The 72089-nt window shown below is 45.0% G+C and overlaps 2 protein-coding genes across 4 annotated transcripts; one reads left to right on the top strand and one right to left on the bottom strand.

The window, feature by feature from the left end:
* Positions 1–15726: 15726 nt before the first annotated feature.
* LOC129699362 (membrane progestin receptor beta-like) lies at positions 15727–32794 on the bottom strand. Of its 3 annotated transcripts, none has more exons than XM_055639069.1 (3): positions 32633–32793; positions 27235–27357; positions 15727–24252 (listed from the first exon to the last, which is right to left on the bottom strand). In XM_055639069.1, exon 3 carries the CDS (start codon positions 24242–24244, stop codon positions 23159–23161), a length of 1086 nt encoding a protein of 361 aa, XP_055495044.1. In that variant the 5' UTR covers positions 24245–24252; positions 27235–27357; positions 32633–32793; the 3' UTR covers positions 15727–23158. The 3 variants fall into 3 exon arrangements, with proteins under 3 accessions (XP_055495044.1, XP_055495043.1, XP_055495045.1); XM_055639068.1 differs by having other exon boundaries at positions 27235–27319; XM_055639070.1 differs by lacking the exon at positions 27235–27357 and having other exon boundaries at positions 32633–32794.
* A 9066-nt stretch (positions 32795–41860) lies between these two features.
* On the top strand, positions 41861–69148 carry mcm3 (minichromosome maintenance complex component 3). The gene is made up of 11 exons (XM_055639067.1): positions 41861–42016; positions 45038–45150; positions 46550–46758; positions 47767–47897; positions 53043–53281; positions 55323–55431; positions 57574–57727; positions 58520–58651; positions 64301–64509; positions 66433–66607; positions 69002–69148. The coding sequence occupies exons 1-11, from the start codon at positions 41954–41956 to the stop codon at positions 69130–69132; spliced, it is 1665 nt and encodes a 554-aa protein (XP_055495042.1). The 5' UTR covers positions 41861–41953; the 3' UTR covers positions 69133–69148.
* Positions 69149–72089: the final 2941 nt, after the last annotated feature.

Raw genomic sequence — 72089 nt, 5'->3', positions numbered from 1 at the left:
ACAACCGTATACTGAAAGGCATAGAGTGGATGTGGAAAGGATGTTTCTGCTGGTGGGAGACTCTAGGACCAGAGGTCAAAGCGTCAGAATTAAAGGGGGCGCTCTTTGACAAAGGAGGTGAGGAGGTGAGGAGGAACTTCGTTAGTCAGAGGGTAGTTAATCTGTGGGACTCGTTGCCACAGAGGGCTGTGGAGGCCTTCTACTTAGGAATCTTAGGCCTCCTTCCGTCATGGCTGACCATGGGTGCCTCCAGGGTGCCAGGTCAGTGGATATTTTTAAGGCAGAAATAGACAAATTCGTGATTAGAACGCGTGTCGAGGGTAATAGGGAGATTGCAGGAAAATGTGATTAGGAGGCAGAGATCAGCCGTGGTTGAACGGCGGAGTAGACTCGATGGGTCGAATGGCCTAATTCTCATTCTATAACTTGTGAACTGTCCACCTCCTGCTGGTGACTTGGTCACCTCCTGTGGGTTGTAGATCCTGTCCTACACACAGAAAATTCCCATTCATCCTGGCTAATAATCCATCTGAATTATCCTCGTGTATTTGGTGAATTCATGATGAATCACAGAATGGTTCTGACTCCGTCAACTATCCCCGTGACTGCGCGGGTTTTCTCTGGGTGCTCTGGTTTCCGCCCGCACTCCCAAAATTTACAGTTTGTAGGTTAATTGGGTTTGGTAAAACAGTAAATTTTGTGTGTGTAGGATAGTGTTAGTGTACGGGAATCGCTGGTCGGCGCAGACTCCAGGCTGTATCTCCAAACTAAAGTAAACAAACCTAATGGGAGATATGAAAGAACAAGCAGAATTGGAATTAAATGGAGGGGTTGGTTGAATACTGTGTGCGTGCGTGTGATGTGTGTGAGTGTGTGTGTATGTATATGCGTGTGTGTGCGTATGTGTTTGTGTCTGTGTGCGTATGTGTGTGTGTCTGTGTGTATCTGTGTGTGTGTGTGTGTGCGTGTGATGTGTGTGTGTGCACAGCTTCCGTGTGTGTGCGTATGTGTGTGTGTGTGTGTTTGTGTCTGTGTGTGTATGTGTGTGTGTGTGTGTGCAGCTTGTTTATAATGCAGGAGACCATATCATTTGTGAGGAGACTCAATGGCTACGGTGGACAACTGTAGCAATGTCAGTGAACAGGATTGTGTGGACTGTTCCCTGGAGTTAAGTAGATAGAACATAGGCAGTACAGCAAAGGAACAGGCCTTTCGCCCCACCTTGTCTGCATCAAACATGATGCCAAATTAAACTAATCTCCTCTGTCTGCACATGATTCATATCCCCTGCATATCAACATGCCATTCTAAAAGCCTCTTTAATACCAGTATAATATGTACTTGCACCATCACTACTGGAGAGCACATTCCAGGCCCCCGCCACTCTCTTGTCCAAAACGTCCCCGCACATCTCTTTTAAATGTTCCCTCTGTGACTTTAAATCTATGCCCATAGTCTTTGCCATTTTCACCCTGGGAAATGGTTCTGACTGTCCATCTCTCATAATCTTGTATACTTCTATCAGGTCTCCCCTCAACCTCTGATGTTCCAGAGAAACAATCCAAGTTTGTCCAAACTTTCCTGATAGTTAATACCCTCTAATCTATGTAGGCAGCATTTTGGTAAACCTCTTCTGCACCCTTTACAAAGCCTCCACAAACATCTCAGAAATGCTGCCTGACCTGCTGAGTAACTCCAGTACATAGTGTCCCTTTTTATTATAACCACCATCTGCAGTTACATAGAAACATAGAAAATATGTGCAGGAGGAAGCCATTCGGCCCTTCGAGCCAGCACCACCATTCATTGTGATCATGGCTGATCGTCCCCAATCAATAACCCGTGCCTGCCTTCTCCCCATATCCCTTGATTCCACTAGCCCCTAGAGCTCGATCTAACTTTTTCTTAAATCCATCCAGTGATTTGGCCACCACTGCCCTCTGTGGCAGGGAATTCCACAAATTCACAACTCTCTGGGTGAAAACATTTTTTCTTACCTCAGTCTTAAATGGCCTCCCCTTTATTCTAAGACTGTGGCTCCTGGTTCTGGACTCGCCCAACATTGAGAACATTCTTCCTGCATCTAGCTTGTCCAGTCCTTAGTTTCTAAACCCTACGCCTTCTTTAGCACTGCATCTACCACTATATCTATGTGTTGCCACTTTCAGGGACCAAGACCCCTCTGTGCATCAATGATATTGGGTTTCTTGGCATTAACTGTATATTTTCTCATTACATTTGTTCCCCCAAAGCGCAACACCTCAGACTTTAGAGATACAGCTCGGAATCAGGCCCTCTGGTCCACCAAGTCCGCGTTGACCAGCGATTCCCGTACACATGCACTATCCAGACAATATACAGTTGTTGTTTTACCAAAGCAAATTAACCTACAAATCTATACATCTTTGGAATGTGTGAGGAAACCAGAGCCCTTAGAGAAAACTCATGCTCACAGGGAGAACATACAAACTCCGTACAGACAGCACCTGTAGTCAGGATCGAACCCGGGTCTCCGGCGCTGTAAGGCAGCAACTCTACCGCTGTGCCACTGTGCCCGCCCCTTGCTCAGAATAAACACCATCTGCTATTCCTTTGCTCATCTCCATAACTGATCTATATCCTTTGACAGCCTTCCTCACTGTCCGGAACACAACAGATTTTGATATCAATTAGCAAATCTTGACGGATAGACCTGACAGTCTCATCCCCTCACCCTCCTCCTGCAGTGTTGGTTAGCTGGGTGAGAGAGGGCAATATTGATTATTTCCCGATGTTCCTTCCTCCCACCCTGACTACGGCCCCCTGCACCACTCACTGGATCTCCTGCATGTCAGTACCCAGTGACCGCATTGGGTAACAGCTGCGAAGGACGGCTGCAATGGGCTGCATTTGGGCGCAACCTGTAGTCCCCATTGCAAAATCATCAGGTCTCTTTGACAAAAGCCACAGAGCGGCGGAGTGAGGCTTGGTTTCTGTTCTCTGTTCTCACATATTACTGACCTTGACTCACAGCCTGCATGTGCTCGAATGTAACCAGTGCACTCACGATATGAGGGTGGCACAGACCGGATCTCCAGCAGTCCCGACCCACCGCTCTGCAAGATTCCAATATCAGGCTGCAAGACTCCAGCCCTACAGTCAACACAAGAGGGAGAGAGGAAAACAAGGGGTGAGAGGGTGAGGAGAGGGAGAGGGAGATGGTCAAAGAGACAGGGTGAACGAGAGGCTCCCAACATTCCTGGGGAAAAGCAGATCTGGAGTCTTGGCAGAATCATCGAATGGCAACTGTGCAGAAGGCCATTTGACCCATTGAATCTGTACTGGCTTTAATTAATAAAATGTAGTTAGTTTCCCTTCTCCACCCCCTGCCAATAGCATTGTAAATCTCTTCAGATACTTATCTTGCTCCCTTTGACGGCTACAACTGAACCCCCCACTGCTTTCTCCGTCTGTGCACTCCTGATCCGATAAATAATGTAGAAAATAAATCCTCGCATCCCTTTTGATTTTTGAGGCAATCATCTTCATTCTACATCCCTGGTTGCAGATCTTTCCACATTTGGAACAGTTTATTTTGCTTTCTCTCCTCTGTCTGTACTCTTCATGATTCAATCATGGCTGGTTCTATCTTTCCCTCACAGCCCCATTCCCCTGCCTTCTCCCCTGACGCCCTTACTCATCAGATCATCTGCTCCTGAACTCTGCGCCTCTATTTTTAAAACCCAGTTCACAGAACATAGAACAATGCACAGCACAGGAACAGGCCATTCGGCCCACAATGTCTGTGACCTTAATTTAAACTAAACCCTGCGTGCGATCTATTTTCCCTCCAACCCCTGCCTGTTCAGCTTTTGAATCCCTATCTCAACATGCTCCATCCCTCTCCACCAACAACACAGAGATACATCAAGACTCTCCATTCTTGTCACCCTTTTTAGAATTGAGCCCTCTGGTTTATCTTGCCTTCTCTCATTCTTACAACCAAAGTTACATTTCACAACAGTAGCTTTCACCTACGTCACTCTGTTCCTCCCACTAGCCTGCATATAATACCCTTTTACCAAGTCTTTTACTGTCCTCCTCACGGTTTATTGCAGCTCCAGGTTTTTTGTCACCTGTAAATTTGCAAACTGAGCCCTATTAAGTCCGTTGATCGTCACGTGTACCAAGGTACAGTGTAAAGCTTTTGTTGCATGCTCAGTATCGTGTATCAGTACATGTATACAGTGTACAGATACATGATAAAGGGAATAATGTTGAGTGCAAGGTAAAGTCCAGTAAAGTCCAATTAAAGATAGTTCGAGAGTCTCCAGATAATAGCTCATGAGTGCTCTCTAATTGTTTATAGGACTGTTCAGTTGCCTGATAACATCTAGGTAGAAACTCTCCCTGAATCTGAAGGTGTGCATTTTCACATTTCTGTGTCGCTTGCCTGATGTGTGAGGGGAAAAGATGGAGTGACAAGGGCAAGACTCAAGGTTAATTATGCTGGAGGCCTTGCTGATGCAGCATGACATGCTAATGGAGTCAATGGAAGGAAGGTTGGTTTGTGTAATGCTCTGGGCTGCGTCCACAATACTTTGCAATTTCTTGCTGTCTTGGATGGGGGTGTTTCCAAACCATGCTGTGATGCATCGTGAGAACATGCTTTCAATGGTGCATTTGTAGAAATTGGTGAAAGTTGTTAGGGGACATGCCAAATTTCCTTAGCCTTCTAAGGAAGTAGAGGTGTTGGTGTGCCTTCTTGGCCATTGCTTCGATATCGGTGGTACAGGACAAGTTGCTGGTGATATTAACTCCTAGAAACTTAGGAACCTAGGTTCCAGTCACCTGTGTCCAGATCACTATAAGACAGTGTCAATATACAGTGTCGATGGTGGTCAAGTCACTAGTCAATGCCTGGCCTGTCAATCTCAAGACTGGAGTTCAATCCTACCCTAACAGCTGTGGAATTTTATTTTGGTTAATAACCTGGTATTATTTTGGAAATTTGCTCTTAGCAATAGATTGTCATAAAATCCATATTTTCCAGTATTGTTGCAATGGGCTACAAAGCGAGTCAGACAGACTTGCTGACACTACTCTAGTGACACACAATGCATTAATGTTCACTTTGAATAGAATCCGAAACATCACCTATTCCTTTTCTCCAAAGACCTGACCCGCTGACCCGCTGAGTGACTCCAGCATTTTGTACATGAATTTAAAAAGGCTGGGGTTGATTAGGGATAGTCAACACAGTTTTCTGTATGGGAGATTGTGTCTTATGAATATGATTGAGTATTTGAAGAAGCAACCAAGATGTTGGTAGGGCAGTAGATGTACTTTATATGGACCAGCATTAGCAGGGCCTTCAATAAAGTTCCAAATGGTAGGCTGCTCTGGAAGGTTAGATTGCATGGCATGCAGGGAGAGTTAGATAATTAGATACATAATTGGCTTGACAATAGGAAGCGGAGGGTAATGGTGGAATAAACAATAGTTGCAGGAGTAAGCCATTCGGCCCTTTGAGCCGAAGATGTGACTAGGTGGGCCTCAGGGGTGAGTGCTAAGCTTATTGTTATTTTTCATCAATATTAATGTTTTGGATAAGAATGTATGATTAGCAAGTTTGTAGAAGGCACTAAAAATAGGTGTTATTGGAAACAGTGTCAAGTACAGAGGAATTTTGATCTGCTGGGTGAGGGCCCAAGGAATGGCATATGGAGTTTAATTCAGATGTGTGAGGTTTTACATTTGGGAAGTCAAACCAAGTTAGGACTTTCACAATGAATGAGAGAGCCTTGGAGAGTGTGGCAGAATACAGGAGTACAAGTACATAGTTTCCTCAAAGTGTTATCACAAATAGTCAGGGTGGAGAAGGCGGCTTTTGGAACGCTGGCCTTCATCAATCAGGACATTGAGTACAGAGGTTGGGATGCTATGTTACAATTGCACTCAATGTTGGAGTATTGTGTTCAGTTGTTGTCACTCTGCTGTAGAAAAAATGCCATTAGCTGGAAAGAGAACAGAAAACATTTACAAAGTTGTTGCCAGGACTTGAGGGACTGAGGTATATGGAGAGGTTGCATAGGCTAGGACTTTATTCATATGAGTGTACAAAACTGGGGGATGACCTTATAGAGATGTGTAAAATCCTGACAGGCAATACAGTATAGGGTAAATGCACACAATCTTTCTCCTAGCGTTGGGGAATCAAAAACTACAGGACAAAGGTTTAAAGTGAGAGGGGAACCCAAGGAGCCCCTTTTTCCACAGGAAGAGCAATTGTTATATGGAACGTGCTGTCAGAGAAAGTGGTTGAGATGTGTATAGTAACAATATTTAATAGACAGATGCATGGATCGGTAAAGTTTTGGGGGATGTTGGTCAAACAGAGCAGTAAGACTAGCATAGATGGTCAAAATGGAGGAGTTGGGCCGAAGGGCCTGTTTCCATATGTATGACTCTAGCTGTAAGCGGTTCCAGAAGAGAACCCAGTATTGCCCTCATTCGCTTTCACCCTGCCAGGGTGAATGCTGATGGGGGCTGCAACATTTTTGAATGAGCAGGAACAGGAAGTTTCATGAACTATCTATATGGATTCAGTGCGCAAGGGTTAATCCTGCATTACAAATGTGACAATTGATGGTTATCAAATTCTGTTAACACCCACGTCTCTCCGGAAAAGCAGTGCACCCTCCCTTAGCACTGCACTGTTTCAGCTCATGCTCGATCCACTGGAACAGTAGCCTGGTGTCGCCGCTGACTCAACACAGAGAAGGGAAGGAATGGTTAATGCGACAGGAAGGCAGGAGAGGAGCTGTGGCCGCACTGTCGGAGCGCTGCTCAGCAGGCGTTCAGATAGCACTGAGATCAGTGGTCAGAGATGCAGATTGAGATATGACTGGGGGAAGCTGGTTGGATCAAAATTTTATCTCACTGTCAAGAAAGGTGTGGCTGCAGTCTCAACCACAGCAGAGTGCACTGGTGTAACGCTGTGGAAATCAGCAGGTAGAGGCAGTCGCTGTGGAGGGGAGGGTTAAATCACAGATTGCTGCTGCTGCTAGTTAAAACTGCACTTGATCATGGAGCTATATTGTCAAACACCATGGAAACAGGCCCAATTTGCCCACGCCAACCAACATGTCCCATCTACACTATTCCTCCAAACCTATTCTATTCATATACCTGTCTAAATGTTTCTGAAACGTTGTGATAGTACCTGCCTCAACTACCTCCTCCGGCAGCTTGTTCCATATGCACACTACCCTTTGTGTAAAAAAAGTTACCCCTCAGGTTCCTAGTAAAGGGATTGTGCAATCGACAGAAGAATGTATGGTGGTGTGTTTATGCATGTTATTTATTTTAGTTGTTTATTTCAGATATTTCTCTTTTACGTATCGTTAGCTTTTAGAAAATGTGTGAATGGTGCACTGACTGGTTGGCATTTTTAATTTTGTTGTACATGTTTACATGTTATAATGACAATAAAGAACATATTATACTATTATTATTTGTCTATCTTCTAACAGCTCTATCCCTTTCAATGCAACACTAGTCCCTTCACCTCTTTTCTTCCCACCATCAAGGGTCCCTAGGTCCTTCTGTGTGTGGTGATGATTGACTTTCATTTCTTCCAGCCTAGTGTACTGCATTCAGTGTTCACAATGTGATCACCTGTACACTGGAAAAACCAAACGCTCAACACCTCCGCTCAGTCCACAAGGGTGACCCCGAGTATCCCACTCCCTCTCTGCCCCCTCAGTCCTGGACCTCCTGCACGGTCACAGTGAAGCCCAATGTATCGTTCCCCTCTGGGCACTTTGCAATCCACAGGACCTGACATTGAATTCTATAACCTCAGGCAATACGATTTATCTAGAAAGAAATAACTGGTGATGCTAGTTTATAAAAGAAGACACTGAGTGGTGGAGTAGCTGAACGGGTCAGGCAGCATCTCAGGATAGCATAGATAAGCAACATCTCGGATCGGGACCATTCTTCAGCCTAATTCAAATCTGAAGTCCTGGAACTTCGTATGAAGAAAGACTGGATAGACTCGGCTTGTACTCGCTAGAATTTAGAAGATTGAGGGGGGATCTTATAGAAACTTACAAAATTCTTAAGGGGTTGGACAGGCTAGATGCAGGAAGATTGTTCCCGATGTTGGGGAAGTCCAGGACTAGGGGTCACAGTTTAAGGATAAAGGGGAAATCCTGTAGGACCGAGATGAGAAAAACATTTTTCACACAGAGAGTGGTGAATCTCTGGAACTCACTGCCACAGAAGGTAGTTGAGGCCAGTTCATTGGCTATATTTAAGAGGGAGTTAGATGTGGCCCTTGTGGCTAAAGGGATCAGGGGGTATGGAGAGAAGGCAGGTACAGGATACTGAGTTGGATGATCAGCCATGATCATATTGAATGGCGGTGCAGGCTTGAAGGGCCGAATGGCCTACTCCTGCACCTATTTTCTATGTTTCTATGAAGAAGGGTCCTGACCCAAAACATTGCTTATCCATGTTATCCTGAAATGTTGCCTGACCTGCTGAGCTACTCCAACACCCTGTCTTCTTCAATATGATTTATCTGTCTGTATCTGTTGTCCATCTTGTGATTTTGTCTCAGTATTTGTGTAGTTTTATTTCCTCTGGGAGTGGAGTGCATGTCCAGCCTGACCTGCTAGACATACCTTCTCCTGCTCTGCATTTCACAGATCCTATATTCTTCTGTTCGTGTTCTCACCCTCTCTCTGCTGAGCGCCCCACCCTCCCTGAAGCTTAACGTATCACTTTCAGTTCTGACAAAGGATCTCCAACCTGAAACATTAACTCTGGTTTATTACATGAACTTTTCCAGCATTTTCTCCTTTCGTTTTAGATTTCCAGCATCAGCAGCTTTTTTTTATTTTTAGCTTCAGAGTCCCAGCTGGAGTTGAGACCAACAGGTCTTAGTATGCATAGGAAGGAACTGCAGATGCTGGTTTAAATCGAAACCCTAATGCATCTCTGGAGAGAAGGAATGGGTGACATTTCAGATCGAGACCATTCTTCAGACTGAAGAAGGGTCTCGACCCAAAGCGTCACCCATTCCTTCTCTCCAGAGATGCTGCCTATCCCACTGACTTACTCCAGCATTTTGTGTCTAGGTCCTAGTATGCGCTGGTGTCACTGGAGTAGTGACCAGTAGGTCCCAGTATACACGGGTGTGACTGGAATTGTGACAAGTAGGTCGCAGTGTGCACTGGTTTCACTGGAATTGGGACGGGTAGGTCGTCATGTGCACTGGAAGCCAATGAAGGACATCGTTACACCAGCGAAAGGGGAAAGTCATAAGCAAGAGGAGGTTGGAGAGAAACATTGCGACAGACCGTCAAATCTTCTAAAGGGATGTGATAATAAAGTAATTCACTCAAGTCTACCTGGGTTCCTAACAGATTAAGAGAGGAAAAATAAAATTGTGGAATAAGGAAGTGGCAGTGAAATACAACGCATACTTTACATTTGCATTAAAGACGACACAGGTAGTTGGAAGTTGTGATGATCTACTGGTCTGGAGTAACTGAGGGGAGAAATAAAGCATAGCTTAAAAAATATAGAATTAAATGTTATTCAACGTGGAGGAGTGCAATTGAGAGAGGACAGGGGGTGAGAATGTGGAGAAGGTTTTCTGACTTGTACTTGACCTGATCTATGGGGGGTTGGTCAATGTTGAGAACTCCCAGGGTTTCTCCCTTTTGCCAGTACAAAGCTGCACTGTCACCTTGGAGCCACTGGGGGGGGACAGAACATACGTAGAGATGTGTTTAAGAAGGAACTGCAGATGCTGGAGAATCGAAGGTACACAAAAAAGCTGGAGAAACTCAGCGGGTGCAGCAGCATCTATGGAGCGAAGGAAATAGGCAACGTTTCGGGCCGAAACCCTTCTTCAGACTGATCAGGGGCGGGGGTGGGCGGGGACAAGAAAGGAAAAAGGAGGAGGAGCCCGAAGGCTGGGGGATGGGAGGAGACAGCAGGGGGGCTGAGGAAGGGGAGGAGACAGCAAGGACTAACAAAATTGGGAGAATTTGATGTTCATGCCCCCAGGATGCAGACTCCCCAAACGGAATATGAGGTGCTGTTCCTCCAATTTCCGGTGCTGCTCGCTGTAGCCATGGAGGAGACCCAGGACAGAGAGGTCGGAGACGGAGTGGGAGTTTCGATGTTCATGCCCCCATACGTAGAGATGTGATGCAGGAGTCTGGCACGTTGCGATTACGATAATGTCAGAATCTTGATTGACCAGTGCAAAGAGAGAAATGCCAGAGGGTCGGTGTGATATACCTTGTTACAGCCCTTGCATTTAAAAAAAAAATCTGCTCTTTCTCTGAAACTATAACAATATATCCTGCATTTTATTTTCTCTTTTGTACTACCTGATATACCCATGTTTGGTATTTGCCTGGATAGCATGAAAACAAAATTTTTCCACTGTATATCGATGCACGTGTCAGTATTAAATTAATATGATGATTATGCCACAGACTTCCTAATAGCCATATATACAGGCAGATCATGGAAAGATAGAAAACAACAGGAGATGTCATATTGGGTGACTTTAATGTTTCCAATATTGACTGGGACTTCCATGGTGCCGTATCAAAGCAAGGCAAGTCAAGTATTGTAAAAAGCACAAGTACAGTGAGATCCAAGTACAATGAAAATCTTGCTTGCAGCAGCATCACAGGCATGTTGACGATGCACACAAACATAAATTATATATAAATTATACATATATTCTACAAGAGAGTGAAACGAGAATGACTGCAAAAAAAAGACATAATGCAAGATGAGTTGGTACATAGTGTTCTGTTAGTGAGGTAGGATTAAGGTTGCGCAGATCAGTTCACGAACCCAAGGGTGGAGGAAAGTAGCTGTTCCCAAACCTGGTGGTACATGACTTCAGAGTTGTGTACCTCCTGCCTTGTGGTAGCAGCAAGAAGAGGGCCTGTTCCAGGTGGTGGGGATCCTTGGTGACAGATACTGCATTCTTGAGGCAGTGCCTCACATAGATGGACCAGAACTTGTGGAGCCAACCGGGACGTCTTCTAGGGACAGCATGTTGATAGTCCATGTTGGAATGGGGCTTATTAGACCTGATATTAGGAAATGAGCCAGGCCAGGTGATTTGACTTCCAATGGGGAATCTTTTGGGAACAGCGATCATAAATACATAAAATGAAAACACAAGAGTGTTTTAGAATAAAGGGGAGGTCATTTAAGACTGAGGTGAGAAAACATTTTTTCACCCAGAGAATTGTGAATTTATGGAATTCCCTGTCACAGGGGGCAGTGGAGGCCAAGTCACTGGATGGATTTAAGAGAGAGTTAGATAGTGGAGTCAAGGGATATGGGGAGAAGGCAGGCATGGGTTATTGATTGGGGACGATCAGCCATGATCACAATGAATGGCGGTGCTGGCTCGAAGGGCCGAATGGCCTCCTCCTGCACCTATTTTCTATGTTTCTATGTAAGAGACCAGCAGTTAGCAGTCAAATCTAGCACTCTCCACCCCTTTCTGCTTTTTACAGGGACCATTCTCCCTGTTGATCCCTAGTTTTCTTATCTCTCCCCATCCATCCAACACCCTCCCCAGACAATGTCCCTTACAATTGCAGGCACGACACCTGTTCCTACACCTCTTCTATCAACATCAAACAGAGACCTAAACGGCCCTTCTAGATGCAGTAGAGATTCATCTACACAAGTTCCAACCTCATCTCTTGCATTCTGTGCTCTTGATGAGGCCTCTTCGACACGCTCTCATCGCCAGGGCCAGCTTAATCTCCTGGCTGCCAGCCATTTTAATTTGACTTCCCATTTTCACACCAACCTGTCTGTCCTTGGCCATCTTCCAGAGTGAGCTCAAATGCAGGCTGCAGGAACAGCACCACATATTCTGTGTGTGTAGTTTAGTTTAGAGATACAGCATGGAAACAGGCGCTTCGGCCCACCTAGTCCACATGGACCAGCAATCACCTATACACTAGCACCAAGGACAATTTACAATACCCAAGTAACCTGTATGTCTTTGGAGTGTGGGAGAAAACCAGAAAAAAAACCCACGCGGTTACACGGAGAACGTGCAAACTCCATACAGATAGCACCCGTAGGCCTATAGACCTCGAACCCTATAAGGCAGCAACTCTACCGCCGCACCACTGTGCCGTGCCAATAGTGGATAACCGAAAGGCATAATCGTTGAATTATCCATTTTGAGGTTAATCAGTAAGTCCCCTGTCCCTTTCTCCCTATCTGCTTGGGGTCCTCTCACACCCCACCTTTCTCCCACAAAACCCCAAGACCCCTATCACCATGTTTCTGTTCCCACCCTCCCACCCCTAAGTATGTGTCATTCATTCACTCCCCTCATTCAGTTGCACTCTTCACCTTCCTTTCCTTATCAGATTACAGAATCTGCAGAAACAAGGAAAGGCAGATGCTGGTTTACCAAGGACAGACACAAAATGCTGTCATATCTCAGATGGCGGGGCAGTATCCCTGGAAACTTGGAGAGATGACTTTTCCTATCTATGTTCTCCGGGGATGTTGTCTGACCATTCAATTACTCCAGCATTTTGCATCATTCCAGAATCAGCATTCTTTTGTCATCCACCTACCAGTCTTTGCCAACATTTCCAACCTCCTCTCCCCCCTTCCTGATACTGTCTACTTCCCCTCTGCTTATTTAATCTACATGAAGAATCTCAACCCAAAACATTGACAGTCCAGTTCCCTCCACATATGCTGCCTGACCTGTTGAGTTCCTCCAGTATCTCTCCTTTTTTGCTCATAATTCTGCAAGTGCTCAGAGACTTATGGACAAGAATAAGACTGATCATCAGATTAAAGTGTTAAATTGGAATAAGGTTACTTACAACAGTGTAAGAAGGACCTGCAGATGCTGGTTTACACCAAAGAGAGACACAAAATGTTGGAGTAACTCAGTGGGTCAGGCAGTACCTCTGGAGAAAAAGGAATAGGTGACTGATGAAGGGTCTCGATCTAAAACGTCACCTATTGCTTTTCTCCAAAGATGCTGCCTGGCCCGCTGAATTACTCCAGCCTATAGTGTTTAATTACAAGTGTTAGGCAGGAACATGAGAAAGTAGATTGAGAATGGCTGTTTGAGAGTGAATCCACGTCTGACATGTGGAAGTCTTTTAACGGCAGTTGATGAAAGTTCAGGACCAGCATGTTCCTGTGAGGATGAGAGATGAAGGATGGCAAGTTTCTAGAACTTTGGATGACAAGAGACATTGTAAGTTTAGTCAAAAACGAAAATAAAACATATGTTAGGTTTAGATTCAGATTCAGATTCAGATTCAATTTAATTGTCATTGTCAGTGTACAGTACAGAGACAACGAAATGCATTTAGCATCTCCCTTGAAGAGTGACATAGCAAACGATTTGAATAAAAAAAAAAATAATAATAAGTGTCCGGGGGGGGGGGGGGGTTGATTGGCAGTCACCGAGGTACGTTGTTGAGTAGAATGACAGCCGCCGGAAAGAAGCTGTTCCTCGACCTGCTGGTTCGGCAATGGAGAGACCTGTAGCGCCTCCCGGATGGTAGGAGGGTAAACAGTCCATGGTTGGGGTGAGAGCAGTCCTTGGCGATGCTGAGCGCCCTCCGCAGACAGCGCTTGCTTTGGACAGACTCAATGGAGGGGAGCGTGGAACCGGTGATGCGTTGGGCAATTTTCACCACCCTCTGCAATGCCTTCCGGTCGGAGACAGAGCAGTTGCCATACCATACTGTGATGCAGTTGGTAAGGATGCTCTCGATGGTGCAGTGGTAGAAGTTCACCAGGATCTGAGGAGACAGATGGACCTTCTTCAGTCTCCTCAGGAAGAAGAGACGCTGATGAGCCTTCTTGATCAGAGTAGAGGTATTGTGGGTCCAAGAGAGGTCATCGGAGATGTTGACTCCCAGGAACCTGAAGCTAGAAACACGTTCCACCTCCGTCCCGTCAATGTGGATGGGGGTATGCGTGCCGCCTCTGGACTTCCTGAAGTCTACAATGAGCTCCTTGGTCTTCTTGGAGTTAAGGGCCAGGTTGTTGTCAGCGCACCATGCTGCCAAGTGCTGGACCTCCTCCCTGTAGGCCAGCTCATCATTGTTGCTGATGAGGCCAATCACCGTTGTATCATCTGCATACTTGATGATGGTGTTAGTACCATGTACAGGTGTGCAGTCATAGGTGAAGAGGGAGTAGAGGAGGGGGCTCAGCACACAGCCCTGAGGAACGCCAGTGTTCAGGGTGAGGGTTGAACTGATTTCAGTTTAGGAAACTGAAATCAGACAATGTCTTTGAGGAATATAAAGGGCGCAGAAAAGAACATAAACATCAGACTAGCAGTGTAAAAGAGGCCATAAAATGTCCTTGGCAAATAGGATTAAGGAAAATCCATATAATTTTATATTTATACTCAGCGCCCAGATTGGACTCTATTAGCTGTAATTAGAGATTGGATAAACTTGGACTGTTTTCTCTGAAGTATCAGAGGCTGAGTGGAGACCTGATAGCAGTGTATAAAATTATGAGTGGCATAGACAGGGTAGAGAGAGTATTTTTCCTCGGCTGGAAACAGCAATTAGGAGTTTCAAAGTCAGAGGGGGAAATTTTAATTGGGAGGCTTTTAGATAGGCCCATGAATAAGCAGGGAATGGAGGGATATTGATCATGTACAGATAGAAGGGATTACTTTAATTTAACATCATAGGCGTAGTTCCTATGTTTACTATTCAATGTTTTATGACTTCCCCTGGCAACATATTCCAGACAAGACAAGCTGCAACAAAACTTGGTCTTACACACAATGCAGCAAAGACACAGGTGATGAGGACCCACTCCAAAACCTATCATGCACAGCACTGCTCTAGAGGAGGTGGAAACATTCACATACCAAGGCAGTGTTGTGGACATCCCCAGAGAGGCAGACATAAAAAGTAGAATCAATAAGGCTAGCGTGGTGTTTAACATGCTCAGGAAAACCTGGAGCTCAAAACACATCTCAATCAACACCAAAATACGCATCTTTAACTCAAATGTGAGACAGGTAATGCTGTATGGATCAGAGACATGGAAAACAAAACACACCACAGACTGCAAACATTCATTAACATCTGCCTTAGGAGAATACGTAACATCTGGTGGAGAGACAAAGTAAGCAATGTAGACCGGTGGAAAAGAACTAGCCAGGAGCCCATTGACTTACAAATTCAAAGGAGAAAATGGAGTTGGATGTGACACACCCTCAGGAAACCTGCCACAAACATCACCCGGCAAGCCCTGAAATGGAACCCCCAATGAAAAAGGAAAAAAGGTCGCCCCAGGAACAGCTGGAGAAGAGGTGTCCAGACTGAAATGTTTGAGAGTGGGCTCAACTGAGGAGATCTCGAAAGAACGGCCAATAACCGAGGTGGAGGACATTTGTCAATGGCCTATGCTCCCCTAGAGGAGCAAAGGACTTAAGAAGAAGACACTCTCTCTGTAACAAATCACCTCGTAAATCTCTTTTAAACCTTCTCCCTCTCACCACATCCCTTTAATATTGGATATTTCCACCCTGGAAAAAACATTTTTCTCTCATCCGCACCTCTTTTAATTATATGTACTTCCATGGCACTCCTCAGTCTCCAGTGCTCTGGCGAAAACAATCCCAGTTTGTCCAGCCTTTCCTCATAATAGTCTTCTAACCAGGCAACGAGAGACTGCAGATGCTGAATTTGCAGCAGACAAGGGGGAATGGATGGAGCAATTCAATGGGTCAGGCAGTATCTTTGGAGGGAAGTGGACAATCGAAGATCTGGTTCGATAGTCATCTAAACTTCTTGTGCTTTCTCTTTAAAGCCTCCAGATTCTTCCAGTAACATTGTTACCAGAACTGCACATAGTACTCCAGTAACCAAAATCGTATACAGCTGCAATATGTCTAGCCAAATTCTATACTCAATTTGTGACCAATGAAGGCAAGCATATCTTCTTTACCACCTTATCCACTTGCGGTGACACTTTCAGGAAAATACAATCTTAATATCCTGAGATCATTCTGCAGATCACAAAGTGCTGGAGTAACTCAACGGTCAGCCAGCATTACTGGAAGACATGGATACGGACATTTGGGGTCAAGATCCTTTCATCAGACCCGAAACGTCACCTCTCCATGTCCTCCAGAGATGCCACCTGGCCGGCTGTTACTCCAGTATTTTTACTCAAGATTCAGCAAGTGCAGTTGCTTCTGTCTTCACTCTGGAGATCAATGCTCCCAATTATCCTGCCAATTTACTAATACTTTCCTATTACATTTGTCCTCCCAAAAAGTAACATCTCAGACTTGTCCGGATTAAACACACCCGGCCATGTCTACACCAAAATTGACAAGAGGTCTATATCCTTCTGTATCATTTGACAACCTTCCCTATGATTCATCTTAAACCATAACCCCCTCTAATTTTTAATCCCCTATCCTTGGAAAAATTGTGGCTATTTACCTTATCTCTGCCTGTCATGATTTTATAAACCTCTCACAAAGTTACCCCTCAGCCTCTAACGCTACTAAGTAAATAAATACCTAGCTAACTATCTAGCCTCTCCTTATAGCGCAAACCATCCACACCCAGTAACAATCTCATAAATCTTAATACCCTGACCAATGAAGGTGAACTGTGCCAACCGCCTTCTTTACCTCCCTATCCACCTGTGTCGCCACTTTCATGGTACAATATACCTGAACCCCAGGTCTCCTTGTTTCAAAAACACTCCCGACAGCCCATATCATTTACGATGTAATTGCTGCCCTTGTTTTGCCTACCAAAATGCAACAGCTCGCAAGTCCTGGGTGTTATCTGCCTTAATGTTCTTTGAGAGTCCCAACACCTCATCATTCTTGATATCATCATGCCCAAGAATATTGGAACTGTTGGTATCGGTTTATTAATGACATGTAGACCAAGATACAGTAAAAAACATTGTTTGTGTGCTTCTAGGTAAATGATCCATTTCATGATTACAATCAAACCATACACAACTTAGAATAGAGATTTAAAAGAGGGGAGTGATTGGAATGGATGAGAGAAGAGCCTTTCCTTGGATCAGTATTGAAAGTGTCACCTCGCTTCTACTCTCCATGTCCTTCTCTTTGGCAAATACCATTCTATAGTGTTACTCGTCGCTCTGCGAGTCTGCCCTAGAGTTTGAATTTGACTGCTTTGTACAGTTCTACAAGATGGCGAGGCCGAGCATGGAGGTGCCGTGAATATGGCGTCTCTGACACCGCTCAGACACGCAGCCGTGGCTTTGAGCTGCTGGCCCCACTCAGGGGCAAGTAGACTCCAGATATCCAGCTTCACCAGTCTAATCAGTGCAGAGAACAAAGTGTGACTCAAGCATCCTGGGACTCGTTCTAGATAGGTTCTGCATTAGTGACTTAATAGAGTCTCCAAGCAAAACAAAAAAACGAAAAAACAAGGGATAGTCTTTGAATACTTCTCAGACATCAGCACCTTCTACTTCTGACGAACAGCATCTTGATCAATGATTGTAAGGAAGCACTTGTCACTCAGCCAGCCAGTGGGCCTTGATTGGTAGCTACTAGAAAGGTGAATCCTGTCATATCCAATCTGAAAATTCAAAATAAGTTGGACAATAGCCAAGTAAAAGAAAAGTCAGCAGCAGTGAGCACTTTCAAATGCTGGATTAAATTCACAGCTGCAAGAAAGAATGAAGCAATTGTGTCCCCACATGTGATAAACAAAACAAAGAAACCAGGAGAATCATTGAAACCTTCCAACTGTGAACCAACACCAGTGCCTTCCACTTCTGATTAAGAGCGTCTTGGTCAATTTCTACAAACAGGAGGTAAATGTGATGTGCAGTTAGGATCAATGAAGTTCCTTGGGGCTAGGGCACTTGAGATAAATAGGGACAAAAAGAGGACACGAGAACATTTTGGCAGATACGTTAGGAGAATCCTAGGAGGCGTTGTCTACAAGGACTTCAGTAAGGTCTTTGACAAGGACCCACAGTTTAGGCGTGTTCTGATGGTTAGATTATATTGGATGCTATCCAATTGGATACAAATTAGGCTGGCTGGTGGAATCAATTTCTTAGTTGTGGAAACAGGCCATTCAGCCCATGCTGATCAAGATGTCCATGTAAGTTACTCTCATTTGTTTGGGTTTGATCCATATCTAAATGTTTCATATCCATGTAACTGGTTAATTGTCTTTTAAAAGCCATTATACCTACCTCAAACACTTTCTCTGATGGCTTGTTCCATTTATGCATTGCCTCTGTGTGAAGTAGTTGCCCCTCAGGTCATTTTTAAACATTCCCCAGTCACCTTAAATCTGTGCCCTCTGGTCTTTATTCCATTCCTTAGGAAAAAAGGAGTGTGTATTCACCTGATCTATGTCCCTCATTATTTCAAACATCTCCATACAGTCACCCCTCAGTCTCCTATGCTTCAAGGAATAAAGTCCTAGCCTCGTCAAGCTCTCCCTGGAGCTGAGACCTCAGGTGCTGACAACATTCTTGTAAGTTCACTTGTCGCTCTTTCCAGCTTAATGATGCATTTCCTATAGCAAGGTAAACATAAATGTACATGATACTCCAGGTGCGGGCCTCACTAATGTCATGTACAACTGCAACATAATGTCCCAATACCTGTACTCAGTACTCTGACTTATGAGGGCCAGCATGCCAGATACTTTCTTCACCACCCTGTCTACTTGTGAGACCACTTTCAAGGACCTATATACTTGTAATTAGACTCTGTTCTACAATGCACTCCAGGGCTCCACCATTCACTACATGGGTTTGACTTGCAAAATACATGTCACATTTACCAGAATCAAATGCAATTGCCTCAGCCCACTTACTAAGCTGATCACGATCCCACTCTAAATTAGAATAACATTCTTCACTATCTATAATTTATTTTAGTGTATCATCTGTAAAGTTACTGCTTTGCTGCTGTAAAGAATGCTTTGTACATTCTTATGCAAATCGTTTGAATAAATGATGAACAATAATGAGCCCAGCACCAATCCCTACAGCACACCATTAATGCACCTCAGTCATAGTGTCATACAGCTCCTTCTGCCCAGCTCATTAATACTAAGATTCCCCATCCAAGCTGGTACCATTTGGTCCTAAACATTTCCTATCCAAGCATCTGTCCAAATGTCTTTTAAATATTGTTATTGTATCTGCCTCAACCACTTCATCTGGTCTACTTCCATATATCCACCACTCAGTGTGAAAAAGTTGTCTCTCAGAATCCTATTAAATCAATCTCCTCTCATCTTAAACCCATGCCCTCTACTTCTTGATTCCCCTACCCTGGGGGAAAGACTCTGTATATTACCCGATGTCTGAAGAAGGGTCTCGACCTGAAACATCACCCATTCCTTCTCTCCAGAGATGCTGCCTGTCCTGCTGAGTTACTCCAGCATTTTGTGTCTATCTTTGATTAAACCAGCAGTTCTTTCCTACACACTGTATATTACCCAACCTATTTACCTCATGAATTTTATACACATCTACAAGTTCATCCCTCAGCCTCCTCCGCTCCAAGGAATAAAGTCCTACCCTGCCCAACGTCGCTATATCAGGCCTTCTTGTCCTCACAACGTCCTTGTAAATCGTCTCTGAACTCTTTCTAGCTGAAAGGATGACCGAAACTGAACACAATACTCAGAAACATAGGAAAAAGGTGCAGGAGTAGGCCATTCCGCCCTTCGAGCCTGCACCACGATTCAATATTATCATGGCTGATCATCCAACTCAGTATCCTGTACCTGCCTTCTCTCCATACCCCCTGATCCCTTTAGTCTCAAGGGCCACATTTAACTCCCTCTTAAATATAATAGCCAATTAACTGGCCTCAACTACCTTCTGTGGCAGAGAGTTCCAGAGATTCACCTAAAGGATTTCCCCCTTATCCTTAAACTGTGACCCCTTGTCCTGGACTTCCCCAACATCGGGAACAATCTTCCTGCATCTAGCCTGTCCAACCCCTTAAGAATTTTGTAAGTTTCTATAAGATCCCCCGTCAATCTTCTAAATTCTAGCAAGTACAAGCCAATGGATAACCTGTAACTCTTCTTTACCTTGCCTGCCAGATCCATATCATGCTCTATTTTTGCCTTCCTAAAATTCCCCTTAATGTTCTCCTGTGCTTCTTATACTTCTTGAGGGATTAGCTCGAGAGATGCCTAAACCTGATATTTGCCTCAATTTTTTGGTGTTAACTAGCATTCCCAGAACATGCCAGCCTTACATTTCATTCCAACAGGAACATGCTGACCTTGAAAGCCTGACATCACACACAAGCCTCGTACTTACATGTCTTCTGATCGAAAACAGTCTCACCCAGTTGACCTCTGAAAGTTCCAGCCAAATACCTACAAAATCAGCTGTGTGCCCATTTAGGACGCTAAATTGTGGACTAGTTCTACCTTTCCCTGTAGAATTATGGTCACTGATCCTGTAGTGCTCTCCCAGCAACACTTCAGTCACTTGACCTACCATGTTCCGAAGAGGAGGACCAATGATACATCCTGTCTAGTAGGAGTCTCTCGATATTAAATAAGGAAGCCGTCTTGGACACATTTAATAAAGTTTATAATACAGTGCCATCAAACAAGGATCCCCTGTTCATTTCCAAGTTCTTCCCCTATAGCCTCACTGGACGATTACCCCAAAAATCCAAACTCTTCCTCCTCACGTAATTGTACCTCTATCACACTTGCACACTTACGTTAAAAAACATTTGGACGTTCATTTTGAGGAAAGGTTTGGAGGAATATGGGCCTAATCCAGTCACATGGGATGAATTCTGGAAGATATTTGGACAAATTGGGGCAAAGGACCAATTTTCTGCTCTCTAAATTCCGTTAGTGTTTAACTTCAACGACGCCTGTAAATTACCCTCGTGTGTGGCTGAGTGGTAAAATTTAGGGTTGAGGAGGTTGGTGTGACTTCTGGAAGACTAAAAGATAAGATTAACATAGGCTATGTGTAAAGGGATGGTCGATGGTCAGTAAAGTCAGCAGCAGAGAACACGCCAAGGGCTGCACCGAAGTGCCAGCTGTAAGTAAGAAAGGAGCTTCTGAATTTGTCCGATCACAACTTCTTGCTCTTCAACTCATGGCTGCGCTAGCGATGTGACCTACTTCAACGTTGCCACCACATCAGCACCCGGGAATTTGAGAAGTGTAATGAGTGGGCAAATTCTGTGGAGTCCCAAATGGTGCTGAGGACCCAAGATACACAAAATGCTGGAGTAACTCAGTGGGTCAGGGAGCACCTCTGGAGAAAATGAATACGTGATCTCCCTTACCTGTATCCTATTATCACATTCTAGGCTCTGTCCTACCCCCATCTCTCCTCTCACCCTTACTACAATGTCTAATGAAGAGTCCCCACCCACAACCTGTTCTCCAGAGATGTTGCCGGACCCGCTGAGTTAAACCAGCACTGTGTCTTGTTTTTTTGTTAGCCAGCATCTGCAGTCCCTCGAGTCTACAATATCTTGGTGAATCGTTTCTGCGTTCTCTTCTGTGCAGTCACATCCTTCCTAGTGTGGTGACCAAAACTGTATACAGTACTCCAAGTGTTGGCCAAGATGTTTCTTTTTAGAAATTTGCAACATAATAAATTCAACCAATCTTGTATTCTATGCCACTACGTATGTTGCCACTTGCAAGGAACAGGGGACTTGAACGCCAGAGTCTCATTGAAGACGGATACAAAATACTGAGTTATTCAGCAGGTCATGTAGCATCTCTGGAGAAAAGGAATAGGTGACGTTTCACGTCCAAGGCAACCACGTATTCCTTTTCTCCAGAGATGCTGCCAGACCTACTGAGTTACTCCAGCATTTTGTGCCTATCTTTGGTGTAAAGCAGCATCTGCAGTTCCTTCCTACCCAGGGTCTCATTGTTGATCAGCAATCCTTAGCACCCTACCATTTATTGGTCACATCCTACCTTTCCTTGACCTCTCAAAATGAATCACCTTGCACTGGTCAAGACTAAATTTCATCTGCCTAAACCCTACTCAACTTTCCATTTGATCTATATCCTAGTGTTGTCTTTGACAACCTTCTTCACACTATCCAAGCCACCACTAATTTTCATGTAATCTACAGATGATTCCTTTTACATTCACATTCAAGTCACTATATAACACAAACTGAGGGTTGATAAAGCCAGGGGATATGGATTAAAACATAATCGCTGGAAGGTTGAGAGGGGAGATGATGTAATATTTTTCATCCAGAGCTTGGTACGAGTCTAGAACTCACTGCTTTTTTGGAGCTTGGACGTGTAATCTGTAGAGATATGGACTGATAGATGCTAGATTAGGCCAGGGTGCTCTATTTCATCAGGACCAGGGTTTTTTTTAGTTGGAATTTTTCTATGATACAGCATGGATTAGGTACAGAGTATAGCTCCACTAACACCATCCCATCACACACTCAAAGGGCACATTAGATAGAGTGAAACTCCCTCTACACTATTTAATCAGACAGCCCCAGTGTTTGAAGCTCCCTCCACGCTCTCCCGACACACATTCCTAGGGTTAGATACGGAATGAAGCTCTCTTTACACTGTCTCATCATACACATCCAGGGTTACAAACAAAACGAAGTTTCCTCTAACATTATCCCTTCACATACTTCCAGGTTAGAAACAGAGTGGCTTCCTCACTGTCCCACACACATAACTGGGGCAAGGACAACCTAGCTTTCATGCTCCTTCTCCTGCAGGACCTGGAAGCCCCCAGCCTGAACCCTTTGCAGTACAGCTGTTCAGGCATCCCTCGGAGGAGACCACCGGCCTGAGTGCCCATGTACAGAGGAATAGCGGGTCGGCTCCAACAGCTCCTATATCAGCCACTCTATTAGAGCTGTGTGCTGCCATCACCGCAGGGTGATCTACCACAACCCCAGTCAATGGCAGATCCAGGCTTCCCCCAACCCCCTTTCCTCCCGGCAACCAATAAACCAAAGCCAGGAGTCGGCTGGACCCTTGGAGATCTGCATGTATTCACACACAACATTAATTTGTTAGAGCATAGACAGATCCTCAGATAAAGACGGGACTGCGCCAGGCACCCGGCCGGGCGTTCAGTCGCCTCTCTTCCGCAGCCGCCGCTTGATGACTCCACGCAGGTAGAGCGCCGAGAGGCCGCTGCAGAACAGCAGCAGCACGAAGAGACTGCAGGCGGTGTAGATGGTGTCCTGGTCACCCCGCGCCGCCAGCAGCTCACGCCGGCCCCGGTAGTCGAGCAGCACTGCCTCCAACTGGGCCAGCGTGCACAGGGCCAGGAAGACGTGGAAGATCTGGTGGGCTTGCCCCACGATGTCGCAGCTCCCCGGGAAGTACTTCTCCGGCACGGGGTAGGAGAAGAAGCAAGAGGCCACCACGAACATGATGATCTGCAGACTGTGGTACCAGATGGCTTCGTCGGCGCACCCGGCAGCCCAGCAGGTGCCGATTCGGTGCACGATGGGGCTAATGTCCAGGACGTAGGCCAGGAAGGCGGGCACCACCTGACATACCTTGCGGGTGATGGGGTACGGGCGCTGGAAGTGCATCTTGGAGAAACAGCAGCCGATGCAGGAGAGCCAGCCGAAGAGGGCAGACAGGGGTAGGAAGTAGGGGCGGATCATCTGGAACCACTCCGTCTCGGCGCAGTAGTAGTAGTGCGCCAGGGCGCTGCCATACTGGTAGGTGCCCACCCCCACGTAGTCCAAGAAGTAGAAAGAATAGTGAGCCAGTTCGGACTTGGACTGGAAGAGGTGGGCCAGCACGCTGCAGGACAAGTAAACGACACAGGCCACGATAAAGAAGCAGAGAGGCAGGCTGTAGACGGTGGGGAAAGGCGGCGCCGTCCCCAGGAAGACGAAGAAGCGGACAAGTATCACCAGGACCGCCAGCAGGTGGGTCCACACGTTGAGAGCCTCGTTGTGCCGCTGGAAGAGGCTGAACAGGTAGTACTTCCAGTCCTGCTCCACTGGACGGTAGCCACTGTGGATGTACGGCTCACGGAAGAGCTTGGGCACGTCGGACACCCTCACTGTTCTGGGCACTTTGGGCAGGACATCCTCCAGGACCTGCTGAGGGTTGATGGCGATGGCGCTGATTCTCTCCAAGATGCTGCCGTCCGTGTTGGCCCCAAGAGAGTTCTTCAGTTTCATTTCACAAACCATCTGTACACCTGTAGAGGGAGGAGTGGAGAGGAGCTGAGTTTATTGTCACGTGTACTGAGGTGCAGTGATTTTTTTTTGTTACGTGCTAACCAGTTAGCGGAAAGACAATACATGATTAGAATTGAGCCATCCACAGTATACCGTTACATGATAAAGGGGATAATGTGAATAACCGTTTAGTGCAAGAAAAAGTCCAGTAAAGTTTGATCAAAGATAGTCTGACGGTCTCCAATGAGGTAGGTAGTAGCTCTCTGGTTGTTGGTAGGATGGTTCAATTGCCTGAGGAGGAACAAAGGATTTAAATGGTGACAGGGATACAAGACCCAGCTCCACCACCCAATCCCTTGCAGAATCACGGGCCAAGACGCAGACTGAGGCCATTCAGGCCTTTCATTGCCTGCTTTCCATCCACGACTGTGTGCAGTTCCATCTATAGGATGGATGTCATTTAGAATGGACTAAGGCATAATCCACCAGAATGTTACAGCTCGAGGCTGGATAGGATGGACATTTTCCTTGGCTGAGGGGTGACTTTAATGATGTATACAAAATCACAAGGAGTATGGATAAAGTGAATACCACGGTCTTATTTCCAGGATAGGGGAGTGTGACTAGAAGGTGAGAGGGGAGAGATTTAAGAGGTTACTTTAGAGGCAACATTTTCACCTAGTCCGTATCTGGAATGAGCTGCCAGGGGAAGTTATCGAAATGCATATGGTTATGACTTTTATAAGACATTTGGACAGATGCATGGATAGGAAGGGTTTAGTCGATATGGGCCATATGCAGGGAAACAAGACTAGTCCAGAATGCTGACTTTGTGGTCATGGACAAGTTGGGCTGAATGGTCTGTTTAAGTGCTAAACAGCTCTATGACCATGATGATAAAACTATGATTTAACTCACTGTCCTTTAGCCTGTCCTCCCTGGGAGGCCACTGTTGCAGCAGATGCCGCTGAGCCTCACAGTTCCAGAGACCTGGGTTCAATCCCATCCGCTGGCAATGTCCATGTGGAGTTTTTACATTCTCCCTGTGACCTCCCCCTTGCCTGTCTGTGTAACTCCCTCCTCAAGTGCCATGCATAACATACCGTTTCCAGTTCCAGCTATTACTGGCACAGGAGTCACCGAGATATCAAACATGCAATTCAGAAGCAGTACACTGGTGACAACTTGGTCCATGGAAAACAGTATTAATGGCTCCGGGGAAAGTTGAAGACCCGTGGCGTGCCATGGGTTTCTTGGCCAAGGGATCTGTTAGTTTCTCCTTGTACACCAAGACGCCGCAAAACCAGATACCCCAGCAGTATTCACTTCCTTTCTTCTCCCCTCCTTACTCTGGTGGTCTCCCTTTCAACATCTTTCTCTCTCTCTCTCACACACAGTTATAGAATCATACAGCAGGAAAACAGGCCCTTTGGCCCAACTTGCCCACACTGACAAACATGTCCAATCTATACTAGTCCTATCTGCCTGCATTTGGCACATATCCCTCTAAACCTATCCTTTCCATGTTCCTGTTCAAATGTACTTTTCTCCCACTCTCTCCTTCCTCACCTCTACCTGCCCCATCCTCTGAATCCCAGCACACTCTGCCTCTGCAGAGCAATCCCATCAGATGGCAGTGGGAACACCAGGTTCCAGGGAAAATGCAGCCTACGGTAATAGGAACACTGGCTTTCGGATTAACGTCAGCAGATGCCGGTTCACAGAGTAACTCCAGTGCGTGGATATGAGAATTTCAATTCTCAGGGTGACTCAAGTAGATGCCAAAGGAAACACCAGTAAAAGACTAATGGACAAAGCTGTTTGGAAACACTCGCGTACAGGAATGGAAACATCTTCCTAATCTTCTTGCATCTTCTTCCGAGGGTGGGAAGAGGTTAATCTCACCTCCAGGAGCCTCTAACCCCGAGCCAAGCTGACAATGACATCAGGAAAAGAGTGCTCTGGGAATTTCCGTGGGAGAGGCAGTTGAGCTCTCCTGAACCGGACAGACCGGGGGAGGGAAAATGAGGGGAGTTGGGTTTCTGCTTGTGAGCAACATTACTAAAGGATTCTCCTTCCATGCACAGGGCGAGGTCAGGTACAGAGTGGCAACTAGTCCAGCCTCTTGCCTCCAGAACTCTGGAACAGTCCAGTAATTGAGCACCTCTTCGTGACCCCGACCCAGAGTTACCTTCCAGATCCTTCCATACTGAGGCTCTGACCCCACGCTAACCGTACACCTTATACTGTGACTCATCAGAAACTTCACTCCATGTGCACTGACCTCTGAGCCCTGTGATACTGTCCACACCAGACCTCCCTGATACTCTGAAGCCCGAAGTGGCCACACTGAACACCACCCAGTGAGCAACCAGGCTATCCGTCAGAGACCCTGGGACGTAGAACAAGGAAGCGCAGGAACAGGCTCTTCATCCAACATGATGCCAAATTAAACTAATCTCTGGCCCCCTCTCCCACATTGTCTCTGACCCCAACAATACTGACTACAGATTAATTCAAATTAAACGTATGACATCCCCCCCTCCCTATGTCATTCCGAGTCCTCTGCCATGATCCCTCTGCACTGATCCCCCCAGTTCCTCTCAGTCTGAATGAACCCAACCCTCAGACACTGAGCCCTCTCACCTCCCCCGGCGCTACTGTCAGGCACTCTGACACTACCCCCCCCCTCCTCTCATGTCCCTTTCAGGCACTCCGGGCCCCCATCTCTAGCCCCTCTCATGAACCCCCACTCCAGCCCCTCTCTGGCAGTCCAAACCCTCGCTCCAGCTCCATTCAGACAGTCCGAACCCCTCGGCCCCTCACAACCACTGAGCCCCCACTAGGGCCCCTTTCAGACACTGAGCCCTCACACCGGCCCCTCTCAAACACTGAGACCCCCCACCGGTCCCCCTCTCAGACATGCCGAGCCACTCACCCCCCCCCCCCTCCCCTCAGCTGCCCTCACTGCTCTCGAGGAGCTGCACCCCAGTATTACTGACCTGGTGGAGCGCCTTCCCTGCCGTCGAGTGCGGGCTGCACTCTGTTTCTTCAACCCGTACGTCTCTGCTTCCAACACCACCACGGCTAAAGGGGAGAGGGCATTCTCCAAATTCAGAGGTTGTCTGGGTGAGAATTAACAATGAAGCGAAAACTTTACAGAAACTCCCCAAGCCACAGCTTACTCACAGAGGCACTGAAATGAGTCAGGATATTGGCCAATATCCCAGTGACAAGAAGTCATGAGGAGTTTCTGAATCAAACTCCACACTACTAAACCCAAGTGAAGCTGGCAGATTATGGGGATGCTGGTGTTTTCTGGAACGAGAGGATTTCATTCTTGGGGAATGCGAGAAGTCTCCTAATCAGTAATCCGTGGTGTTGGCCTGGCAGACTGAGGCTGCGCAAATCCCAATTCTGATGTCTGACTGTTGCCATGGAAACCCATAGTGACAAAGCGGTTGCTGTGCGAGTGTGTTAGGGCCAGTGCCCATATAGACACAGCACTCCCCTCCCATTGCCTCTTAAAGCAACAGGCTCCCTGAATCTTTATTCCTTCCTCTCATCTCTTCCCTCTCTCTCCCTACTGCAGTTGTACAGGGCCCTGGTGAGACCGCACCCGGAGTATAGTGTGCAATTTTGGGAATTTTTCCTAATTTGAGGAAGGACATTATTGCTATTGGGGGAGTGCAGCATATGTTCACCAGGTTAAGTCCCGGGATGGCAGGACTGACATATGATGAAAGAACAAGTCGACTAGGCTTGTATTCGCTGGAATTTAGGATGAGAGCGGATCTTATAGAAACATATAAAATTCTTAGAGCTTTGGACAGGGTAGATGCATGATAAAATGTTCCTGATGTTGGGGGAGTCCAGAACCAGGGGATGGTTCCCCATCCTGCTCCTCTTTCCCCCTCCTTCCCCTCTCCCATCCTCAGATTCCCATTAAATCTTCCCCCTCACCTTGAGGCCTTCTAATTTTATATTTCACTTGCCCTGGAAAAAAGACTGTGACAGCTACGCTATCTATGTCCTTCATAATTTTATATGCCTCTATAAGGTTGCTCTTCAGCTTCCTTCCTTCTAAAGTAAACCGTCTCAGCTGATCCAGTCTCTCCTTACAACTCAACCCCACCAGTCTCAGTAACATGTTTAATGACATCCTTCCTATGGCATGGCAATTGGATCTGCACACAATATTCCAGGTGCGGTCTCACCAATGCCTTGAACAGCTGTAACATGATGTCCCAACTTTTGTACACAATTCCCCTTCTAATGCAGGTATGCATAACATATACCTTCTTCACCACTTTGTTTACCTGCATTGCCAGTATCAGAGAACTATATACTTGTACTCACAGATCCCTCTGTTCCACGTCACTCTCCAGGCTCCTACCATTCACTGTGCAAGTCCTGCCATGGTTTAACTTTCCAAAATCCATGTCTTTCAGTTAAATTCGATCTTCAACTCCTTGACCCACTTGCCCAGTTGAACTAGATAAACCAATCCTTCTTTTCCCTGATCAGAACTTTAATAGTCCTCACTAGCCAGTGTTCTTTAATCCTGCAAACCTTCCCCTTATTTACAGGAAGACGCTGGCTCTGAACTTACCCTTCTTCACCTGCTAATAACCCCATTGAATTTGCAAAATTCTGTATACCATCAAAATTACCCTCGGAGACAAAATAAACTGCAGATGCTGGAATCTTTGGTGAAATACAAAGTGATGGAGTAACTCAGAGGATCAGGCAGAATTTCTGGAGGAAATGGATAGGGGGCATATTGGGTCAGGCCTTTTCTTCAGCCATGCCCCAGTTTAGGACCTGTACATGTAGACCAGTCGTACTTTGTTACAAAACTTTTTTGAAACAAGTGAATGAAATCTGCTGACCCAGACGAGAGTGAACAGGTACTTTGGGCTTCACCAGGCGTGTGTGCTCCTGAGATATAGATCAAGGTTCTCAATGCCTTCCCAAATGCTCCTTTCCCACTTTGAACTCTCAGGAGCCAGGGACTTCTTGCAGTCAGTGGAATGTTGGTCATTTAAGGATTTGAGCACATTCATGAATCATTTTCGCTGTCCACCTGTTAATCTGTTCCTTTCTCATAACTTAAAATAGAGTGCTTCTGGAAGCTGATGTTGATCATGCGAATGATGTGCCCTGCCCTTTGAGGCTGATCTGGCTTCACACTGGGCATTTGTCTCAGAAATGCTGGTATTGGTGTTGGTATTGGCATTGTTTTATTATTGTCATATATATCAAGAAACAGTAAAAAAAATGTTTGCGTGATATCTAGGTCAATCATACCACAAGTACAATTAAATCATACACAAGAACAACAGCAGGTATCGCAAAGAGAAAGAAAACAGAGTGCAGAATATAGTGTTACAGAATAGAGAAAGTGCAGGTTAAAAAAAGTGCAAGGATGAGGTAGATTGGAAGATCGAGAATTCATCCCAAGCTTGTGAGAGGTCCATTCAACGATGGGAAAGCTGTCCCTGAATTCGGTGGTGTGTCCTTTTAAGCTTTTATATATTTTGCCTGATGGGCGAGGAGGAAAAAAGGGAATGACCAGGGTGTAAGTGGTTCTTGATTATGCTGACAGCCTTCCCGAGGCAGCATACTATGTAGATGGGGTGGGAGCTGGGGATAGGGGAGGCTGTTTACAAGACTGGCTGGGCTGTAATCTTAACTCTCTTCTGTCTTGGCCAGAGCAGTTGCCAAATCAAGCTGTGGCGCATTCAATAGGATACTTTCTGTGGTGCCATTAGAAAAATGTTAAATTTCCTGAGTGTTCAGAGAAAGTAGAAGTGTCCTTTTTTGGTTGCAGTGTCAATGCAGTTGTATCAGGACAAAATGTAGGTGATATTTACACCAAGGAATTTGAAGCTCTTGACCTTCGGGCACTTCAGCACCATTGATACTCCACCCTGCTAATAACTAGCTCCTTTGTTTTTGCTGGCATTGAGAAGTTGTTATTAAGACACACGCTATTAAGCTCTATACCTTTCCTGTAATCCATCTTGTCATTGTTCGAAATTCAGCCCTCTACAAACTTGTAAATGGATTTGGAGCGGGATTTGGCTGCACATTCATGAGTGTACAGGGAGTATAGAGAAAGATCAGTGTTGAGAGTTATCGTTATTCTTCTAGTGAATATGGATTCAGTGTTAGTGATATCGCTCCAGAACCAGGGGCCATAGTTTAAAAAAAAGGGGTAAGCCATTTAGAACGGAGACGAGGAAACACTTTTTCTCACAGTGAGTTGTGAGTCTGTGGAATTCTCTGCCTCAGAGGGCGGTGGAGGCTGGTTCTCTGGACACTTTCAAGAGAGAGCTAGATAGGGCTCTTAAAGATAGTGGAGTCAGGGGATATGGGGAGAAGGCAGGAACGGGGTACTGATTGGGGATGATCAGCCATGATCGCATTGATCGCTGGCTCAAAGGGCCGAATGGCCTACTCCTGCACCTATTGTCTATTGCCTAGGTGACTTCCAATAGTCCAAGTCTCCAAGGAATATAGGAGGGCAAGGATGCTACTTGTGAGTTGTGCCAAAGGGATGGTTTCCATGCTGTATCACTATGTGTTTTGTGCTGGGTTTGAGGTATTTATCTTCAAGCACTCATGGATGGCCACCTTCACAGAAATGTCTTCCAATACACATGAAGTGAACCATGTTTCCAAAGGTCTCGTAGAGAACTTTGCTGGGGGTGAGGGGCCTGCGTGCGGACAGATTGGAAGAGGATCTTTGATTCATGGATGTTGAGTGAAAGACCCATTTTCTCCCGTGTTTTAAGGAACAAAGTGAGGAAAGTGTGGAACTCATCCGCTGGACATGGACATGAATATGGACAAACAACATCTGCGCACTGCCGCTCAACCACTGAGGTTTGGTTTTGTAGTGTAGGTTCAGCAGCCACCCATTAGTCCTGATGATTAGCTCGGCTCCATTGGGGAATTCATTGGAGAGACGGACATTGTGAGGAAATGGCATCAGGGAAATGACAGCATTGTTTGTCACAGATCTTCAGAGACTTAGTCTGTTTTCCAATTGATTAGGGCTTGCCATCGTGAAATAAATGAAAGATGGAGCTATATATTTGCAGGACATTTCATGGTCCTCCTGATAGAGAGTTAAAGTGAGGCCAAAGAAAGCCATGGATAGTGTTGATTTTTCTCCTCGATTCATTAAGCCGTGAAGATTATGTCTACCATGCTACTGATGGACATATTCCAACTGTGATTGAAAGAGAAGCTTCTCAGTCACTGAAAGATGAACCCTGGTGATGACTTTCTCTGTGGCAATCAGTAGGGTGACTTTCCCATTGTTTCCATAATCAGACTTGTTTCCTTTCTTGAAGACTTCACTCCACAATCTGAGGTGGAAAGACGTATTCACCTGCAAATGTACACACCCACCCGCCAACACATAATCCTCACCACAAACAACACCCACCCACATAGATCCGTCCATCAACATACGCACACACACAATTACTGCATCAGCATACTGAAATCTATTCAAATAATAGATTGGAATTCAATGTGTGGGTCAGCAAGTGTCCATGACTCTTTCGGGGGGGGGGTGTGTGGATCTTACTGCCCTCGCCTGGCCTAAAATATATCTGACTCCAGATTCAACAATGAGGCTGACTCTTAAAACGTCAATGTTCCCTCACACAGAAACATTCCTGATCACAACCCCAATCCCATGTTTATGCCCATTATAAAGCTGAAGTCGTTAGAGAACATATAACACTGCCAACACACAGGACCTGGTCCTTCAACCCACAATGCTGAACACATTGCTAGGTTAAATTAATTTCCACAGCCTGCATTTTTCCCACTAATCCCTATCCCTCTATTTTGTGCTATTATGTTCTATCTAAAAGCCTCTAAATGTCACTATCAAAACTGCTTCTACAACCATTCCTTGCAGCGTGCTCCAGGCACCACCATTCTCTATGTAAAAACATTGCCCTGCACATCTCCTTTAAATTGACCATAAAGCTATGCCCTCTAAAAAGTTTCTAACTGTCTACTCAACCTGTGCCTCATAATTGAATAAGATTCTCAGGTTCCTCCTCAACCTGGATACTTTGTAACTTGTCAGCGCCATTTAAGTGGTGACTATTTTGCAAAGAATTTCACCGTGACCTGTCATTCATTCACCTCCAACATTCCAGTGAAATCAATCCAAGTTTGTCCAACCTCTCCTTGTAGCCAATACCCTCTAATCCAGGCAGCATCCTGGTAAACCTCTTCTGCACCTTCTCCAAAGCCACCATATCCTTGTGGTAATGGGGTGACCAGAACATCACACAGCCTAACCAGTTTTATAAAGCTGCAATGTGATTTCCCAACTCTTATCCAACACCGCATTTGCTGAGTACTGACCGGAGTGCCAGCACGAGGACAATTAAACTCGCTTGTTCAATGGGAGGGCCACGCTCCCACCACTGATAAACTGCGCCAATCCAGGTGGAGTTAAGCTGTGGCTTGCAGGAGCAAGTGGCCAGGTGCACATTGATAACAAGCTATCGTGGAAAAATAAAGGCCGTGCAAGGCACAGAGCAGCTTTAAAAGACACACTTTTCCAGATAACTGACATCACAGTCACAAGCTGACTTCACAAAGCTGCTACAACGGTTATCTCTGAGTATAAAAACTAACCTTATAAACTCTTTACACTGACATATTTTAAATGAAATCTATAGAGCATATCTGGGAGATTTCTCCCAACCTGCCCTGCAGTGAGGTGGGCCCCCAAACTCATTAGATCTCTTGTTCTGGAGCTTAGGTCACAATGGAGCCATGCACAAATTAGCAAGGCATCAGATCTAATCCACGGACATCACCTTTCAACCCGGAAGCAATTTTGGTCCTCGAACAGGTTGCAAACTCTTAAATTCATGTCGCTCTTTCCCGTGACTCCTGGTTCTTAAATTCCAATCCTTAGATTTCTACGCCACACACAATATCAAAATGACTGATTAAAGCCTGTAATGACATCCTGTGTGACAGTGGCGAGGATCAACCATCCTCTCACTCTTCCCAAACTTGCTGCGGATTACAAGGCTGCCCACATCCTGGTACAGCTGCTGCCTCAGAGCCAGTTTGTGTGGAGTTTGCACGTTCTCCCTGTGACCAGGTGGGTTTCCTCCCATATCCCAAAGACATGTGGGTTTGTAACCTCTGCAAACTGACCTCTGTTAAACGACTTTAGTGTGTAGGGGACAAATTGCAGAGTAAACTTAGCAGGACAGGCAGCATCTCTGGAGGGGAATGGGTGGCATTTCGGGTCGTCAAGTAAGGATTATGGGTGGAAGGGGAGAAATGGATGCAAGTTCATGTGAGGCACAGGGAAGAGGGAAGGCGGGGAGAAACCGGGAGATCCAACATGCCTTGAAGGACTGAGCGCAAGAGTTTGGCAAAACGGTCTCCAAGTTGTTAGTTCCGCTGACATCCAGCAATTGATAACGCAGGATTTCTCTAGTTAAATTATAGATTTAACAAGCATCTGGCCAAGCACTTGGGGCCAACCATACCAAGAGCTGTTGTGGTATTAAAGAAGATGGGTATGTGATTCTGTACTGTGTGCCTCGAAGACTAAATATTGGGAGGAACAAGCTATTGTCATTGATTCCCAACACATACTCCATTTTCAAACCATCCTGCTCCTGGTACCTCCCTAAGGTTGTGTGGGTTAGTTCGAGAATCTGATGGTCGTAGGAAAGTAGCCATTCTTGAGCCTGGTGATGGTCCACATTCAACCCCAGGCAGACATTTATCTAGCACTGGAGAAGCTGCATACGGTGGTTAACAAATACCAGTCGGCATACATCGATGCCTTTCCAATCACTGCCGGGGACTTTAAGGCAGCCTGAAGAAATCATTCCTTAACTACCGTCTGAAGAAGGGTTTCCGACCGAAACGTTGCCTATTTCCTTCGCTCCATAGATGCTGCTGCACCCGCTGAGTTTCTCCAGCATTTTTGTGTGCCCTTAACTACCGTATGTCCTGCAGCACCAGAGGATCAAACAACCTTAACCACTGCTAAACCACCATCAAGGATGCTTATTTCTCATGTTGAGAAATCCAACCATTTGGCTGTGCTGCCTCTTCCTGCATATTGGCAGTGATGAAAGAGCACACCCCCAGCAGTGAAGACTGCACAGAGATGGTCAGGGGAGGCAGAGGAACAACTCCAGGAATGTTTGGAGTCAGAAGACTGAGCGATATTCAAGGAAAAGCTTGTTAGGTGGTTATATCTTTGCTCCTGGACTAGAACTATTTGATAGCTCATGTAGTCGATCACTCCCAACTACTTTCAGCTACCAGATTTTCCAAGTCCTAAGGCACTACTTACTGCAAATGATGGCTTGGGTGCTTTGGCTTGAAGTTGAAAGGCACTACTTACTGCAAATGGTGGCTTGGGTGCTTTGGCTTGAAGTTGAAAGGCACCACTTACTGCAAATGGTGGCTTGGGAGCGTTGGCTTGAAGTTGAAAGGCACTACTTACTGCACATTGGTGGCTTGGGTGCTTTGGCTTGAAGTTGAAAGGCACTACTTACTGCAAATAGTGGCTTGGGTGCTTTGGCTTGAAGTTGAAAGGCACTACTTACTGCAAATGGTGGCTTGGGTGCTTTGGCTTGAAGTTGAAAGGCACTACTTACTGCAAATGGTGGCTTGGGTGCTTTGGCTTGAAGTTGAAAGGCACTTCTTACTGCAAATGGCGGCGGGTGCTTTGGCTTGAAGTTGAAAGGCACTACTTACTGCAAATGGTGGCTTGGGTGCTTTGGCTTGAAGTTGAAAGGCACTACTTACTGCAAATGGTGGTTTGGGTGCTTTGGCTTGAAGTTAAAAGGCACTACTGCAAATGCATTTACTTCCTGTTTGCACTGTATATTGATTTTAGAAAAAACGCTACCACTTACGGCTGTGATTTTTGGCCATCTTACTCAGTCCCCCTCTGCTCAGCAGGTGCAGAGAATTCTTCCCATCAATGAAAAATAAAAGTGTTATTAGTGTTTAAAAAATGTTGAGAATCTCTCTCCTGTCAATCACGCCATGAAGGCCAAAACTTTTCTGGGGGGAGGGGTTATAAAACCCAGAAGTATGGGTGTGGCTCAGTCTCTGCATGAAGGGGGAGGGAGAGGTCACAACTCTGAGCTGTGAATCAACTGAACACACTGAATGTCTACTGAACTGTGAGTTTGGTGTTTTGTGTGGTTTTATGGTGGTTTCATCCTGCATGAAATGGTATGAAGCTGCATTTGAATTTGGTGGCCTTGCACCCTGCTTGAAATGGAATGAAACTGCACTTGAATTTGGTGGCCTTGCACCCTGCTTGAAATGGAATGAAACTGCACTTGAATTTGGTGGCCTTGCACCCTGCTTGAAGTGGAATGAAACTGCACTTGAATTTGGCGGCCTTGCATCCCGCTTGAAGTGGTATGAAACTACACTTGAATTTGGCGGCCTTGCATCCTGCTTGAAGTGGTATGAAACTGCACTGAATTTGGTGGCCTTGGATCCAGCTTGAAGTGGTATGAAACTGCACTTGAATTTGGTGGCCTTGCACCCTGCTTGAAATGGAATTTCAAGGAATAGCCATGAGTCAACTACCGTGAGCGAGCTGCCACCCCAAGAACCCATACCAGCATTCCAGAAAGCCCCCCCACTGGCCACCAATATTGGAATTGGTGGAGAGATGGAATATTGCGTCGGGGGACCAGCCCTCCCGTGTGAACATGGGACCCAACGGGTCCCACTTAGTCTAGTAGAATATAAAAACGTGGATGTAATGTTGAGTGTTTTTAAGGCACTGGTCAGACCATATTGGAGGTAGGGTGTGCTGGCGTTGGAGGGGTCCAGAAGAGATTTACGAGAATGATCCCAGGATTGATTGGGTTAACATACGAGCCGTTGACATCACTGAGCCTGTACTTGTTGGAGTTTAGTAGGATGAAGGGGTACCTCATTGAAACTTACCAAATAGTGAAAGACCTAGATAGAAAGGATGTTTCTACTAGTGGGAGAGTCTAGGACTAAAGGTCATAGTCTCAGAATAAAAGGATGTTCCTTTAGGAAGATGAGGATGCCGCCAAGGAACGCAGGGGCGATACAGACTAAGGGACTGTGGTAACGGTGAAATCGACAGAAGGATGGAGGGTTGGGTGTGTATGCGTGCTTTGTCTGTGATTTTTATTTATTTGCTTATCTTTATTATTTTACCGTGGATGTTTCGTTAGCTTTAGAAATGTTTGAATGCTGCACTGACTGGCTGACATTTTAAATTTCGTTGTACATGGCCCATGTTACAATGACAATAAAGAAACTATTCTATTCTATTCTACTATTCTATTCTATTCTATTCTATTCTATTCTATTCTATTCTAGGAGGAATTTCTTTAGTCAGAGGGTGGTGAATCTGTGGAATTCATTACCACAGAAGGCTGTGGAGGCCAAGTCACTGGATATTTTTAAGGCACAAATTAATAGGTTCTTGATTCAAAGGTCAGTTTATTGTCACGTATAAATTAAGATACAGTGAAACTCAAATTACCATTACCATACAGACATACTAAAATAAATTAACAAGACACACAACTAGATAAAAGTTGACATAAACATCCACCACAGTGGTTTCCCCACATTGTTCACAGTGACCAAGGCAATAAAATCCAACCTTCTTACTCTTTATTATCCCACGGTCGGGGCAGTCGAACCAATCGCAGTCGGGGCGATCGAAGCTCCTGCAGCCGGCAATCGAAGCTCCCCGGCTTGGAGCTCCCGAAATCGGTCTCTAACCAGGAGCCATCAGCTCCACGATGTTAAAGTCCACAGGCCCCCGCGGTTGGGGCTGTCTCTGGAGCTGCCCCGAAGTCGGTCCCCAGCAAAAGGCGCCAGCTGCGCGATGTTAGGCTGCAGTGTGGACGGAGATATGATACGGAATAAAATCGCATCTCCGTCGAGGTAAGAGATTAAGTCCCCCCCATCACATAAAACAAGCTAAAGCACACCAAAACATACATTTAAAGCATACTATAAAAACAAAGTAGGAAGGGACAGACTGTTGGCGCCACCCAGTGATTAGCATGGGTGTCAGTGGTTACAGAAGCCAATTAACCAACAAACCTATAGGTCTTAAGTGTAGGAGGACACCGAGCACCCAGAGAAAACCAGACATACAAATTTGTGGGTTAATTGGCTTGGTACGTGTAAATTGTCCCTAGTGTGTATGCTCATTATCGACCATAAGGAAATGTGTGAAGGAGTATATTCTCATGAAAACCACCCAAGTGTTCCCTAACCAGAAGCTTCGGATGAACCAAGAGGTCAGTGTTCTTCTGAGGATCAGATCTTGGGCATTCAAGTTTGGCGACACAGAGCAATACATGAAGCCCAGTTATGACCTTGATAAGGCCATCAAAAAGGTTAAAAGGGAGTTTTGCTCTACACTTCTTACAAGGCAAAACCTTGGGGCAGCTCCAGAGACAGTGAAGCATCACTCTCAGACAAGCTCAATGCGTTCCACACATGCTTTGATAAGGAGAACGCTGATGTGCCTTCCGCTTACCCCCACAGCCTCTAATAGTGTTATAATCTCAGTCACAGAAGCCAATGTCAGAAGATTCTTCAGGAGGGTGAACCTTCGGAAACTGTTTGGATCTGTTGGTGTACCTGGTCACGTTCTTAAAACCTGTGCAACCCAACTGGCTGAAGTTTTTGGCGTCATCTTCAACTTCTCATTACTGAGGTCTGAGGCTCCCACCTGCATTAAAACGGCACCAATAATGCCAGAGCCCAAGAAGTGCACAGTGATGTGCCTCAATAACTACCTATTAGTGGCACTAACGTAATGAGGTGCTTTGAGAGGTTGATTATGGTGCATATCAGCTCCTATCTCAAGAAACTGGACCCACTACAATTTACGAACCGCCACAACAGGTCAATGGAGGATGCATTCTCACTGGCTCTCCACTGCAACATTTAGACAATAAAATTACATCATCAGGGTGTTGTTTATAGACCACAGCTTGGCATTCAATGCCATCAGCCCCTCCAAACTGGTTATCAAGCTCACGGAAGTGGGTCTCTGCGCATCCCTCTACAACTGGATCCACGATTTCCTCATCAATAGACCACAATCTGTACGAGTTGGCAGCAACACTTCGTCCTCAATAAACATCAGCATAGCACCTCATGGTTGCGCTGTCTTCCCCTTGCTCTATACTCATGACTGTGCAGCCCAACACGGGTCCAATTCAATTTTCTAATTTGCTGACGACACCATTGTTGTTGAACAAATCACAGACGATGAGTCAAGAGTATAGGAGGGAGATCAATCGACGGACAAATGGTGTCCAAACAACTTTGCTCTCAATGTCAGTAAAAGCAAGGAACTGATTGGACTTTGGAAGAGGAAGGTGGAGGATGCACAAACCTGCCTTCATCACAGGACAGTAGTGGAGAGAGCCATAAACTTCTAATTCCTTCAACTTCCCAAATCGCTTAATGTCTGTCCTGGATCCAACACATTGATGCAATCCTATAATAATAATAATAATAATAATAATAATAATAATAATAACTTTATTTATAAAGCACTTTAAACAACTGCAGTTGCCACAAAGTGCTGTACATGAGAACTCATGGACAAGAAGTTATTACAAACCATTAAAAACCGTAAAACTGGAAGCCCATCAACGCTACTACTTCCTTAGGAGATTTGGTACATCAATGAATACTTTCTTGAAGTTCTACAGGGGTAGAGCTTTGATTGGTTGCATCAAAGCCTAGTTCAGCAACTCAAACGCCCAGGAACAAAGAAAATTGCAAAAAGTGAACACTGTCCAGTCCATCACGGGTACTGACCTCCCCACCATCGAAGGGATCAACCAGAGTCGCTGCCTCAAAAAGGGAACCAACATGATCAGAGACCCACACCTCCCTGGCCACACTCATTGAACAGGAAGGTATAGGAGCCTGAAAACAGTAACATCCATGTTCAGGAGCAGCTTCTTCCCTACAACCAACAGTACAGCCTCCAATTAAGCTCCGGACTACATAGACGTTTATATATTATATATAAACACATTTTTTAAATTTATTTATGGCATTTACAAAATACTGTTTACATACCTATTGTGCTGGTGCAAGTAAGAATTTATGTTCCAATTTAGGACATATGACAATAAAATACTCTAGACTTGGTGGCAGTACCTCCAACCTTAGTAGCAGTAAGAAGAGGGCATGGTATGGATGGTGGGGATCCTTGATGATATGTGCTGCTTTCTTGAGGCAACACCTCGTGTAGCTGCTTTTGATGGTGGGGTGGTATGCGTCTATAAAGGTCTGGGCCAAGTACATCATTCCCCAAATGCCTCCTGCGTTCCTGCATATTGGAATTGCTGTACCAGGCCATGATGCAACTAGTCAGGATACATTCTATAGTGCATATGTAGAGTGATATGCCAAATCCCTGTAAAATTCAAATAAAGGAGGTGCAGGCACACCTGCCTTACAATTACATCGTAATGTGCTGGCCCCAGGACGTCGTTCAAGATGTTAACATTCAGCAATTTAAAACTGCTTCTCCATCATGGAGCCAACAATGAAAAGCAATGAGAGAAAGCGAGGGAGTTCGATTGACATCAGCAGAGTCAGACATTGCACTGCAGGAGAAAGGTTTTAATGAAAGGGGATCTTATAGAAACTTACAAAATTCTTAAGGGGTTGGACAGGCTAGATGCAGGAAGATTGTTCCCAATGTTAGGGAAGTCCAGGACAAGGGGTCACAGCTTAAGGATAAAGGGGAAATCCTTTAAAACCGAGATGAGAAGAACTTTTTTCACGCAGAGAGTGGTGAATCTCTGGAACTCTCTGCCACAGAGGGTAGTTGAGGCCAGTTCATTAGCTATATTTAAGAGGGAGTTAGATGTGGCCCTTGTGGCTAAGGGGATCAGGGGGTATGGAGAGAAGGCAGGTACGGGATACTGAGTTGGATGATCAGCCATGATCATATTGAATGGCGGTGCAGGCTCGAAGGGCCGAATGGCCTACTCCTGCACCTAATTTCTATGTCTATGTTTTCTATGAAGGCAGTGTGAGGGTGCTGGATTAACACCAGTGGAGACCGTAAGTGTCATAGGGCATTGGAGGAGGTTTTGAACAACTTCATATTGCCCTAATAGCTTCTCTTAATATAAGTCACCATAAAGGATGAAAATCAAGTTTCGTCAAGAGTGTTTAATTGTCAAATGCACCAAGGAACAATGAAATTCTGACTTGTAAACAGAGTACGGATAGATAACATTTTAAACAAAATTAATAAATAAAAATAAAATGTTATTGTCAAACACACAACATCCTTAGCACAACCAAGACCGTTTATAGTTTAGTTGGTATTTCTCGTGTTCAGGAGTCTGATGACTGACACAAAATGCTGGAGTAACTCAGCAGGTCAGGAAGCATCTCTGGAGAGAAGGAATGGGTGACGTTTCAGGATGAGACCCTTCGCTCCAGAGATGCTGCATGTCCTGCTGAGTTACTCCAGCATTTGAGTCTATCTTCACTATAAACCAGCACCTGCAGTTCCTTCCTACACACGGAGTCTGATGACTGTTGGGAACCTGGAGGTTACTATTTTCAGATGCAGCTTCTTCTTGCGAATGAAACATAAACCAAAGGAATAGTTAGATCTCAAGCTGGGTGTTGAGCAGCCAGGTTGTTGATTCTGCGTCAATGTCCTGGCCCTGAGCTCCATTTGGTGGAGGTAGAGCAGGCACCCAGAGATTACATGGTTGGCTGTCTGTTGTTCAGATGCATGTAACTTACCAACAGCAGGAGTGAACTGAGAGTATCACCGAGTTGGCATGGAACCTTTTAAGGCAGTGCTTCCTATAGATCCCTTCAACAGCAGGGAAATCAGTATCGATGGACAAGACAATGTTCACCACTTTTAACAATTTCCTTCACGCCTATCCATTCAAGTGGCCCAGTCAGGCCACCGTGCAGCTAAAATGCTCACATTTCTTCAAAGCATCAGCATGTGCTTTGGTTGATTGGGGAAATGGGCAAGGAGAAAGCTCGCAGACTGGTCACTGGGCCACCTTCCCCCTTCCTCAGTCGACAGCATCCCACCCTCAGTGGACGGCGGCGGTCCCCTCCCCTCCTCCTTGGTGGCACCTCTCCCATCTCAGTCGACGGCGGCCCCTCTCCTCCTCAGCCGATAGCGGCGAACTCCCTCCTTAGTGGATGTCTCCCCTCGTCAGTAGACGGCAGCCCCCTCCTCCTCCTTCTCAGTCAACAGCGGTGGCCAAAGCTCCTCTATAATCTTTGGTGGTGGCCCCTCTCCTCCTCTATCAACATGGCGCCCCCTCTCTTTAGTAGACAAGGGTCGGCCTTCCTCAATCAGTGGCCTTACTCCGCAGCACATAGCCCCTGCCCCGCGCAAACCGCCACTCTCGTTTAAAATCAAATAGGCGTCTTTGCTTGACACCAAAGATGCTGGAGGCGCGAGCACCTTTGCTTGACAACGATGGGCGGAATGACGTAGAGGTCCGCCGGCGTACAGATATTAACATACGTGGTGACGTTTCCGCGAGCCCGCCTCTGGCTGGTGGAGGGGATTTTACCCGCCAGATATGTTAATCAGCGGCGACACGTGACCCGACGTTTGGCGCGAAAGAGTGAAGCCGGGAAAGAACAGCCATGGCGGATGAGCCGGCTCTGAGGGAGGCGCAGCGGGAGTACCTGGACTTCCTGGACGATGAGGTGGGCTATGGGGCAAAGGGCGGGCAGAAGGACCTGGATTGCCCTATGGTGAAGGGAGCGGGGTGGAAGCAGAAACAACCGTAATTGGTTGACTGGTGGAGTGTCCCTCCTCGAACAAGGTGCGGATGGCCGATGGGGGAGGGGATCTGGGAGAGGGGAACAGAGGGGAGGGAGGGAGGAATAGGAGGAGGAGGAGGAGGAGGAGGAGGGGGGGGAAAGGGGGAGGGAAGTGGGGAGAGGGGTATGGGGAGAAGAGAGAGAGAGGGGGGGGGGAGCGAGGGGGCTGGGGAGGAGGGGGGGGGGGCTGGAGAGGGGTATGGGGAGGGGAGAGGGGGGATGGGGAAGGGAGAAAAGGGGAGGGGGAGAGAGGGGGATGGGGTGGGGAGAAAGGAAGAGGGGGATGGGGGGGGAGAAGGGGGAGGTAGAGGGGGATGGGGAGGGGGATGGTGGAGGAAGAGAAGGGATAAGGGGTGGGTAGAGAAGGAAGTGAGGGGGGAGAGGGATCTGAATGGGATTATTGATGAATTCTGTGATCAGTTTGAGGGTGGTGTTGGGGATCTTTATGCCAAGGGAACATGGTCAGTGTCCTTACAGTTGTCACACTGTATGCAATGTACACAGCACAGATACAGGCCTTGTAAACCAGCATCTGCAGTTCCTTGTATAAGAAGGAACTGCAAATGCTGGTTTAAACCGAAGACAGACACAAAAAACTGGAGTAACTCAGTGGGACAGGCGCATATCAGGAGAGAAGGAATGGGAGACGTTTCAGGTGGAGACTCGGGTTTGGATCTGAAGAAGGTCCTCGACCTGAAACATCACAAATTCCTTCTCTCCAGAGATGCTGCCTGTCCTGCTGTGTTACTCCAACTTTTTGTGTCTACCTGCAGTTCCTGGTTTAGTCTCCTTTAGCCAACTCCTCCCAACAAAGTAGACAAAAAATGGTGAAGTAAGTCAGCGAGTCAGGCGGCATCTCTGTAAACAAGGAATAGGCCGCGTTTCCGGTCAAGACCTTTCTTCAGACTGGTGTCTAACAACAAGTTGCCAAACTAAGCTGGTCCCATTTGACCCATATCCTTCTAAACCTTTCCCATTCATGAACCTGACCAAGTATCTTCTAAGCATTATAATTTTACCCAGCTGCTACTTCATCTGGCAGCTCATTTCACATACCCATCACCCTCTATGTGAAACAATTGCCTCCCGGGTCCCCTTTAAACTTGCCCCTCTCACTATTAAACTAAATCCTTTAATCTAATGGGCCTGTCCCACTTGGGCGATTTTTCAGGCGACTCAAGTTGCCGGCACTCGCCTGAAATACCGGCGACTGTCAAAGTGGAAATCACACACACGCAGCAAGACACACACACGCAGCCAGACACACACACACAGGCAGGCGGACACACACAGGCAGGCGGACACACAATTCCTTAAGCTGGGTGAGCGCTGTCTGAGTGAAATTCACACTGCAATGCCAAGGTGATATCACGATGAACAGGTAGGTTGGCGCTGTAATTTTAAGACTGCTAAAGCACAGTGTACAGTAACTCCTTTAAAAGAGGGGGGAAGAAGGAGTGGAGACAACTTTAAAGAAGCCAGAGATACACGACTGTGAAGCTCGGTGCACATTAACATTACCGGTCAGTTATCCATGATTCTGAAAGCTACTGCTTACTTTTTTTTCACAATGAGCCAATGGCGGCTTCATTCTAGTCACCGCTAATTTTTCAACATGTTGAAAATTTCATGGCGACCATAATGAGTCCGCGACTAGTTCCCAGAATGTGGGAACTCGTCATGACCATGTAGGCGACTACCTGGCAACCACCTGCGAACATGTGGCGACCGCAGAGTCTCCTGCAGTCGCCTAAAAAGTCACCTGAGTGGGGCAGGCCCATTGGACACTCCACTTATGTTAGAAGAAGCTGTGACCATTCAAAGTATCTATGCAAATACAAACCCTTAAGGGAAACCATTACTCCCATAATGTTTAAGAGACATTTGGACAGGTACATGGATCAACTCAAGAGGGTTTTATTGTCATATGTCCCAGCTGGGACAATGAAATTCTTACTTGCTGCAGCACAACGGAATATGTAAACATAGTATATAACAGGAGAAAACAAGTTCAGTGTGTATATATACGCATGCACACATAATAAATAAACAAATATAGTGCAATAATAATAATAGTCTTGTAGTTCAGAGCTTATTTGTCATTGTGTTTAATAGCTTGATGGCTGTAGGGAAGAAGCTATTTATTGAACCTTGATGTTACAGTTTTCAGGCTCCTATACCTTCTTCCCGAAAGGATAGGTTTAGAGGGTCTGGGCCAAGCACAGTCAGTTAGGTCCAGTGTTGATGGGGGCATGTTGGTCGGTGTGGGCAAATTGCCCGAAGGGCCTGTTTCCATGCTGTATGCCTCCGACTCTAAAACAGACTGTCCAATCTCTCCTTGTAACTGAAGCCCTCCATCCCAGCTACTGCCTTGTGAATGTTTTCTGAAGCCTCTCTAATATAATCACATGCATATCCTTGTCATTAGTCTCTGGTGATAAATGAAGGCCATTCAGACCCTTCGTCTATTCAATTATCATGCCTGTTGGTCAGACCACAACCTAAGGAAAATGGTGGCCACAGCTGCTCGTGTTGTTCTGCCATTCAGTATCCTGGCTGATCTGATCTTGGCCCTGCATTTTCTGCTTGGTTTCCATTTCGCCTATTCTTGCTTGGCGATGAACAATTTTGAAACTACCCTTGGATCAACATCTCAGGTTCTGCCACACGCATCACACCAGTCAGTTAGTAGATGTAGTTGAAAGAGTCCATTACCATCTCTTGATCAGTAATGTGACAAGGTGTGCTTTGGGCATGTGTAGTGATCCTGTCACAGACTTGGAGCAGAAGATGGATGTTGTTTAATGAGGATAAAAATAGTTATTCTGGTTCTCTAAACTACTGCTGAGATTGCGAATTAACTATTGGTTCCACGAATAATTTATCTTTAAAATGTTTTTGCAGCAAGATCAGGGGATCTACCAAAGCAAAGTGAGGGACATGATCAGTGAAAACGTGTACCGCCTTATCGTCAACGTTAATGACCTTCGAAGAAAGAATGAGAAAAGAGCACACCAGTAAGTATCTCGCAACAGTACATATGTTTGTTGGAATCTTACCCTCTCAAAGTCATCATTCTTAACCTAAGAAATTGGCCTTTGCAATCACCTCAGATATAAGGCTAGACTATATGGCAAGTTGGCTGAATAAATTGGGAAATTGCATGAAAGGTATGCTCTTCAATCACTAGAGACTTGTAACAAGCTCAACTGTCTAAAAGTGAACTTTAGGTGTTTTCAAATTCAGAAATGTACAAGCAGGAATTTGATTAAAAGGTAAAGACACTAAAACAATAAAGGATTCCCACGATATAAAGAGTCACAGGGTGATACAGTGTGGAAACGGGCCCATCGGTCCAACTTACCCGCACCGGCCAACATGTCCCAGCTACACTAGTCCCACCTGGCCGCATTTGGTCCATATCACTCAAAATCTGTCCTATTCACGTACCTGTCAAACTGATTTGTAAATGTTGGGATAGTCCCTGCTCTGGCAGCTTGTTCCATACGCCCACCACCCTTTATATGAAAAAGTTACCCTTCAGATTCCTATTAAATCATTTCCCCTCCACCTTGAACCTATGTCCTCTGGTCTTCGATTCACCTCTTCAGGGCAAGAGTCTCTGCATCTACCCAATAGATTTCCCTCATAATCTTATACACCTCTATACGATCACCCCTCATCCTCCTGCGCTCCAAGGAGTAGAGTCCCAGCCTACTCAACCTTTCCCTTTCACTCGCATCCTCTTGTCCTGCAACATTCTCATTAACCTTCTCTCTACCTGTTCCAGCTTGTCAACATACTTCCTATAACACGGTGCCCAGAGCTGAGCACAATATTCTAAATGCCAACGTCTTGTACAACTGCAACATGACCTCCCAACTTCTATACCCAAGGGAAAGATAAGGAAAAGAACAGTGAAGACATCCTTTACAACAAAGGCAGGAGTAGTTATAATGTGAATAGGGGATTCCACGTTTCCTTATCTCATGTAGCGAGAAGCCACTTCAACCTATTGAGTCCTGTGCTGGTTCACAAAATAATACTTTATCCAACTCCTTTTCCACTTGTAACCATCAGGCTAGTCATTACTCAGAACTTCCTTATGTTGTTAGTATGCTGCCCACTGAATATTACATTGACTTATCTGTTGTGTTGCTACAAGTGTGTTTTGGGGCATATGATAATAAATCACACTGTACAATTTTCGCATTCCCATCCCCCCCCCCCCCCCCCCCCCCCCCCCCCTCCATCTTCCTGCAGTCGATCTCAGGACACTCATTCTTTTTTTCCCTGCATCCACTCCCACCGCTACTATCATCTTTACTTTAATGCAAAAACTGGTGTTCCTTTTCAAATTTTAAAAGGTTGATCCTCAAAATAACTGGCTTGCTCTGTCTTATCCTTCCCTCACAGGCTACTGAACAACGCTTTTGAGGAGCTCTTGGCCTTCCAGAGAGCTCTGCAGGACTTTGTTGCCTCCATTGATGCCACATATGCCAAGCAGTTTGAGGACTTCTACATTGGCCTGGAAGGCAGCTTTGGCTCCAAGCATGTCAGCCCACGAACCTTGACCTCGCGTTTCCTCAGCAATATTGTCTGCGTGGAGGGAATCGTAATCAAATGTGAGTCTTTGTTTGTCTTGATGGGACTGTGTGGAGTGCCGTCTGGCTGCCTCATCTAGAAAGATGTTATGTGTCTGTCCGCTGACTTTACAGCCACTACAGAGAAACGGTTCAAAAAATGCTGGAGTAACTAAGAGGGACAGGTATCATCTCTGGAAACAAGGAAGGGTTTCGATCCGAAACATCACCCAGTCCCTTTCTCCAGAGATGCTGCCTGTCCCACTGAGTTACTCTGGCATTTAGTGTCCTTCGGTGTAAACCAACATCTCAAATTCCTTCCTACACAGTAAAGCTGTTCCTTGATTTGCAATCTTCCCTGAATTCACTTCTTGGGTCTCTGCCGTGAAGGGTTTCTTTTAGATGGCGATGGTGCTTGAGTTGAGGCTGCATGGGAGCTGCATGGATCAACTGAGAAAGATTTAGCTTATATTCTGTTAATCTCTGTCTTGCCTTTGATTACCAAGGCTAGCGCTGTCTCGTTGAATATTAGCCATTTTTCATGAAAAGTCAGTCTAATGGCTACACATATATAATTCTAATTTCCTTTAGTTAGGCACAGCTAAATTTCACAGCTATTTCTCCTCTTCTATTTTATCCTGGTCTTTCACTCTGTTGTCACTGCACTTCATTCTACTGACGAGTTGGACTGTTCTCTATGCGCACGTTGCTATTTGTCGTTAATGTCAAGTGTGTTTAATTGTCATATGCTCTGCGACTGGAATAATGCAATTCTTATTTGCTAAAGCTTTACAGGCGCATTAAACACAACAACACAACAAATAAATATGAACGTAGTTATGTTGATGGATAGACGTTTCTTCAGCTTGCAATAAGTCCTTCGGGATGTCAGTGTGGAAATGGGCCCTTCGGCCTAACTTGTCACTTTGCCTGCCTCTGAGTTATAGTACTAAAGCAATTTGAATATTTGAACGCCTTGGTTCAATTGCGCCAGTGTAAATCCCTGTTGGTATTTTTTGTATTTACTGTTATTTCTCTTGGGACTTGTAGGTTCATTGGTACGTCCAAAGATTGTTCGAAGTGTCCACTATTGTCCTGCCACAAAGAAGACTATTGAACGCAAGTACACAGATATGACTTCCCTCGATGCTTTCCCTTCCAGCGCCATCTATCCAACGAAGGTGAGGTTCCTGAGTGGGTTGTCCTGTTTTCTTAACTAAGTGCATAGTTTCCTGAGAATGGTGACATGGGTAGACAGAGTGGTGAAGAAGGTGGTGGTACTAGTTTCATGGTTTCAAGGTCAGTTTATTGTCACATGTACCAATTAAGGTACAGTGAAATTTGAGTTGCCGTACAGCCATACTAAGTGGAAAGCAACTAGACACACAACCACATAAGTTACCATAAACATCCACCACAGTGGATTCCACATTCCTCACTGTGATGGAAGGCAATAAAGTTCAATCCTCTTCATCTTTGTTCCCCTGTGGTCGGGGCAGTCAAACCATCTGCAGTCGGGGCGATCAAAGACCCCGTAGCCGACGATCGAACCCCCCGTCGGGGTGATCGATACTCCTGCCTCGGGGCGGTAGAAAATCTCTCCGCGGCATGGAGCTCCCGAATCGGCTTCCTACCAGAGACCACGGGCTTCACGATGTTGAAGTCCACAGGCCCGGCGGTTGGAGCTTAGATCCCTGGTAAAGGGATCGCAAGCTCCGCGATGTTAAAGTCCCACAGACTCCCGCAGCTTGGAGCGCTGGTCGGTCTCCAGGAAAGGCCGCCAACTCCATGATGTTCAGCTGCGGTGTGGCTGATATATGATACGGGAAAAAATTGCATCTCCGTCGAGGTACAAAAATCCTTCAACCCCCCCCCCCCCCCCCCCCCCCCCCCAACCCGCCACATAAAACAGACCAAGGAACACCAAAACATACTTTTTAACACATAAAAAAAAGGACAGACAGACTGTCGGCGAGGCAGCCGCTGTTGGTGGCGCCACCCTGTGTTTGCTGTTGGACTGTTGAGTTCCACTGTCTGTATAACTCGTTATAACCTACCACGCAGCCAACAATGGACCATTGTGGGCTCCAAATTTACGTGATCAACATTGTTTTTCACTTCCCCCGACTCTCAGTCTAAAGAAGTATCTTGACCCGAAATGTCATCTATTCCTGGTCGGCTGAGTTACTCCAGCTCTTTGAGTCAATCATTGGTGAAGAAGGTGTTCGTCATGCTCGTCTTCTTTGTTCAGGGCATTTGAGTACTTGAGTCAGGACATTATGTAGCAACGGTACATGGTTTTGGTGAGACCACACTTGGGGGGCATTGAGCGCAGTTCTGGATAGTTCTAGCTATAGGATGGTTGCTATTAAACTGGAAAAGGTGCAGAAATATTCACTGGTATAATACTCTGTAGACGGCATACTAACAACATAAGGAATTTCGATTTCCTCTGATGCACAGTCTGAAGAAGGGTCTCGACCCCAAAAGTCACCTACTCCTTTTCTCCAGAGATGCTGTCTGACCCGCAGAGTTGCTCTTTTTCCCTTAACACACCTGTAAAATTCTCTTTGAATTCTCCTTAATCTTAACTGCCAGAGCAATCTCATGCCTGCTTTTTGCTCTCTTGATTTCATTCTTAAGTATTCTCAATTACCTAGACTCCTCCAGGGACATACTTGATCCTCGCTGCATATACCTGGCCCATGTCATTTTCCTGGCAAGAGCTTCGGTTTGCTTCTTCATCCAGGGTGTCTTGCTCCTCCCTGTCTTGCCCTTAGCTCTAATGGAAACATGCATACATTGAACTCTCATTTGGTACACTTATAAAAGCCTCCCACTTTATGGATGTCCCTTTGTCAAATATTATTGAATATTATCAAATGTGATCTTGCCCCAATTTAGAACTTTTAACTTGTGGACAAGTCCTATTCTTTTCCATGACTATTTTAAAGCTAATGAAACAGTGATCATTGGGCCCAAAGTGCTTACCCTTGATGCTTCAGTCATTTGCCACATCCTATTTCGTGACAGTAGATCAAGCTGTGCTCTTCTTTATGTCCTCTTTTTATTGCATGAGGAACTTTCCTATTTGTACTTAATAAATTCCAACCCTTCTCTTCAGGCAATATGGTATTTTCAATCTATATTAGGAAGCTATGATAATAGTCCTATTATTTCTGGCAGCTGTCAGCAATCTCCTAGCACATTTGTTCCCCTGATTCCTGTTGATTCTTTGGCCTGTACTACAATCCCAACAAAGTGATCATTCCATTTTTATTCCATATCTCCATCCGTAAAGCCTCACTGGAGAATCCCCCAGTAATGTAATCGGGGACTACTTCCATGACGTTTTCCTTAATAAAGCAAATTCCCCTCTCCTCTTAGCCCCATCTCTAACTTGCCGTTAGCACCTGTACCCTTGAACATTAAGCTGCCAACCTTTCCCTTCCCTTGGCCAGGCTTCTGGAATGGCTATAACGTCCTTGTCCCATGTACCTTTCCACACCATGATTTCATCTGCCTTGCCTATCGGGTGTCTTGCATTGGAAATAAATGCATTTTAAGCCAGTGTTTTCCTCGCTCTCTGCCATAATCTAATTTAAACCCTTTCTAGTAGCAGTTGCAAACTTGGTCCCTCTGTTTAGAACTAATCCATCCCTTTTGTGCAGTTTAGCTCTGGCCCAGATGTGCTCGCTATGATCTAAAAACATGAACCCCTTCCTCCAACTAGCTCCTCATCCAGGCATTCATCTGTCCCATCTTCCTACTCCTGCCCTCACTGCCACATAGCACTGGGGAGTAATTACCACCCATGATGTTCTGCTCTTTAACTTTGCCTTACTCCCGGTATTTATTTTACAGATCCCCATCAGTTTTCCTATCTACGTAATTTGTGCCAATGTGTACAACAACTTCTGGCTCCCACCCTCCCCCTTGGAAATGTTCTGCAGCCACTCTGGGGAGACATCCTGAGCCCTAGTATCAGGGAGGCAGCACACTACCCAGGAGTTCCATTTGCAACCACAGAATTTTCTCTCTGCCCCCCCGTAACTCAGACCACAGAACAGTACAGCATAAAAACAGGCCCAGAGGATATGCCGAGACCATTGTATGTGACAAATAAACTTGACTTGAGACCAACCCTTATCTGCCTGCACATAATCCATATCCCTCCATTCTCTGCACATCTGGATGCCATTCCAAAAGTCTGTTAAATGTCACTATCATAAATGTCCCCCACCCAGCAGCATGTTCCAGGCACTCGCAATCCTCTGTGTAAAAAATAAAATAAAACCTTCCCCATCACATCTTAACTTTACCCTTCTCACCATAAAGCTATGCCCTCTAGTATTTGGTGGGGGGGGGGGGGGGGGGGGGGGGGGGGGGGGCTCTGCCTGTCTATCCTATCCATGCCTCTCATAATTGTATATACTTCTGTTCAGTCTCCCTGTACTCTGGCATTCCAGAGAAATTGCTAATGAGTCTCCTATTACAGTCATATGCTGTTTTGTGGATATTGATTGAAGGTTAAGTAAGATATTTGACATCATTGCTGTCCAAATATGTGCTTGGATTTTTTACATTCATCTCGACGAATGGGGTTTTGCCTTTAAAGTTTAATTTAAGCATTCACTTCAAACAGAACAGTGCTCACCACTGTGGTATCACCCTGGCTTTCTGTGCTTCCTCTCGAGGACATGAACTGACACTTGCTAACTCAAGTGAGAATGCCTCATCCTGTGTCAGAGCTGACTATAATTTGTAGTTGTTAAAGTTCTTACCATTTCAACTGGGATTTTGCAAGTGTTCTTCTGTGTTTAAATTCCTCCTGATTTAGTTTAGTTTAGAGATACAGTGTGGAAACAATCCCTTCGGCCCACCGAGCCCCTGCCGACTAGCGTTCCCTGCACACTAACACTATCCTACACAAATTTTACAACTTTACCGGGCCAATGAACCTACAAACCTGTATATCTTTGGAGTGGGTAGAAAGCGGAGCCAAATATGGCGTCAACCAGTATGGTGTCACCCGGAGAAAACTGACGCATGTACCGGCGGAGAACATACAAACTCCAGATTCAGATTCAACTTTAATTGTCATTGTCAGTGTACAGCACAGAGACAACGAACTCCATACATACAGCACCCATACTCTGGATCGAACCCAGCTCTCTGGCGCTGTAAAGCAGGAACTTGCCACTGCGCTAGTGTTTCCTCTCTAGATCTCCGAATTCAGTAAACAATATTCCAACCACCAAAGTGCCACCTTCTGTACTCTTAAAGAGGGATTTGTTTCTGTTTGCTGGCTTTGGGCCATTTTGTTTGCATAGGAAATTTTGGTCACAAGCCTACATAGAAGTATTTTTTTTCTCTCCCTACTCTCACGACCTTCCAACAACCAGTAAAACGAGAGCCTGTGGAATGACTGAGCCAATATGGTGTCAGCCTCTCCTTGACCCGGAGCGGAGCTGGGTATTTTGCTTATGTTTGTTGTGGTACAGAGGTTTCCTTGTTTTTTTCAGACATAGAGCAGAATCACATGGAGAGTTTGCTGTTTGTCAGATTACTATAAAAGCCTGATTGTTGTAAGGCTGTTTGTTGGATGTTTTGGTTCACTTTATTATTATTGTTAAATTTACTGAAATATAGTGGAAGAGCTTTGTTTGCATGCTTTCCAGTCAAATCATACTATGCTATGGTACAATCAAACCATACACAAGTATAACAGGTTATGCAAAGAGAAAAATACCAGATTGCAGAATATACTCTAACGGCATTATAGCATTCTGGTTATGGAGGAAATGCAGGTTAAAAAAGGGCTGCAAGAGGTAGGTTGAGAGTTTGGGACTGCACCTCTTGGCTTATGAGAGGACTAGTCTGGCAACTACTAATAAAGTAGTACGGACGGCACTATAGCGCAGCGGTAGTTTCTGCCTTGCAATGTCAGAGACCCGGGTTTGATCCTGACTACCGGTGCTGTCTGTACGTTTGCACGTTCTCCCCATCACCTGCGTGGGATTTCTCCGGTAGCACCTGTTTCCTCCCATACTCTAAAGGCGTACAGGTTTGTAAGTTAATTGACTTTGATAAAACTATAGATTCTCCCTGGTGTGTAGGTTAGTGTTGGTGTGTAGGGATCCCTGGATGACGTGGAATCGATGGGCCGAAGGGCGTGTTTCTGCATTGTATCTCAAAACTAAACTAAACAGCGGGGAAGAAACTGTGCCTGAATCTGGAGCAATGAATTATGAAACATGTTGGATGCAGGTTAAACAACCAGAATAACTTCTGACAGGTAATAATGTCATCCTTCTTACCTCCAGGATGAGGAGAATAACCCCCTTGAGACAGAATTTGGGCTGTCTTTGTACAAAGACCACCAGACCATCACCATACAGGAGATGCCAGAGAAAGCTCCCGCGGGCCAGCTACCTCGCTCAGTGGACATTATCCTGGACAATGACCTTGTGGACGTGGTCAAACCTGGTGACCGAGTGCAGGTCATTGGCACTTACCGCTGCCTGCCTGGCAAGAAAAACGGATACACCTCTGGGACATTCAGGTACAGTAGCATTGCAGACATTGCAACCTTGGGATAAGTTTTTGCCTTCTATCACAGCGAGGAAGAGATGCGCTGTGATGGATGTTTGTGTAAATTGTGTTGTGTCTTGGTTCTTTCTTGTGTGTATGACTGCAGAAACAACATTTCATTTGAAATGTTCATTTCAATTTCAACGAACAAATGACAAATAAAATTGTATTGTGTTGTATTGTATTGTAACCTCGTGCAGTTTACCAATGGTGAGGTGTCTGGTTCTGACCATTTAAAATTCACAACACAGATATGGGCATTTCCCATGGTAGTGGTATCAAATACAAGAAGGCATATGTTCATGGTGAGCAGAAGCAGTTATAAAAGCGATCTGCGGGATACCTTTTTTTTTTAAGTTGATATCTGGAACAGGCCACCAGAGGAGATGGTGGAAAAAAAATACAATCATTACTTTTAAGATGCATGTAAATTGAGAAGCATTTAAACTGAACGCACTTAAACAGGCGTAGCATAAAATGATATGTTCCAAATGAGGGTAGCTGCAGTTAGATTTTTAAATTTTTGTAGCTTCAAGACCTGTTTCTGTGCTGCATAAATGATTCAGAGGTCATTCAGTACAACATGTACAATTTATGACAAATAAATTTGACTTTGACTTTGATGTGCTAACTGAAATTGTACTGTCCAGGTCTGTAGTCCTTTGTATCATTTTTGTCAGCCATACATCCAAATGTTGTTTAAATCTGATGAGGTTTTTTTGCTTCTGTCGTCCTTATAGGCAGTTTTCCAGACCATTACTGATTATTGGATGAAAACCTTCCTATCCTCCGAGTATTTCACCAATTAGTTTGTGTCTAAACCTGTTTTTTAACCAATATGCTTGGGGAGGGGGGGGGGGAAGGGGGGGAAATTAGTGGTAGAGTGGACAGGGAAGAAGGTAATCAAATATTGCAACACGGCCTTGCTCAACTGGGCCATTGGGTTGTGGAATGGCAGATGCCTTTTAATGTATGTAGCTCTGAAAGTAGCAATGCAGATCGAGAGGGTGGGGAAGAAGCTCCTCTGTATGCTTGCCTTCATTGTTCAGGATATTGAATACTAAACTTTGGCCACCATATTGCAACTGTACAATTCATTAATAAGGCTGTATTTGGTGTAATGTGTGTATTGTTCTGGTCGCCCAGCTATAGGAAAGATGTAATTAAACTGGAAGGCGTGCAAAGGTTAAGAGAGCAAGGGTGTCAGAGGTTATGGGGAGGAGGCAGGAGAATGGGGTTGACAGGGAAAAATAGATCAGCCATGATTTAATGGCGCAATAGACTCAATGAGCCGAAAGGCCTAATTCTGCTTCTATGTCTTCTGGTCTAAGAAGGATTTGAGGATGTTACTGGGTCTGAAAGGTTTGAGTGATAAGGAGAGGCTGGATAGGCTCAAGGCTTTTTCACTCGAGCATGGGGTTGAAGGGTGACCTTTTAGAGGTGCATAAAATCATGAGGGACATTAATAAGATGAAGAGCCAGTCTTTTCTCCATGGGTAGGGAAGGTCGAAGGAGAAAAGGATGTAAAATGGACCTGATGGGCAACTGCTTCAATGTTGCATGTATGGAATGAGCTGCTGGAGAAGGTAGTAGAGGCAGGTACAATTACAGCATTGAAAAGACATTTTGGGCAGATATGTGGATAGGAAAGGTTTGGAGAGATATGAGGCAGGCGCAGCCAAGTGTGATTAGCTTGGATCGGCAACTTGATCGACATGGACTAGTTGTCTGAAGTGCCAGTTTCTATGCTGTATGAGTGTAGCTTCTCCATCTGCTGATAGAAATGTACCAGATAGGAAGCTTCTTCTGGTGTCTTACTAGAACAATGCATGGTAAGTTCATGACGAGGATCCCCTGATTATTGGGAGGGAATTCCTCGCTAAGGTGGCTGTCCGTGAGATGAACCTTGCTGTGTTTCTCACTGTTCTGTCAAGAGAATCCTTTGATTAGCAAAGGAGAATGGTATAGTGGTGGTGGAGCCTGTGTAACTGTGAAGGGTTTGATTTCTTCAGAACGATCCTGATTGCCTGCCATGTCAAATTGATGAGCAAGGAGGTGTCCCCCATGTTTTCTGCAGATGACGTGGCCAAAATCAAGAAGTTCAGCAAATCTCATTCAAAGGTAGGAAGAACTGAATGTGATGGTGAAGTGGGTGACGGCTAGCATGTAAACTTGATAATGGCACAATAATACCACAGAGCAAATGCTTTAAACAAAACAGTGTAATTAATGTGTATGAAGGAACTGCAGATGCTGGCTTATACTGAAGATAGACACAAAATGCGGGAGTAACTCAACGGGTCAGGCAGCATCTCTAGAAAAGGAATAGGCAATATTTTGGGTCGGAACCCTTTAGACATCCAATTGATGTTCCTTAAATAAAGAAACATAAATTAACTGGAGTACTGTAATATTCTTGTAATAAAAGTGAACAAATAATTTACCCTTCGAATTACCTTCTATCTTATAGTAATTTGTAGTAATAGTATTACCTTATAGTAATTTGTGAACATTGAGACCGGGATCCTTTCAGTACTAATATTATGCAAGCATCCCACTTAATGGGCACCACATCAATCACTCTAAACTTGAGTGTGGCACGGAGGTGCAGCGGTACAGTTGCTGCCCTACAGCGCCAGTGACCAGGCTTCGATCCTGACTACGGGTGCTGTCCGTAGGGAGATTGTGCATTCGCCCTGTGACCTGCGTGGGTTTTCTGTTGGAGGGATATGGGTTAGATGTAGGCATTTGGAACTGGCTCATTTAAACAACTTGGGTTGAAGGGCCTGTTTCTGTGCTTTATAATGAGGGATGGCTCTAAATGGGGTTACCAGAAAACTTAAGTAAAAAACAAAGCTGAATTTTGTCTGCATTTCCTCACACCCTGCCTCTTGCAAAGATGTTATCCCCAACTCTCAATTACCCCATTACCCTACTGCAATCAGTCCGAAGGAATAGTCTGATCCAAAACATCACCTATCCATTTTCTCCAGATATGCTGCCTGACCTGCTGAGTTATTCCAGCTTTGTGTATCCATATCTCTGCTGAATTATTTTGCAGGTCAAGCAGCAATCGTGGGAATAGTAATAGAGTTAATATTTGAAGACCCATCATGACAACTGGGGAAGTGAGGAAACAGGTGGTGAGTTGCACGGGGGGAAGGGAATGGATAGAAAATAGGAAAGGTCTGATGGCTTGAGACACGGATTGGCATGTTAATATTCTGTTTACGAAGCTGTCTGATCGAGAGATTAATGAGACCGTTTGGAGAGAGAAAGGAAACAAAGGGATACGTCAAGATGCTTCCCAGCTACGTACTGATGTCATCCTCATTAATACAGCTGCCCTGCTTTTTTTCTGTTTGCCAGACCTTGTTGAATACCCTTGAATATTTAGTTCCCAGCGTTAAGACTGCTGCAATGTTCCAGTAATTACTATTGGATTGTACCCGTTTATGATTGCTTGTGCTGTTAATTCGGCTGCCTTTAAATATAGTTTCTTTAAATGTAGCTTTTCATAATGTTAAATATTCTGCCTTCTGTTGTGTTTGGTTCAGCACTTTAGACTTCAGAGATACAGCATGGAAACAGGCCCTTTGGCCCATTGAGTCTGAGCCGACCAGTAATCGCCCCGTGCACTAACACTATCCCACACACTAGGGACAGATTTACCAATGCCAATTAACTTGTAAACCTGTACATCTTTGGAGGGTGGGAGGACACCAGAGTGCGTATAAAAAGTTACAGGGTGAATGTACACACTGTACAGCCAGCACCTGAGATCAGGATCGAACCCGGATCTCTGGCATCTGTACAGCTACACGATGATTCAACTTGTTTTTCCATTTCTATCTTCAATTTCCTGCTTTGTTTCTCTACATCTGACTTTTCCAGTAGCTTTTCAGCTTCTTGCCAAGCTATGATGAGATGCAACTGATCCACCTTGAACACCGCCTAACTATCCCTCGACGGACTTGGTCTAACATCTTGGGATGGAAATATCATTCTGGGGATGGGCATTGAACGATACTGGACGCAGTTTGTGTTGGTGTATACTGCCTCATATACATTGGCTTTTGATGGCAATCTTTGTACCAGTGGGAGGATTATCAGTGCCGAAGCCTCAATAAAAGTTGACATTGGGGTAAAGCTTCTTGTAAACTTTTGGATTTTAGATTGTTATCTTGTACTTATTGCTGTCATCTTTCTCCTATTGTGGATTTTGTTCCTGCATCAGTCACCAAGCTCTCTGCTCTGTTCCAGGACATCTTTGATCAACTAGCCAGGTCCCTGGCCCCTAGTATTCATGGACATGAGTACATCAAGAAGGCTATTCTCTGCCTGCTGCTGGGTGGCTCAGAAAAACACTTGGAGAATGGAAGCCGAATTCGCGGTGATATCAATGTCCTATTAATAGGTACGGTGTACAAGGTGTATTAGTATTTTTGGACATGCTTCAGTTTAATCTTGACCAATCTGAAATTGGCTCCTGTAGTTCATTTCTCTTATTTCTTACCCTGCTTCCAGTAGGGTCATTGGAAGCACTTTTTTAAATGAGGGAGTTTCCCAATAAGTTCAAGTTTATTATTATTATCGCATGATCAGTGAAAACCTTTATTTTGTATGTTTTACAGCAAGACCAGATATACCAGACATGGATGCAATCAGTGCAAAACTCAAGTACAATAGGTAGAGCAAAGAGAAAGATACAGAGTGCGGAATATAATTCTTGGTGTTGTAGCGCATTGTCGCACACCAGTTCCTTGGACAATAGGGCTGTTGGAGGGGGGTGAATAATGCTAAATATGGCACCCAATGCTGTAAGATAAAGGAGTCAACTTGCCAGGGACTTTGTACCTTCTGACTCCTGCAGCCACTCTACACCACCAATGCTAGAAGCCTGAAGTAAAACAGGTCAGGCAAGATGTCCACAGGAGGTAAAGACTTAATTAAAATCAGCGATCCTTGAAATATAGCCTCTGTTGCATGTAAATGGAATGGATGACTGGTTTCAATACCTCCATTGTGATTCCAGACATGGTGGGTAACTGCGTGTCTGTGCCCTGAAAGCAAATGGTTTTTGTGGGCGTCTCTGTGTTTGTCTTCAGGCGCCTAAATGTTACATAAGCGGTATATTAGCTTTCTTGCTATAGGTAGTGCTGCGTCTTTCAGTTGGTACATTTGCTATCCCGTGCTTTCCTTCTGTTAGGTGACCCGTCGGTGGCAAAGTCACAGCTCCTGCGCTATGTGCTCTTCAGTGCTCCGCGAGCTATCCCCACCACTGGCCGAGGCTCCACCGGGGTGGGCTTGACTGCAGCAGTCACCACCGACCAAGAAACTGGTAAGTTGCTCTTTGATCCGCGCACTGATGTACTCTGAGGCGATGGTGAGGGTGCAAGTGTTAAATGGGCAGAAGTGCAAGGTTGGACAGCGTGTAGGAAGGAACTGCAGGTGTTGGTTTATTCTGAAGATGGTCACAAAGTGCTGGAGTAACTCAGTGGGTCAGACGGCATCTCCGGAGAAAAAGGATTGGTAACAGGAAAGGTCACCCGTCCTTTTTCTGCGGAGACACTGCCTGACCCGCTGAGTTACTCCAGCACTTTGTGTCCATGCGTGTCTATCTGTTGGACAGAGTGGATTGAAGAATGGTTGGGGCCTGCATGGAGGCTAAAGGACATCCAAGTCGAGGGAGCTTTGGAACAGAACAGGCCATCTAGGCTCAGTAGACTGTTCTGCCATTCCTGGCCAAGTAATCTTGCCTTTATCAAACATCAACATTCCTCCACAAAGTGCTGGGGTAACACTGCATCTAAAATTCAGGGTTTTTTTTGCCCCAAACTGTTATATCTTAATCATAGCACGCGTACTCCCGTGTTTTTTGAATATCCACTGCTTTTACTATTTAGAATATGGTATACAGGTCCACCACCAATTTTCCATCAACTGACAAAATTACGAGACCGCATTTGAATTCCCCGCCCCAGAAGACCCCCTGAAAATGCTCACTCTTATCCATGCTAAGGTTGATGGTGAGCACCCATCGACCTTCGTCGGCCTGGTAAAACGGATAATACGGATAGAAACATAGTAGGTGGGTGCAGGAGTAGGTCGTTCGGCCCTTCGTGCCAGCACTGCCATTCAATATGATCATGGCTGATCATCCAAAATCAGTACTCCATTCCTGCTTTCTCCTGATATTCTGATTCTGTTCGCCCTAAGAGCTATATCTAACTCTCATGAAAACATCTAGTTAATTGGCCTCCACTGCCTTCTGTGGCAGAGAATTCCACAGATTCACAACTCACTGGGTGAAAATATTTTTCCTCATCTTACTCCTTATTCTTAAACTGTGACCCCTGGCTCTGGACTCCAGAAGGCTCTGAAACCAAGAGTGACAGAAAATTGGTGGTGGACCTATTTGTCCAAAGTGGATGGTGACTTTTATTTGCCTGTTTTGAAATGTCTGTTACAATTTTGACAATCCCTTTGTGATTTTATGTGGTTAACCACATTACTAAAATCTTTGTTATTGGTAGAGTCAAAGGTGTGGCTGTATCCCATAATCTGTACCCCGTCTCATCCTGCTGGGTAACTGTCCACTATTCCTGATGTCTTCTCCAGATCAACCAGTTTTGTAGCAAGACCATCTCCTGAGATTTAAATTTGGACATTGGTCTTCCATGTACACGTCTGAGTCTTGATTGAAATTTATTCAGCTGTATTAATGCTAAGTTCAGTGTAGATATTGTCCCTGTGTTCTATTGGAGGAGTTTCACTTCAGATTACACTGAAAAATGACCCAGAACCTGCGTCTATTTATTTGGGTCTTAGCCTGCGGTGTTTATTTCTGCCACACAAGGGCGCATTGTGCCCAGTTATTTAGTAGCACTAAATTGAACTGCAATGCTTTGTATGTTGATTCAGTCTGTAACTGTATGGAACTTCTGTATCCAGCACACTGGGGTTGCAGTGAAAGCAACATTGCAGGATTTTAAAGGCCAGCTACACTTCTGAGGGAGGATTATTTAAACTGAAAGTTACAATTTGTAAAAAAAAACGGTGGTGAACGGTGGCTTTGCTGGTATAACCGACAGTCAGAACGGTATGCAGTCAGAAACTTTTTTCCCCGGGTGGAAATGTCATGGACGAGAGTGTGAGAGGGACAAAGTTTAAAGGAGACGTGGGTAACAAGTTTTACACAGCCAGTGGTGGTGCCTGGAATGCTCTGTCAGAGGTGGTGGAGGCAGGTACAATAGGGGCGTTTAAGGAAGTTTTAAATGGGTGCAGGGAATGGGGGGGGTTGTGAATCGCGTTCAGGCAGAGGAGATTGGTTTAATGTGGTGTCATGCTTGGCACAGGCATTGTGGGCCGAAGGGTTTGTTCCTGTGCTGTACTGTTCGATGTTCTATTAGGAGAGTAGTCCCACCATCTGGTCAATCGAGTCAGAATCGCAACATGACAGACTCCTGCATCACATCTCTGAGTATGTTCTGTCCCCCCAGTGGCACTAAGGTGACAGTGCAGCTTTGTGCAGGTTGAAGGGAGTAACCCTGGGAGCCTACAACATTGACTCCTCCAACCCCCATGGATCAGGTCAAGTACATCCAGGAAGCACTGCAGTGGTTCGAGAAGGCAGCTCACCGCTGCCTTTTCAATCAAATCAATCCATTTTGGTTTGCGTGTCACGTGTACTGACGTACAATTAAAAGCTTTTGTTGCGTGCTATCCAGTTAGCAGAAAGACTGATTACAATCGAGCCATACAATTTACAGTACAAGGGAATAACGTTTAGTGCAGGGTAAACCCTGAATGAATTTTAAAAAGAAGGAAGCTGGTGATACGATGGTGGGCCTGCTGTGCTCGAGCCTTGCCCTGTGGCAGAGGAATGGAGGCAGGGTACAGCCGCAGTCTCAGCTGAGCCAAGCGTACTATTTATAGCAAGCCCACTTCCTCCCTAGTGCATTCCACAAGTATTATTATTAGAGCCAGGATTTTGCCATAAATGCCATGTGCCTTTTCATGCCTTTTTTGATGATTTCAGGAAGATAATGACTTTTTTACGATTGAGTGCCTAAATCAGCCTTTTTTTTTGTCATTTTAACGTCTTACAAGAAAATTTACACCACCGAGGCGAAACCCGGTGTAAGTGGGTGTTAAGTGGTGATTGGAGAGGGATGTGTGGGAAAGGGTCCTGTCTTCGCAGACTGGAGTCATGCTTTAACTAGGTGTTGTGGTGATTGGGGAGGAGTAGTTGGGGAAGGGTCCAGTCTTTTCAAACTGGAGTCAAGCTGTGAGTAGGTGTGAAATGCTGATTGGGGATGGTGTGGGGGTACCAGGGTTAAGTTTCTGTATATCGAACCTGCAGTAGATCTCGTTCAGGTCGATGGTCAGCTGACGATTGTCCAAGGAGCGGGGTGGTTTTCCTCTTGTAGCTTGTGATTTCTTGCAAGCCCTTTCACACTGAAGAAGAGTAATTTGCTGAGAGCTTGCTCCTCAACTTCTCAGAGTACCTTTCCTTGGCAGCTCTGATTCCCCTTCTCAGCTTGTATTTGTCCTGCCTGTAGAGGTCTGCATCCCCGCTCCTGTAAGATCTACCTCTGCAAGCGTCAAAATGCCTAAAGTCAAGTCAACACCTTGTAAAAAAAACTGAACGATTTGTTGAGAGTGTACGGGAGTGATATATTCTCTACAGACAACTGTATGCTGTTTTGCAAAGCATGTGAGAAGGCAGTGAATCATGAGAAGAAATATTTAGTCTCCCAGCATGTACAGACAACTAAACACAAGTCAGCGGCAGAGAAATTGAAGGTAGGAAATACGCAAGCTTGTCTCCTCACATTTACTGCTAGCTCCATAGTTTTCAAGTGATCTGTGCAATGCATTCATTGATGCTGGAATTCCACTGGAAATTGGAAAACAAATCTCTGAGGTTTTTTAGGGAAATACACAGAGGAACATATACCAAACGAGTCATCATTACGGAAACATTATGTTGACAGCAACTTCAACATTGTTGTGCAGAAAATTAGAGATGAAGTTGCATGCAACAAAATATGGATCTCAATAGATGAGACAACTGATGCTGTGGGGAGATATGTTGCAAATGTGATCATTGGTACACTGGAGGCAGGTCAACCATCAAAGGAGTATTTCTTGACATTGGAAGAATTGGAGAAGTCAAATAGCTCAACTATTGCTCAGTTGTTTACATCTTCACTTGCTGTATTTTGTACTTAAAGTTCCTGGTGATGTAGGTAAAGACATACAAGGAAAATGTGAGAGGGTGATTTTAGCTAACAAAGATCTTGAAGAAATACAAAACATAGCTAAAGGTAGTTATAGTGCACAAGATATTGACATGAATGTAGAGTTTGTAGCTTGTTTCAGGTATGCACCAGTGACCTCAGCTGGGGTAGAAATAAGTTTTTCACAACTGTAGCATATTGTGTCTGACAGACGGCATAGTTTAACACCAGATAATTTGAAAAAATGCAGGTAGTTATGTGCAACCAGGTAACTTTGATCATTTAATGTAGTATACCTTTATAATTATCATTTTTAACCATATTTTGGTGGTGGAAATAGATGCCTTTGCCTTTTTTGTCAATAAATTCCCTTTTCCTGCCTTTTTTGTAATATTATGATGTCTTTTTGCCTGCCTATTTCAGAGATTTTTAGCGCCTAAACATCCTGGCTCTAGTTATTATTTATAAGGTAGTTATTATTTTTAAAATCTATCCTGACTCTCCATTTTGTTGACACTTTGGCCACATTTACAGGAAAGAACTGCAGTAGTCGGCTATTCGGCCCTTCGAGCCAGCACTGTCATTCATAGAAACATAGAAAATAGGTGCAGGAGGTGGCCATTCGGCCCTTCGAGCCTGCACCGCCATTCAATATGGTCATGGCTGATCATCCAACTCAGTATCCCGTACCTGCCTTCTCTCCATAAAAATATTTTAAATAAACTCAGCCTGCGATTTTTACCGAAGCCAAATTAACCGCATTGGAGGAAACCGGAGCACCCGGAGAAAACCCATGAGGTCAAGGGGAGAACATGTAAACTCCGTACAGACAGCATCCGTAGTCAGGATCGAACCCGGGACTCTGGCGCTGTGAGGCAGCAACTCTACCCGCTGTGCCACCGTGCTGCCCCTTGATCAATGTGATCATGGCTAATCATCCACAATCAGTACCCCGTTCCTGCCTTCTTCCCATATCCCTTGATTCCGCTAGTTCTAAGTGCTCTATCTAACTCTCTTTTGAATGCATCAAGTGTATTGACCACCACTGCCTTCTGAGGCAGAGAATTCCACAAATTCACAACTCTCTGGGTGAAAAAGTTTTTCCTCATCTCAGTTCTAAATGGCCTACCCCTTATTCTTAAACTGTGGCCCCTGGTTCTGGACTCTCCCAACATCGGGAACATGTTTCCTGCATCTTACATGTCCAATCCCTTAATAATTTAATATGGTTCTATAACATATCCTCTCATCCTTCTAAAATCTAGTGAATGCGAGGCCTGTAGCTCTATTCTTTCATCATATGACAGTCCCGCCAGAACAGCAGAAACCTGTAAGTCAGCAGGTCAGACAGCATCTCTGGAGAAAAGGAAGAGGTGACATTTCGGGTTGAGACCCTTTTTCAGACCGACTTCGAACCGAAGCGTCACCTATTCCTTTTCTCCAGAGATGCTGTCTGACCCGCTGACTTACTCCAGCTTTTTGTATCTATATTAAGGTTTAAACCAACATCTGCTGTTCCTGCCTACACACTACTTATTTTGTCTAATCCCTTTGTAGGTTGTGGAAAGACTGGCATTATTTGCCCCAATTAAAGAGTGTTGGAGTGTATTATTAATTGTGATTTATAACGTGTTCGTGGGTGGTTGAGTTCTGCTTTTTCTTGCTCGGTGATTTGCTCACCATCCTCTCTGGTCCGTGTGTTGTTGGGACGTGAATTGCTGGTAACTGTTCTTGTCTTCTCCCAGGTGAGCGACGTCTCGAGGCAGGCGCCATGGTTTTAGCTGACCGAGGTGTCGTCTGCATAGACGAATTTGATAAGATGTCTGACCTGGATCGTACCGCCATCCATGAAGTGATGGAGCAGGGGCGTGTGACCATCGCTAAAGCTGGCATTCATGCCAGACTCAATGCCAGGTGCAGTGTGCTGGCTGCAGCTAACCCTGTCTATGGAAAGGTGAGGGCGAGTGGTGTGACCAGTGGGTTGGAGCGAATCAATCCCACTTTTACTTTAGTTCAGAAATACAGTGTAGAAATTCCCTTCTGCCCATTGAGTCCATGCCAACCAGTGATCGCCTCTTACATTAACACTGTCCTACACACCAGGGACAATTTGCAATCTTTATCAAAGCCAACCAACCTTCAAACCTGTACATGTTTGCAGTGTGAGAGGAAACTGGAGCACCCGGAGAAAAACCACGCAGACAAGGGGAGAACGTACAAACCCCATGCAGACAGGAGCCACTTATGTTGCTGTTCAAGTTCATTTGTTCATCAATTAGAATATCTAATTGTTTTGTCCGTTTTTCATTGTAATACTTAATGTAGCGATTCAGCGTGGAATCAATCCCTTTGGCTCAGAGTCCGCACCAACAAGCGATCAACCCCATATGCCAGCCCTAACCTACACACTAGGGACAATTTACAAATGTTACCAAAGCCAATTAATCTATAAACCTGTAGGTTGGAGCTTGGGAGGAAATTGGAGCACCCAGAGAAATGGATGCTCCAAGTCACAGGGAGAATGTACAAACTCTACACATACAGCACCCGTAGTTGGAAAGTAGCAACTCTACTGCTACGCCACCTTGCCTCCCAAATTATTGCAGCCCAGATACTCTCACTATTACAGTCCAGATACTCTCACTACAGATACAACATCTTTCTGCAAAGAGTGTGTTAAGATGTCTGCCTTGTCACTGGTTGGGTGTTGCATGGAGTGACTGGAGGATGCTGTAATTTTACCTTCTGCTTCATGTGTGATTAACTGTGATGCCAGTTGCAATGTTCAAGTGTACCTTATGTTGTGGTATTTGAGGCCTGTGGGCAAAACATAGAGAATAAGCTGAAATTGTTAATTTATGTAGCTTTGGATAATTATATTTGCATAGCTATTGCGGGTAGTTTTTCCCCTTTTTTGTTCGATTAAAGATTGCATTGTTGGTATATTTCCACAACACAAATGTTGCAGAACTAGATTAATCACTCATCGTGTTGATAGTGAGCAGGAAGCTTGCTGAAATAGTTTGCTGTGGCCTCTGCCCAGTAGCTTTGGGTTCCGGTAGAGAGCATGGCAGGGAAGTATTTCTCTACAGAAGTAGTGAGGCTGCTGCTATTCTGTCATGAGCCAGTTTCTCTTTTTCCTGGAGATACAAGAAACTGGAACCCAAAGATGCTGGAATCTTGAGGAAAAATGCTAAATAGACTATAGATGCAGGAGTAGGCCAATTTGGCCCTTCGAGCCAGCACCGCCATTCACAGTGATCCACAATCAATACCCCGTTCCTACCTTCTCCCTATATCCCCTGACTCCACTATCTTTAAGAGCTCTATCTAACTATCACATGAAAGCATCCAGAGAATTGACCTCCACTGCCTTCTGAGGCAGAGAATTATACAGATTCACAACCCTCTTGTGTGAAAATGTTTTTTCCTCATCTCTGTTCTAAATGGTTTACCCCTTCTTCTTAAACTGTGGCTCCTGGTTCTGGACTCCCCCAACATCGGGAACATATTTCCTGCCTCTAGCGTGTCCAACCCCTTAATAATCTTGTGTTTCAAAAAGATATTCCCCTTTTTGTTCGATTAAAGATTGCATTGTTGATATGTTTCAACTTTATTTAACTTAAATAGATAAAGTGCTTGAGGAACTCAATGGGTCAGGCAGCATCTGTTAAGGGAACAGACAGATGACATTTTGGTTCAGGACCCTTGTTCAGACCCTGAACAGATGCTGCCTGACCCGCTGAGTTCCTCCAGCACTATTGCGTTTTGCCCGCTTTTTTTACCTCTATTGTGGTAGACTTGCGTTGGTGTTTGCTTGTTCTAGTGGGGAGACATTCTCTTTCAGTTGAATTCTTTCTCCTTTTCTCTCTCCCAGTACAACCAATATAAAACCCCAATGGAGAATATTGGCCTGCAGGATTCGCTGTTGTCCCGTTTTGACCTACTATTCATCATGCTGGACCAGATGGACCCAGAGCAAGACCGAGCAGTTTCTGAACACGTGCTGCGAATGCACAGATACAGAGGTGCAGGCGAGCAGGATGGCGATGGTAAGTTCTCAAACCTGAAGGGTAGAATTGTGTGTCCATGATTGGGGATGAAGCGTTCACAGCTCTATATTACCCATTCCATCTGTCAATAATACATACATGAGCATGGCCTTCATCCCCTCAACCCTGCGCTGCCTTTTCATAAAATCATAACTGGTTTTATTGTAGCCATCTTTGCCCGCTGCCCATTCTAGTGACCTTTCAGGTGGTGAATCTGTAGAATTCATTGCCACAGGTGGCTGTGGTGGCCGAGTCAATGGATATTTTATTAGGTGGAGATTGAAAAATTCTTGTGTTGGTAGTGAACTGCAGGTGCTGGTTTAAAACGAAGATAGGCACAAAATGCTGGAGTAACTCAGCGGGACAGGCAGCATCTCTAGAGATTCTCTCCATTCCTTCTCTCCAGATATGCAGCCTGTCCCGCCGAGTTATTCCAACATTTTGTGTCTATCTTTGAAAGGGTGTCAGGGGCTATCGGAAAAAGACAGGCGAATGGGGTTAAGAGGGAAAGATGAACATGATTGAATTTTTGAGTTAGTGATGGATGTGATCAGCAAAAGTAGGCCAGCACATGTTGTCTACATGGCTTTTAGTAAGGCATTTGGTAAAATCTCCCATGGTAGACTTAATACAGAGGATTAAAATGTAAGCGATCCAGGGCGACTTGATTGTCTGGATTCAAAATTGGCACACAACTTGGACATAAATATATATAATATAGATGAGTTGGTTTGCAAGTATGCAGATGACATCAGTGGAGCTTCCAGCAATGAGGAAGGCTATCAATAGACACATGATTTAGCTGAGATACAGATGTGGGAGGACAAATGTCAGCTGGAATTTACTCCACACAAGGGTGAGGTGTTGCACTTTGTGTAGATCAGTGTCACTCATGTTAGGAGTTGTGCTTTTGCAGTTACACCCACTAGCTTTACAGTAACCCACCCTGCCTTGTTCCCGCATTATTATAAAAACGTACTAGCGTGAAGTTACCTGTGCTATGTCGTTAATAAAGTCTTTGGACCTTTATTATGGTGTTAGGCTTCAGTTATTTGGACAGCCGCAACACAACACTTTGGGGTGTTGAATGTTGAGGGAAAGTAAGCAGTTAATAACAAGACAGTTAACAGCATTAATAGACGGAGGGATCCAAGTCTGCAGCTCCCTGAAAGTAACAACATGAATGGATAGGGAGTAAATAATCTATTGCCTTAATAGATCAAGGCATTGCATAGGAAGTCATATTATACAGCTTTATAAAACTTTGGTTAGGCCGCATTTGGAGTATTATTTGCAGTTCTGTTCAACCCATTTCAGAAAGGATATGGTGGCATTTTAGAGGGTGCAGAAGAGGTTCATCAGAATACAGCCTGGATTAGAGGGTTTTGGCTATTAGGAAAGGTTGGACAAACTAGGATTGTTTTATCTGGTGCATCGGTGACTGAAGGGGGGAACTATTAGAAGTTTTGTTTAAATTAAGTGAGGCATGGATAGGGTACGCACTCAGAATCGCTTTCCCAGGATGGGAATGTCAAAGGTTAGAGGGTATAGAGATCAGAGGGCGAAAGGTTAAAGGAGATGTGCAGGGCAAGTTCTTTACACAGAGATTGGTGGGTGTCTGGAACACGCTGCCTGTGGTGTTTAAGAGGCTTTTAGATATACAATGGATATGTGGGGTGGTGGGGGGGGGGGGATATGGATCAAGTGCAGGAAGAGGAGATTAACATAGTTGAGAGCCAAAGCTCCTATTCCTGTGAATTACTGTTCTATGGAAAAACACAATCAAACTTTACTCAAGTACAATAGGTAACTCAACAAGAGTGTAGAAAATAGTATTATAGCTACAGTGAGTGCAGATTGAAAGAAAGATCAATGAGATTGATTGGAATTTCGGGACTACCCACTTGTCTTATGGGAGGATCATTCAGTAGTTTGATAACTACCTGTCGCTCCTGAATCCCTCTCCCGTTTTTAACTTTTTGCTGGCTTCTTGCACTGATGTGTCAACAGCAACTGCATTACAGCATTTACACTGAACACATTACAGTTCTCGGATGTCAACATTGATGATCTGTATTGGTCTCTAGCATTTCTGTGGGGTTTTTTTTAAATCTGTAGTGTCTGGTCCTGATGAAAAGTCATCAATCAGTAAAATAACTTCTTTCTTTCTGTACAGATACTGCCTGACCTACTGGGTATATCTAGAATTTTTTTTTACAGACTTCCTAGTGTCTACAGTATTTAGTTTTCTGCCTATCAGTCACTGTGTCAGCTGGAGCGGGTGTGTGGACATTTTTTTGTGGGCTATGTGGAATTGTTTGGTATTGGTAGTTTTAGGACCTAAAAGTTCTGTTCTTAGCACTGCTGATCAGCAAATGTAATATCTGCTTTTAGCCTTGCCCCTGGGCAGTGCTGTTGACGTCCTGGCCACGGAGGATCCCGACGCCTTGCAGGATGAGGAACAGGAGCTCCAGATTTATGAAAAGCACGACAATCTTCTTCATGGAGCCAGGAGACGAAAGTAAGTCAGGCCATTTGCACGAGCGAGTGTAGAGGAAATGCCTCCTATTCTCTGATACCACCTGCACTGTTGTGTTGGTGTTCAATATACCTGCTGATAATATTGAAGTGTGAGCTATGGAAAATGTAGGCCTTTCATGCAGACTCCCTGTAGTATGGTGTATTATGATCTGCCGCTGGATGGTTAATTTGGTATTGAGTCGGCTCACTCGGTTAAACATTGACGTCTTGTATTTGGCCCTGGTCTATAACACAAAGGGATGCGTAGTCCATGTGGTTCCTTCTGCTTGCTCTTCCTTCCTCACAAATTTTCCTTCTGTTTCCTGCTCCTCGTTGGTTTACAGCATGTCCTTTCTCTCAATTTTCAATGTGCCCATCACAGCCCTCTGAGGTAAAGAATTATACGATTCAAGCAACAGAGCAAATAGAAGAGGATTTTAAACTGGAATAGGATATGATTTTGGGGAAAGGTTTGTTTTAAGGAATGTTATGTAATATCAGGAGCCTGCCATTAGCTATTCTACTCTGAATGAAGGTTTGGGCTGGATGTTGATACCAAACATCTGGTCTTTATGAAGCTGCTATTAATTCTTGGCATGCATGAAAAGCATTTCACTATTCATCATGATGGATCTGATCTTGGACACATGCTTGGCAAGGACAGAGCTTGGAATGTTTGAGATGAGCTTAATGATGTGGGTGCAAATGAATTGGGGAATGTGTCTGAAACCCCAATTCTGTAATTGCGTACAGTTTTGGTCTCCAAATCTGAGGAAGGACATTATTGCCATAGAGGGAGTGCAGAGACGGTTCACCAGGCTGATTCCTGGGATGTCAGGACTGTCTTATGAAGAAAGACTGGATAGACTTGGTTTATACTCTATTTAGAAGATTGAGAGGGGATCTTATAGAAACTTACAAAATTCTTAAGGGGTTGGACAGGCTAGATGCAGGAAGATTGTTCCCGATGTTAGGGAAGTCCAGGACAAGGGGTCACAGCTTCAGGATAAAGGGGGAAATCCTTTAAAACCGAGATGAGAAGAACTTTTTTCACGCAGAGAGTGGTGAATCTCTGGAACTCTCTGCCACAGAGGGTAGTTGAGGCCAGTTCATTGGCTATATTTAAGAGGGAGTTAGATGTGGCCCTTGTGGCTAAGGGGATCAGGGGGTATGGAGCGAAGGCAGGTACGGGATACTGAGTTGGATGATCAGCCATGATCATATTGAATGGCGGTGCAGGCTCGAAGGGCCGAATGGCCTACTCCTGCACCTAATTTCTATGTTTCTATGTTTCTAAAAAAAGAAGTTTTGTATTGGTGGGGAGATGGGGTGGGTAATGAATGTTTGGTTGAACTCGGGCAGAATGAACAATAAGCATGTGTGAGCACACTTGAGTGGGAAGATCCTTCTTCAGACTGATGTCAGGGGAGTGGACGGGACAGAGAATGTAGTCGGAGACAGTAAGATTGGTGGGAGAACTGGGAAGGGGAGGGGACGGAGAGAGGGAAAGCCTTGTTGAGTTGGGAATGGAATTGGGACTAGAGTGGTGGGGGTTACAGGATGAGGTGTTGAACATAAATGTCTTTGATTCAATGTTTTAATTATATTTTATCGTCACATGTACAGTGAACTCTGTTGCATACAAACCAGTAAAATCATATAGCAGACCTCACCTACGCAGTACACGAGTGTCGCCAAGGTTCTGGCGCCAACAAAGTTACTAAAGTTCCCCGAACAGTCCCTATCTTCAGACTGCCACTGCATGTGGCAGCAGGCGACCACATGCCGGGTCCCCCTTCATTCTTGACAGTACCTCTTTCCTCCCATTTATTTTGGGGGTTAATTAGGATACTAGCTGGTTGGGGTGTATTAGCTTTGAGAAAGTGGACAGATGGGGAGAAAGAGGATTTTTTGGTGTATGACCTCCCTACTAGTTTCATATAAAACTCCTTTGAAGCTGTAAGTATTATAAAAAAAATGGATTGAAAGTCTGAGCTCACTTCAGGAATGTTAGCTGAATTTATTGAAGCTGTTTAATTCCTGCATCTGGTTACGGCAGGAGCTCGTCAGAACTAGACCACCAGTTCTAGCGTTCATCAAGAGGAGAGCATATCTTTTGCTGTTTGATGTGAGAATACCATGGATGCACTATTGCCTGTTTCCGGAAGATTTATGAATGTCCTGATGTCAAGGTCTTGAGTTTCTAGTATTTGGATTTATCAAATGACTAGTCTGCTATTTAGTTTTGTTGATTTTAACAAGGCAGATGTTCAGAAGGTCTTTCTAAATGAATAATTATTTGTTACTCATACATGGAACATAATATCATTCAGAATTATTTCTCACCGCCTTGGATTTCTATCAGTTAATACTATCCTAGAAGTTATATTTTATTTCCTTCAATAAGAATCATTTTCTACCTGTTATATCCTCCGGCTGATACCTTTTTCTTGGTACCAGATATTCTGTTTACTAGATGTTTGATTAATTGGCATTTGTCTATCAATTAAACACCGGCTGTGAATCTATTCAACTTAAGCATGATTATCGCAATGGCAAGACCCTGAGCAGCATGGATGTACAGAGCAATCTTGGGTTCCAAGTCACATAGTTCCATGAAGCAGCAACACAAGTAGATAGAGTGGTAAAGAAGGTTGATGAAATTCTTGCCTTTGTTGGTCATGGCACTCTGTGAGTCAGGAAGTCATGTTGCAGCTTAAAAACCTGTGGTTAGGCTGCATTTGGGGTAATGCATGCAGTTCTAGTCATCCCATTATAGGAAGATTGTGGAGGCTTTGGAGGGGGTGCAAAGTGCAATATCAAAATATGGATTAGATGATATCAGGTATTAGGAGTAGGAAAGAACTACATATGCTGGTTTAAATCGGGTAGACACAAAATGCTGGGATAGGCAGCATCTCTGGAGAGAAGTCTGAAGAAGGATCTCTACCCGAAACGTCAC

Source organism: Leucoraja erinacea, chromosome 8, assembly GCF_028641065.1.
Source record: "Leucoraja erinacea ecotype New England chromosome 8, Leri_hhj_1, whole genome shotgun sequence".
Taxonomy (NCBI): Eukaryota; Metazoa; Chordata; class Chondrichthyes; order Rajiformes; family Rajidae; genus Leucoraja; species Leucoraja erinaceus.
Note: the sequence above shows the minus strand (reverse complement) of the source record. Positions and strands in the feature narration are given on the sequence as shown.

Bases quoted from the DNA above. Each gene is read 5' to 3' on its own strand.
- LOC129699362 (XM_055639070.1), bottom strand. From the start codon at position 24,244: ATGGTTTGTGAAATGAAACTGAAGAACTCTCTTGGGGCCAACACGGAC.
- mcm3 (XM_055639067.1), top strand. From the start codon at position 41,954: ATGGCGGATGAGCCGGCTCTGAGGGAGGCGCAGCGGGAGTACCTGGAC. The intron at 46,759-47,766 runs GTGAGTCTTTGT...TGGGACTTGTAG, and splicing joins GGAGGGAATCGTAATCAAAT to GTTCATTGGTACGTCCAAAG. The intron at 64,510-66,432 runs GTGAGGGCGAGT...TCTCTCTCCCAG, and splicing joins CTAACCCTGTCTATGGAAAG to TACAACCAATATAAAACCCC.